At 35.2% G+C, this 68,592-nt stretch overlaps 1 protein-coding gene and 1 non-coding gene across 3 annotated transcripts; one reads left to right on the plus strand and one right to left on the minus strand.

The window, feature by feature from the left end:
* The first annotated feature begins 5,870 nt into the window (after positions 1-5,870).
* Positions 5,871-52,500, plus strand: LOC138709092 (phospholipase A1-like). Of its 2 annotated transcripts, none has more exons than XM_069839621.1 (9): positions 5,871-6,169; positions 35,908-36,070; positions 36,153-36,253; positions 38,134-38,258; positions 38,497-38,637; positions 39,931-40,041; positions 42,891-43,011; positions 43,782-43,930; positions 52,369-52,500. In XM_069839621.1, the coding sequence occupies exons 2-9, from the start codon at positions 35,909-35,911 to the stop codon at positions 52,443-52,445; spliced, it is 987 nt and encodes a 328-aa protein (XP_069695722.1). In that variant the 5' UTR covers positions 5,871-6,169; position 35,908; the 3' UTR covers positions 52,446-52,500. The 2 variants fall into 2 exon arrangements, with proteins under 2 accessions (XP_069695722.1, XP_069695712.1); XM_069839611.1 differs by lacking the exon at positions 5,871-6,169 and adding an exon at positions 32,489-32,942.
* Positions 18,663-18,734, minus strand: TRNAD-GUC (transfer RNA aspartic acid (anticodon GUC)). The gene has a single exon. It is a non-coding gene; the product is annotated as a tRNA-Asp (tRNA).
* Positions 52,501-68,592: the final 16,092 nt, after the last annotated feature.

Below are 68,592 nucleotides of genomic sequence, written 5' to 3' on the forward strand. Positions count from 1 at the left end.
TAGACTACTTTTATTTTATAAAGTTCAAGGTAATGGAAATTAGGGCTATGTGAATTTATCTTGTTTCAACAATGGACCTACTCCCATAAAATGTTTTGGAAAATTAAAAGAAGATGAAACTGCATCATTTATTATTTTTTTTTTTTGCGTATGATTTCCAGAAGCAATCTTCTGTGAAATATACAGAACTGAATTTGTGATAATTTGTTCGAATAAAATTATCTCTTCTAATGACAGACAGCCATCGCAACAGTAGTTCTGATTTTTTCTTAGGATGAAACTGGAAATAACAAGCATTTTATTATTATAATGCCTCTATTATATAAAAAAACTCCAATGTGTCCACCGAAATAGTTTTAGTGTTAATCTTTCTTGCATGGCAAATAATATGTGAAATTATACCAAATCCTGGTAAGATTAAAATATATACTTCTGGGTGACCAAAGAATCAGAATAAATGTTGATATAGAATTGGATCTCCTCCTCCTGCTGGATCAAAAAAAGATGTATTTAGGTTTCGGTCAGTTAATAACATAGTAATTGCTCCAGATACGCTGATAGAATAAATTCATATTTGGAAGTGCTATTTATTGTTCGGATTAACTGAACGTTAAACTATTAAATACATTTAAACATTGGTATTTATGCATGAAAAGTGATGCTGGAGCCTTTCCTGAAGCGATTTGTGCAGTTATAAGCTTTACATGCTTACAAGAAAGCATCATTACGATAGATTCATCAAATACACACTGGATACACTCGCAATCACTGTCACAACAAGCTGTTAAATGCCACACTTGCCACAATGACGATTCGCAGCGCTCGCTGTGCGTCTAGGTAAGTAACTATAACGTCATTGGATAATACACAGTGAACACCATGTTAAAGTGGGGCGGGGGGGGGGGCGGGCAGGGGATAGATAGATAGATAGATAGATAGATAGATAGATAGATAGATAGATAGATAGATAGATAGATAGATAGATAGATAGATAGATAGATAGATAGATAGATAGGAAATGGAAGGAGAAAATTAAAAGGTACGCGAAACGCGTCCTTGCAAAGGGAGTTCGGTGCTGAAAGAACTGAGTATGTGAGCTCCAAGCTTGTTGGCCACTTGCCTCACTCCAGGTTACGCTGCTTCATTGAAGGAGCTCTATAATATTTTGAAGGGGAAAAGCTGAAAATGGACCTAACCTCTTAGGTACCACATACAGGATGAAACGATCAACGAGTTCAGGACGAAGAAAGTAATGGCGGAAGTGTAAATCGGCCCAAATTATATACCAGGGAGAAGTATCCATTATCTTCGCAGCGATTTCATGTCTTCAACAGTAATTAAGTAATTACTGCTTTTATTTCTCACATAATTTTTATATTTATTGGAAATTATTCCTATTTTTATCAGAGAGAAATTTTTAGATTGGATAGTAAATAAGGCAATGGAAGGAAAAGCTTTAATATATATGCATTTATTTATGCAATACATATGCATTTAAAAGGGAAAACTTTCGAAATATGCATTTATGCAAAATAAAGTTGGCTTCAATCCAACATAAAAACCATGATCGGCAAAGATCCACTTTTACTTTTTCAATATGCCAGATAAATATAAACATGCGTTTGCATTAAGTTCTGCGGTCTATTGAAGACTATGTACTAGGTATCATCCCTTCAAGAATGTAGGAACTAATAATATTATTACTCTCCTTTCCGAGCCCGAGCCAGTAAAGACGGACGTTTCGTCACTTTTTTACTTACACGATACGAACATGGACAAGGTTCTTAAAATACTAATTGTCCGTTTAAGATATGAGTAGCCTATGGTAACCCCCGTGACAGTGATAGTCCAGTTATTTGATCTAGACAAGCATAACAGACCCAACGGCGTAAGTGACTTTTCAGGTCTTGAGTAATACTAACTTATGATAGCCCAATTCTTGAATCTAGTCAACCATAACTACCTGCTGACAGTGCAGTTGTTTAGCTAGTCAAGCATAACAGACCCAACGGCGTAAGTGACTTTTCAGGTCTTGAATCTAGTCAACCACAACGAGCCCAAAAGAGTAAACTACCTGCTGACAGTGCAGTTGTTTGAGCTAGTCGAGCATAACAAACTCAACTGAGTAAATGACGTTTCAGGTCTCGGACATTAGTACGAGTATTTTGATGATGGAATGAGCCAAGTAGTTTCGATCTTTGACATCTAAACATGCAGTTGAATCCAAAAATTATTGTGACCACAATCAGCGTGTAAGAGAAAGAATTGCTATCATTAACATCAGGTAAAATATGCCGGAATTTCTCACCCAACTCAAAATTGGTAGGTAAAACAGTACACATGCAACAATGGCGTAAGTGTGTGTTGGTCTGTCTCACCAGCGTATAGGTACTTAAAAGTACCTTTGATGTAGCAGGACTGATTTCAAAGACCTTCAAACCAGCTTGAGCGTGAGATTGTGCTTTTTCCCTAGAGTTAGTGCTGACATCACACCAGCTAGCAGTCGACACAGAGGAATATAACAGATATACAATTAATACATCTAGGTACATTATGTACTCAAAATAAATTGTACCTATGAAATAATAAATCCGTCATTATCTGTAATGTCTAGATTCTAGAGTACCTTTATAATGAGAGTTGAGACCTTTACCCCATCAACAATTAAAATATGTAGCCTAATGATTTGATAGGTCTGAAAGTGGAAAAACAAAACTCCTTACTGACTTACTTACTGGCTTTTAAGGAACTCAGAGGTTCATTGCCGCCCTCACATAAGCCCACCATCGGTCCCTATCCTGAGCAAGATCAATCCATCTTCCATCATCATATCCCACCTCCCTCAAATCCATCTTAACATTATCCTCCCATCTACGTCTCGGCCTCCCTAAAGGTCTTTTTTCCTCCCAACTAACACTCTATATGGATTTCTGGATTCGCCCATACGTGCTACATGCCCTGCCCATCTCAAACGTCTGAATTTAATGTTCCTAATTATGTAAAACCATACACCTATATCTATTGTACACAAATACTAAACGAATTTGATACATAATTTTATAATGTCTTATATTATTTCATAATATAATTTATTATATATAAAACATAAAAAAAATATTATTACAACTACTTTATCACTGAGAAATAAGGAAAAGCTATTAACTTGAATTTATATGAAGCAAAGCTGTTACTGGATTATACAACAAGGTAGGCCATGTTTGGATCCTGTGTCTCAACTCTTATATTCAATTATTATCGAGGAACTCTAGCGTGTGCTCGATTACACTAACCTCTAGCGCTTGAAGTGGAACTAAACGCCGGCGCACAGAAAAACAAAACAGGAAAATTCGCTGAGTGTCCATTCTATACAATCTCTATTCGCTGGTCTCACCTTCCACCAAATATCTATAAACCTACTAGGCCTGTACCCTTCCTTAGTGAAGGAAACACACACTAATAGGCTATTCGAAAAATTAAACAAAAACATTTTTAGACAGGCATTTCATTGCAAGTGGCAATTTCTTACAAAGCGCTGTGATACCAAAACAAAATAATATGATCTAGTTGTTTCGACTGACCAAGCATATCAAAGCAGAGCAAGCGATGCTTTTTATATTGTGTTGGACCGAATAGCACTGTCCCAGCAAAGCAATCTACACTTAAAGTTCAAAAGTGTGGTGATATTTTCAGACTCTAATTCCGCTATTCAATCCGTATGTTCTGGAGATCCTTCCTGCATTGAGATCCAATAATGTTAAATTGCCATCAAACATCTTAGCAAGTCTTCCTACAGTGGATCCCTGGCCTTTGCAAATTATATAATAATGAATAGGCAGATATAATGGGTAAGAAAGCCTACTAAATATGAAAAAAAAACCTTACAACACCACCAAAATACATGTTCGCCAAGCCACTAAACATATCAATAAACAGTGGGCTCGCATCATTCTCTCTATACCTGACTGGCCAAGAAAAGAAGCAGTGGCCATATTCCGCCTCCGTTCTGGCCATGATTGTCTGGCAGCATACCTTCATCGTATGGGAATTCTACCAAAGCCAGACTGTAAACTTTGTGGGCTCAAGGAAGTAATGAACAGAGATCACTTTTTTTTTTTTCACCTTGGGGATTTAATTGAAGTTAATTTTAATGGCAGGCAGAGTAACTATCTCATGCCCCCATGTTTTAGATTGCTACCAGTGCACTTCATTAGAACCAGGTACCCAGCTTCGACGAAGCCGTTAGTCCTGTGAACTTACAATATATTTATGCAGAGCACCTCCAACTCTGCCCCCTTTAAATAGGACAACAGAAAGCGACCGCTACTGGGAAGATTAGAATGCTCATGGGCCAATAGTAGCTCGTATTTCCGCTTGATTCCACTTTCAACTTCTAATGTACGGTATTAAATGTAGTTAATATTGTAAATTGTTTTCAGTGCTCTTTTTTTCTGTTTGTTTTTTAATTGCTCTTTGGGTCAGAACTGCACAATGTACCCGCCATTAATTAAATGAATGAATGAATATTGTGTTGGACAAACTAACCTCATGAAACCTCAAGCAGTTACTAATATGTGAAAACACAGTTGGAAACTCAACATTCCTTTTTCGTCTTATAATTGCTGAATTTATGATGACGATGACGACGACGATGATGATAATGATAATGATAATGATGATAGTGATGGTGGTGGTAGTTTGTAATTGGTTTAAATATGTGAACTTGTTCAATATGTTCTCCTCTGTTATGAGATTTCCTTGAAATGTCAAAGTCTTCTTATGTAACGAAGATTTGGTCTTCGACATTGCAACAAATTAAAAAAAATTGCATTCTGACGTTGGAAGAAAATCGCAGAAGCCACTTAGTGATGTTACAAAGGCTATGGAAGTGTACTCACAGACGATTTTTTCCTTCAGACACGCACAAGACATCGAATTGAAACCATGTTCTTTGTTCTCATGCTTTGGTTTCTAGCAACATCATTGGAGGTAGTGAAATGCAGTAAGTAAATTCCCTATTGTAACATACTAAATATAATAGTATATTCTAATATCAATACTTAAATTTTAATGTAACAAATAATAGTAATAATTACTATAGTATTCGTTTAACTTCTTCTTTTATATTACAAGGAAATTCTAAATCACGCACTTTAAGTTACTTTTAGTCTTTCCAGTAAATAGACCAAAACTTGATCCAATGAATCACTATATTTAGAAATTTGATTAAATACAGGGAAATCCATGCTTCATGTTCTCCAAGGAGCTATTAAAACGAAGTTTATAACTGAGAACAGTGTCTGAGAAAAAGCAATGCAAGTAGGCTACGTTTTCGAGTTACAAGGCAAGCAGAAGTAAATGGAGATATGAAGAAAGGAACAAAACAAGCTTTACTTCGTTTTAAATGCAATAGTGGTAAAATTGTTCCAGTGCGACTTGCATCAACAGTAATCTCACTAGAGGTTTTGATTTATCTAGACAAAATCAAACCTCGAGTGGGAGTTAATTGACTATTACATGATTAGAAGAAATAAAGTACTCTAATACAATAAAATATTAATTGACTTACTAAAATTCTATTTCACTAATGTTAGCTTCACCAAAACGTTTGAACGGAGCCGCCATTTTCAGTCGACTATCTATGCGGGAAACAAATGACGATCACAAATCATGTTTTATGGTATCACAAAGAATGTGCAGTTTGAAATGTTGGCAAAGAAACAAGTGCTAGGGAAGTGATAGAAATAACACCAAGGCCAATCCCCGGCTCTATAAATAAGGACAAGCAACCAGTCAGGTTATCAGTTGCTACAGGTACCTCTAACAGGAGACTTCGACCTAGGATACCTAACCACTGAAGATGTCTGCCGCAGTAGTAGACGAAACGTCTGGGAACATCTGCACCAGTAGATCACGGCATCTTAGCCCAGAAGCTCCGTTTCATTTAGCCCTTATTGTCTAGATTCTCTATATTAACCTCTGGTCTCACAGCAACTGCTTGCTACGGGACAGCAAGAGCATAATTTCATTGTGTTGTAATCTCAGGAAACGACGTGTGTTATGGAGAACTCGGATGCTTCTCGACAGATGAGCCTTGGGTATCGATCACAAGACCTTTGCCAGCGCCGCAAGGGCCTGACGTCGTCATAGTAGACTTCTACCTTTACACCAGGTTTGTAGTCCCACAGCAAATATTCTTTCACAATTAATTATTTCGAGATCTTTTGTACAAGATATAAAATATAAAATAAAAATAACTAATCATTATGAATATATTTCATGTATGTGCACTTAGTACTAGAGATTTCCATGCTAGACACCAGGGTATAAGTATCGGCACGTCTAAGTGGAATTTATGGTGAACAAGATGGTGTCGAGGAAGCTTTCCATGGCATACTCCCTATTTTATTGCCATCATCATATAATTTCTTTTAAATTAAGTCATACTTAGTAAACACACAAAAAGCAAGGGGTACTATTACACTGTATCATTTTCGCATGCGACACTTAACTCCATGATATTTCATAGTGACGTTCCGTTGTGTAAGTAACCGTTTTCACCAGTTTTTCCCAACCGTATGTAGAATAGAACAGAATATTTTATTTTCACTGACAGAGTTATGACCATAAGGCATTCTCTTTCACTCAACCAGCCTTAAATGAATACAACAGTGGCATACCCTACATATTTTAATTATGAATATTTACAATACACTAAAGATTCTACATCATTATCCTTCAGTTAAATTTTAGCGACTAGTACATGTTTATTTAATTTGAGATAAAGTCTATACGAATTTATGAGCTAATATAATTCAATTCAGTCTATATGCAATATGTAAAGAATTATAATTAAGCTGAGATAGCAAGTTGGTTAAATGATGAGAATTAATTTAATAGAAATTTACTAGAACTATGTTATAGGGAACAAAATATGAATCTAAAAGATTTTGATATAATGAGAATAATATTAATTTAATGAGATTTTGCCATTAGAGGTTTTGTATCCCATTTAAAGAAAATAATGGTAATAGTAAGAATGGACAGCTGTTAGTTTCATTATAAGTAACAAATATTAATAAATAATTAAACTGTTAAGCAATAATTTATGTAATTTTGACGTAAATGAAATTATTGTCCATCAATCCTTATATCACTTGGAAGCGAGTTCCAATTTCTAGTAACTGAAACTGTACAGGATGAAGAATATAAAGATGTCTTGTGGTGAGGTATAATGAGTAAATTGTTATGATGAGACCTGGTACTTAGCTGATGATAGGCGGATAAATTTTGAAAACGAGAAGCCAAATACATTGGGGTAGCGGTGCGCAGAATTTGAAATAAGAGATTGCAGGGCTCGTCGATTGCTTAGCCTTAATTTAGGGTCATTTGCAAAATTTGTATAATACATGGTCGATTGAAAACGTCAAATTAAAGTATTATTTAGTGCATATTCTGCAAGTATTAATATAGTACAACGTCTCTGGCATAGTAATCAGCCACTGTACACTCACCTCGCTTTACAGCATTCTCTAAAAGTATCAATGAATCTCTGATGGCACGGCTAAATGTCAGGTGTATCACAGGAGAAGACAATGGATCTTTTATAGAAATAGAATTCCTTTATTTTTTATATCAGATATTCTTTAAACAGTGCATAGGTCCTAGAGTAGTAACAGAATTAACTTCAGATCAAAAATGAACAAATATTTTAAATATCTTAATATCAGATCTGTTACCTAATAAGAAAATAATAAGTTAATAACTTCTTCAGTAACTAACAGAAAACCATTCTTTCAGTAACAATTATCTTAGTAGATTGCTCTTAAGGCGAAGATATTTGAGCCTTAGTTTCTTTAATGATAGATAAATAGAAAAAAAATTAAGGCACTGTTTTGTATGATGTAACAGACATGACATGGAGTAGGCCTTAACAGATCTGACAGGTAACAGTTATGACAAAGCAAACATAATAACATTTTTTTGCTTAAAAATCTTCAAAATAGCAACTTAACTACTGCACACGTGTACTATTATGTCCTCTCGATCTTGACTTATATGTTATTATTATTTGTGGAAAACACAACACAAACAGATCTGACAGAGTAAAAATGCACGCTTAGACTAAAACACAAAGCAAGAGTATGACACACAAACTCGCCAAATCAAAATGGGTGAACATAGCAGTACAATCACAGTCTAATACATAGACTGTGGTACAATCAAGATGGCTCTTTGTGCTTCATCCTACAGTGGCTATATGAATACAGTGTGGTCATTGGAGTTGGACACGCCCACCCGCCGCCATTAAGATTCCAAACACACTGAAGGCTCTTATGGAGCTGATAAGAAAAGCGTAACCTAATACTCATGTATTCACAATTATTGACACGCAGCGTCTTTAAATAAGATTTGAGGTATATAAAAACAAAAATACTACCTGTCTTACCTGCCTCCTTTATGTTGTCGTAGAATAATATATATCTAAACTGCAAAGTAAGGTTAGGTTAACTGCTATGGGATATCAGATGTTTTATTATGTTTATTGCATCAAAACTACATCTTGTAGGATTATATATTTTCCAAAGCTAAGATAATTGTTGAACAATAATACCATATAATCACAGTAAAAACAAATCCTACATATGCATAACATTTTAAAGTCATAAATCACTATTAAATACAAATGAATAACCAGGTCAGCAGAATGGCTAGATAGGCCTAAAAAAACTCATAATTTTGCAGAAACTACACAATAATATTCTAAATGCTGTGTATCTGCATAGTAACAGACTTATTACCACTACTCTCTTTTCTACTTAAGCATTTAATTTTTCTTTCATCGTAATATAATACCAGTAAGTTCACGTGAGATCTCACAGTGAGAGGGCATAACATTGAAAAAAGTGCTATGATTGTGACACTAATATTGAAAAATAGTCCTTTTTCCGTTGGCAGCCCGTTAATTAAATTTGAACTGCATAACATTGAAAAAAGTTCTATGATTGTGACACTAATATTGAAAAATAGTCCTTTTTCCGTTGGCAGCCCGTTAATTAAATTTGAACTGATTGTTGCCAATGTTATTCATATCCTTTTCATTGTGCGTTAATGTACTCTTTTATAGAGTTACAGGAATAAACATAAAAAAGAAATAAAAAAATTAACAGTAATAGCTTAAAAACCCCCCCTCAAATCTGCCGCCCTAGGCAGTTGCCTAATCTGCCTACGCCTAAATACGCCCCTGACCTAACCTGTCACATATTTGTACGTGCAAGGCATACCAAAAGTTGCGAGTAATTGGATGACACGTCCTTCACAATAGCCCAAATTTTTTAAGCCAAAAATCACTAGGATCTGTTAAACACAAATGAACAACTAGGTCATCAGTATGGTTATGTGGGTCTAAACAACTATGATATAAATTTGCAGGAATTGAACAATAATATTCCAAATGCTGTGCATAGCAACAACTTATTACTCTCTTTTCTGCTTAGGCCTACGCATACCAGCTACTTTAAGCCTACGACTGAAAACCTAGGCACAATTTATTGTCATATTATGACATGGAGAAAATGAATTGTTTTAACATTCTGCACCTTATGTAGGAAAAATGTTTTCAAGTCAATGTTGAGATATCTTACAATAGCTCAATATTTACTAAAAGTATGCTCTGATTTACAGAAAAATTTGAGTTAAATGATTACAATAAATAAAAAAAGCAGTTCACTCTGAAGCATTCAACATATCAGTACTCTAATGAATGATATGTGAGCCAACAATGTCTAAACACACTTCACAAGTTTTTATAGTCTTCGTAATACCAGGGATTATATATCCACAAATATTATATATAATAAACTCAATTCACTGTAACTCATTTTGGAGGCCTGCAGTCTGTTTCAATATCTCAATTGTTCATCACGCACAGTATTACCCTTCTCTTGTAAAACATTTCTGTCATCCTCATCATAACTACTCTTTGACACATCATTAAGAAACCGTAATACACATATTATTATTAGTCTTATTAAAGTATTCTTAAACTGGGACGCATTAGGAGTAACTTGTTTTGATCTCACTACCGCCACACTAAACAAATTTTCCAATTTTGTGTGAAACGTGATGTCAGTATCCTCCATTCTCTCGGTTTTTTCCCCACACGGATTCTTCAAAATGTAGCTACCTCACAAAGGACAGAACTCTCTCTGTAGGAATCCATCCCTCATTCTGGCTTTAGAAGTCCAGACATCCAACCATATCTGTAATAAAAACCGCATGTGAAATAATTAATATATTTTTATACAAATTTTGAAGCAAGTATAGAATATCGTGGTTCCATAACAGACAGAAAATACGTTCAAATATAAGCTAAAATATTATTTGATTAGTGAAATATGGCTCGTCTGTTGTGTTTTACTGAAGAACATTTTAAATAAATATTTATAGGTATAGGTTAAATAAATTGTGACATGTACTTATAATTTAATAGTAATAGAGAGGTTTTATTGTAATTGTATAAAGTTCGTTATGCTTTAAGCTTTAAAAATTATCTTATGTATTTAATAAAGCTTAAATGTACTGAATAATAGCCAACGTAGATTTCTTTCACGATTTTCTGTTTCATAACTTGTTAACTATGGTTGAAAATGGAAATACAAACTGTAAATAATGGAGTATAAGTCAGCCTAATTTAATTTTTTATTTTTATCCGGACGACTGCTTAAATGTTTAATTACTAAAAGTAAATAATAAAATTAGTTATCATGCTAACAACTGATGTAAGTTTTCATCCTTTGCATTGTAGCACAAAGATTACGTGGATTACGGTAAGAATACTTATATCTATATATGTTAAAGAAATTTAATTATCTTACCTTGAAGGTATATCCATAAAATCAGCTGAAAATCAGACGTAATCCTTTATTTTTCCACATCTTGAAGAGGAATAACACGGATTCCAACTATTTGTTTGGAATCTTAATGGCGGCATTGTACCACGTGACCCAACATCCAATCAGCAACGATACGTCCAATGGCCACACTGTATTCATATCGTTGCTTACGAGATTACACAAGCTGGCGCATAGCGCTTGAAAAACGAGTCTGAAGTGGTTCCCTCGTAATGCCAATTCCGCCGCTCGGAGCGCTGTTCTGCCCTAAATATTCATAACAGAACACTTAAATGACATTGACATTTGGGACATTTAAAGGACTCACCATTGCTTATTAAATGCTTCGTACAATATTTTATGGGCAATAGACGTAATTTCCAAACTTCTACTCCTCAATTATATTACAATAAAAGTCTGTCATTCTTGATATTAAAACATATTATATATAAACTGAGGGACTGTCTGCTCTGTACTTCAGTTCATACACCAAACATTTCTAGAAATAAATTAACTTGACATCTTACATATACGCACTATAGCCTACCCTTTTCACCTAATATTATTAATATTGTTATTAAATAAGATATTGCAACTAATTAAGGTACTGCATTATCTTTAATTTCCTTGAATTCATAATTAAGCATTTGCAAGAAAGCCTAACTTTCCCTCTCTTAAAAAAAAAATACGAACGTCACAATAACTGAGAAGTATAATTATTGTGCGATTTTTTCTTGCAGTGGTGAAAACATTTCTATAGGCCTACTGATTAATCTATTGAGCATAGTAATAGTAAACGCTGTAGTATTTTAGTGCGTGTAAATATATTTTGAATTAGCATTTATTAAATTAGGAAGTTAGCCTGTAATTTGTGTGATTGAAATGGTTTACTGCTGTGTGCCATTGTGCAAATCGAACCAGAATAAAGAATATGATTTTTCGTTTCATTGTTTTCCACAAGATGAAGGACTAAGAAAGAAGTGGTGTGTAGCCATTTCTCGCGAAGGGGACAAACCAAGGACTCTTTGGACGCCAAACAAGAAATCGCGTGTCTGCAGCAGACATTTCAAAGAAGCTGATTTTAGCATTAGCACAGCATTAAAATGTTTGCTTCCTAATGTGGTACCATTCGTCTTTGATGATTTTCCAAAACATAAACAAAATGTTTCAAACATAAGTAGACGCAACAAAAGAAGGATAACAGAAGTGGTGAATAACATCCATTCTGCTAAGAAAAATAAACCCAATGTTGAACATAGTACATCAGCTTTCAATGAAGCAAATGTTTCAATTGAAGAATTCTATGAAGCACATAAAAAATTATAGCCAAACAGTGCTCAATTGAAAGTAAAAAAATTCCCAAAGGCATTACATTACAGACGTGGACAAATTATTAACAAAATGGACGATTTTTATGATAATTCTATTTACAAAATTTGACTTTCAATTTTGACCACATTTGACAATTTTGGATATTTCCATCATTACAGTGGACAGAAATATGCAAAAATGTCAACTGTAGTTTAAATTGAAGAGTCAAGTTTTGTAAAAATATACAACAAAAGTCTTCAATTTTGCTAATAATTTGTAAATTAGCAAAATTGTCAACTGCATTGAAGAGTCAAATTTTGTAAAAATATAAAACAAAAATCCTTAGTTCTGCTAATATTTTCGAAATATCCAAAATGTCAACTGTAGTACAAATTGAAGAATCGAATTTTGTAAAAATATACAATAAAAACCTTCAGTTTTGCTAATAATTTGTAAATATGCTAAAATATCAAATGTAGTCCAAATTGAGGAGTTAAATTTTGAAAAATATACAATACAAATCTTCAATTTTGCTAATAATTTGGAAATACACAAAACTATCAACTGTAGTCTAAATTGAAGAATCATATTTTGTAAAAATATATAATAAAAATCTTAAATTTTGCTAATAATTTGTCCACGTCTGTACAACGTAAAAAAATTACTACGACAATTCGGAAACAAAATCAGCTTATTGGAAAACTAAGACAGACAATATGTAATTTAAAAAGCAAGCTATAAAGATAGGTGAACAAACTTCAAATAACACTGTAATATGCTTGGCATATTTATAATATTCGTACTCAATCAGTAATGCACAATTAATCGAACTATTTTCACGATACACAATGCTTTGTAATGGTACTATTCATCATTTCTTAGGTCAGCGAGGCGAACCTAGCGGCAGAAATTGTCATGACTCACAGAGACCTACTCTCGATCGTGCTATGCGCCAACAGTCACTGTACTTCATCCTGGCTTATGCTGACATCTGTGGGATTTCTTTTTCAACTATGTATCTATAGGAACAAAATGGTGTAACAGATCTGACTGATTTACTGGACTAGAGTAATTATGCAATCATATTTAAGTAAATGTAAACTCAGGACTCAGGCATAAATGAAGAAGTTTTGATAATATCAAATGTTTCTTTAATTTTTTCTCGATTACATTATTAAACAAACTTTTATCTGGACATAATCATAATCCATTTTAAATACTTAACTAGTATGGACACGGGATTTTAGCTGTTACTATGAGAATTTTATTTTATTCTCGTGAAATATTTCATATGAAGGAAATAATTCTTGTGTCGTTTACTACATTAGTATTGAAACTACCCACTGTTAGGAATTTATAACTCTATCGTTATAAATGCAATAATGGGAAGGATATGAATTGATGGATGTCATTTGTTATACAAATTCTGCAAATGGCCCCTTAACGAAGACAGAGTTTGGAAAGACGGGGAAACATTATCATAATTACGAATATTGCAAATGTAACGGACGCACACATTATGCACACGTTCTAGTCTGCTGCTCAAATTTGCATTTATGTTACCTAATATCAGTGGCGTATACTGGTTAAAGGGTTTGGGCTACCACTGACCCTATTATTACACAAAATATACTTTAAAATCCCTATAATAAAATTCCTTACATATTTATGTGAATTCCAGAGTCTTGATTGGGACGATAATACGTTGATGACTTCGTCCTTGAAATTACAGTTGGGCCACTTGCAAAGTTTCTGTAGAAATGACTTTTCAATGGATATTAGTGCCAAGCCGGATAAACGTTCTTGTGTATGAGTTGATCTACAGTAGGATTTTATTCTCTTCAACGCAGAAAATGTTCTTTCTACCGATGCTGACGTAGCTGGTATTGTCACAATTAATGTTGCCAATTTAACGACTTCAGGAATAACTTGGTTCAGCTGGTTTTCATATATGGCAGATAATATTTCATGGATAGGTTTGTTCGAAAAATCAAAGACTTCTGCTGAATATATTACATTTAATTCATTTTTCAAACGTACTTGATCAAAGTGACTGTTATAGGACTGAAATAATTTGTTTAGTGCCTCATTCGGGAAGTTTTCTCTATAAGCAGAACATTTTTGAGATTCTAGAAGATGTGTGAACTGAAGCTTTCCATAATCAGAAAATCTGTCAGTAATTTCCATGTGCATACGATCTAGTATGCTGTAGTACAGCTGCCTGTATTTCAATTCATCATCTCCTTTTCTTCGCTTTAATGGTGGTTCCATTGTATTGGCTGAAGAATTTTCATTTTCCATATTACTCCATATGGACGGAAACCCACTACGTCTGAACTCGGATATAGTATTTTTTTTTTAACTTTGATACCTCTTGCAAGTAGTATGCTATGTCTAGACTTTTTGTCTGAAGAATATTGTAGAGCACATCTGTATGTGCGAACACTCTAGCATAGACTTCAAGAAGAAATATATTCTGAAACTGTGTGAAAAAATTCAAATATCCTTGAGCCTGCACATTTACAGCATCATCCCAGTTTTCTTCAGAGTCATTACAAATGATATTTTTAAAGAAAGCAGTCCGTTTTTCTCTGTATTCCTTTACTGTATTTACAAGCCGAGATGTAAAATTCAATGTAGTTGGTGCTACTTTTGGGAGTTTCTTGTTCATAAATTCCTTGAGTTTTCTGATCTTTTAGGAGATGATGAGAAAAACCCGACAGTGTTTTGAAAAAAATGCGGCATTCTGGAATGGATGAAGTAGTTTGTTGCAAAACTAAATTGAGAACATGGTTGTAACAATGGACAAATAGTGCTTGAGGATACTTTTCTTGAACTTTTGTTTTTAAGCCATTAATATTTCCCGCCATAACTGAAGCACCATCGTATGTCTGTGCAATTAACTTATTGCCGACATTGTATTCTGCTATAACACCTTCCACATGCTGAAACAAAGCAGCAGCAGTTTTGTCCGAACTGACATTTGTGAAGCAGAAATCGTTGCGTGTTTCCAGAAAGTCTGTAACAATGTGTAAAATATTCATTATAAAATAAAATGAATTACATAGAATAATTATTTTTATTAGACCTTGAATTTGTAGGCTCGAATAGGATAGGTTCCAACAATTTTATTTAAAAATCCCTAAATATATGCAACACGAGAAAATCTCGAGCGATTATATTGCCTGAAACTATGGGAATTAAAGAACGTATGTTTCAGCCTACTCTAAACGAGCCTAAATTCCGAGTTCTATTTATGACACAAGTTTGTAAAGATTCTCTTTTTGGCACGAGAACCAAAAAAAGATAATTTTACAAATGTGAATACGTATCATACAATGTTTTTTCCTATGATAACATAAATTTTTACATTAAATAAATATTTCAATTTGCAGAGGATATAAGATCACTAGTTCATGGCCGTCAGAACCATTAATAAATAAGTAGGCCTATCCATGGAATCACCGTCTGATTTATTCATGGTCATGCTTTCATGGCCGTCTAAACTGGCCATAATCAACAAGGCGGTTAGGAAAAGTTAAGAAATAAGTAACTATATTTTAATTCAGCCTCCAGATCGTCTAGTGAATACAGCGCTGAACTTGTAAACCTATGGACCCTGGTCCGAACCCCAGCGTACTTCCATTTATAATTTGTGTTGAGCAAGCCCGTGATCCAGGTAACACAGAGGTTTTGTCCAGGAGCTCCGGTTCCCCTGTGGCATCCAACAAATCTCAATCATCATCTCATCTCATCACGGGTGCAGCGTAGACCAGCCTCCTATGGCGATCCAGGGCAACGAGTCTGTAGGTAAATTATTCTACACAACTGGCTTTATACAGGTGAATGACGAACTGTAAAGTACCCATCATTAGCTAAAAATAGCATATTATATATATAATTTGTTGCGTACTCCTGTTCTTCAATATCGAATCTATACCGTCAATAAAGAGGAATACTATCGTGAAGGTGTGTTTTTATACTTGTTATTAATAGCCTATTTTTCACAAAAATAATACTACGTAGAATGTCCTCAGTACCTAATTTAATATGAATTCCCCTATTTAAACAAAAATTCCCCTTTTCCAGTAGAAGCATAAATTTTCCAATTTTTCGGGAAATTTCCCTCCACCTGACAACATTGATACAAAAACAAAATGGCTTGTGTTCATGTAACTGATTATTTAGATTTTTTATTTTTTTTTATGTATATGACATTGACGATTGGAGCGGTGATGAATCATAGTACGTACATTTCCAATCCGGTATTTGCCTTTGGGAAACCATTAAAACTCCCAGTCAGATTGGTCGGCAAGGAGTTTTGAACCCGGGACCTTCCCAATACGAGTCTCAGACGCTACCGTCTGAGCCAAGATACGCATATTTTACAATGTTTTATCCGCTTTCAAATTTCATATTCATGCACTTCACTACTACACTATTACTTCACTTCTCACTATTTAATCTAAATTATACATCTTGAATGCACAACTTTTAACACTATATCACTTCGGAATATGTATTATATGTCTTTCTCATGTTAAATTTTACCCTACCTGGTTAATATGTTTCGGCCTGTTGTTGGCCTTCTTCAGAACTGGTTGTTGCTGGTCTTGGCGCCACAAGATTGCAACCTCATTCAAGAAATTAAATTACCAATACAAACAAACAAACAAATAAATAGGCCTACAACCACACAGGCGTATAGAAACTCAAATGTAACACCTGCAACAACTTCTACATAGGACTGACAGGCAGATCATTTCAAACACGTTACAAAGAACACATCACAGCCATAACAAAATTACAAAACACTTCCACATATGCAGAACACATCACTAGGGTACATGGGAAAAACGAACAATGTCACATTTCCATTAAGGGTGAGGTAATGATCAATTTCAGTATATTACTGCAAAATTTATTGAGGTTTCTACTTGAAATGGAGGAAATGACGAGTATATCCGTGGTCTTAATTCTCCTTTCCAATTTTGGTAAAAAATAACACTAAAGCTTGTAGTAATACAGTGAATTAGATAATGACATCACCCTTAACAGCATTGTGACCTTGTTCGTTTTTCCCGTGTACCCTTGAAATGCTAACCAGACCTACAAAGTCATTAACACAGACATGGAAATTCTACACATCCAACCAAAAAGCCAGAAACTAAACACACTAGTACAATACGAAATATACACACACAAAAACACATCCAAATGAAATTCTGAACACACAACTCAATTTCAGAACACACACACTCTTTGATTCCACATTACACTACACAAACACACGCCCACAGGAAACAAAACGAAAGGCGCCAAGACCAGCAACAACCAGTTCTGAAGATGGCCAACAGCAGGCCGAAACATGTTAGCCAGGTACGGTAAAATTTAACACGAGAAAGACATATAATACATATTCCGAAGTAATCTAAATTGTTGACGTTTTATTAGACTGACAATCTCTCTGAGGAGAGAGGCGACAGGATTTTTTATGAAGCGACTAATGGAACAACTGAATTTACATCAGTTATAGCAATTAAGTCATTATAAACAAATTAGTAGGAGATAAAAATGTTTTTTACTTTGTCATATTTTCTGCACGACGAAGAAAGAATTAATGTGTAGGCCTGCAATAAATAAATTGATTTTATAGTGTCACTTTACCGCACTAGTGTGACATTTTTATAAATGTCATGAAGTTTTACATTACGTAAAAAAAAACTGGTTCAATAAATTTATTGGGTGTATTTGATGCTGAGAAATTGACAATATTATTGATTCATTCTTTCGCAGTTAATTGATAATCAGGTTGTGGTGTTCCTTACTGCTTTGTGAAATATTTACGAATCATCAGAAATAAGACTAAAAAGACAATAAAAAAAAAACCCAGCAATATTGCAATGGTGAATGGCTCTGATTGGTTAAAATTCAATGATTTCTTACATTCCATTAGTGAATTTGTACTTGAGCGACATAGCTAAGTTAATGTGATCTTCCTTGTCCGATATTTTTTTTGTAATATTGCAAATTTAGGAAATTAAATTTGATGTAGAATGTCCCTCTCTTCCCAGCAGTGCTATGATATGTCAATGTATGCTACGTAGTCTTAGAAAAAAGTTTTGTCTCTCAGATACTTGTTAAGTTCCACAAAGGAGGCAGTGCGCATGATCACAGGACGAGCGACCTGGTTCACAAGAGAACGACTACACTATAATCGTTGTATGCTGGATCATGCTCATTGCCCCCTTTCTGGGACCAAGTATCTGTGCGACAAAACTTTTTTCTAAGACTGTGCATAGTACATACTGTATGTAGTATGTCATAGCTGAAAGAGAAAATATTATTCATCTTAGACGTTTAATTTGTTACGTGTATGTAGTGTGACACTGGGAATTATACTAACTTCAAAAATTAATATTACTATTACACGACTTTACGAAAGACAAATAAAAAAATTTCCTCCCCGGCGGGGAATCGAACCCCGGTCTCCCGCGTGACAGGCGGGGATACTGACCACTATACTACCGAGGACACATTAAAATAAGCGTTAGTAATATGAATGTATACTTCGAATATATGCATAATATACAGTACATATCGTTAATCTCTTCTTTGTATGTATCAAGGGCACAGTAATGCGTCATGAGCTCATGGCTTTAACAAGGTTACATGTAATATGCGTAACGATGCAAAAGGCGCATTAGTTGAGTAGTTCTCACGTTCACTTCCTCGCATTACGTAATTCCTCCAAAATAGGCCTAAACTTCATTTTATATTTTTATTTATGCGATATATACAAGTCCTAACAAGACAAAGGAGTAAAATTTCACATACCGCATTACACAATACCATTCATGAGTATTTATTGTCCCAAGAATAAATGATGCGGGAAGCTGAAATGCAAATACGAGAACATCCGGAACTGGAAAATAATCTCTGAGTTCATCTTCATGATGACGTTTAAGCCAAAGAATCATTAAGTCAAAACTAATATGTTTGTGGTTATTGTGTTTAGTAACACACGAAGGATGTCAATAACAATCTAACAATAAATTTACAAGTTTTAGAAATAATTTATAAGTTGTACCAACCAAGGCCAATGTACTTTTGACATTAATGCCACATAAAAAAGAAAAATAAATAAAAATCTTTCTGAAGGGAGAAAAAAAATTCCCTATCTAGAATGTTCGCGGATCTCCAGAATGAGCTTCAGGGACCCCCAGAGGTCCGCGGACCTCACTCTGAGAACCACTGCACTATAGGATTATTGGTTCTACAATCTCCCTGCAACATTACGATACATATTATCATAGGTCCTAGGAGGCGAGAATCTCGGCATCGGTATAGCTCTGTTTACAACGTCTTTGTGCTTGACGACCGGTCATAAATGTAAGCTTGCATTTGAATCGTTTATTATTAGACTTCGTGGAATTGCCGCGAGAATCTCAAGGTTTACTGCGCACGCGGTGTAGACTGTATGAGAAGGGGGCGTGGAAAGGATAGAGTATGCCTCTAATGTAAACACTGAGCAGTATACTGCGGTTACAATAAAACCTGTATCCTGCATTCAAGAAATATAATTAATGATCATTGAAGTAGAAAATGTCTAAACATTTAAATACACAATTATTTTATAGTGAGATATATTAACTCTTAAAATTTAATGTAAGGTACATCATTCTTGAAGTGAAGAGTTACGTACAATTTGAGAGACGGCAAAGTAACCTCATCCGATGGTCACTTAAACAGTTTTTATTTTGGGAAAATGTACGTTCAACATCACACGATGTAATACGTAAATATTTGAAGAACGGAAAGTCACAACTTTTTAGTACACCAACTTCAGATGTCTTGTCGTGACCTGATGACACATCATTTATAATACGAAGTTGTGAATAGGCAGAATTTTTAGCAATAATGTTTCTCAACTTCCATTTCACTTTTTCTGAAATTAGTGAATTGTTATTTTTTATAACAGTTTGTGATACTTTATCCACTATATTAAGAGCTTCTGAGAGTTGCAGTTTAGACGATTCTAACAGGATGAAGCTTTTGGACACGATTTTAAAGTTAGAATCAATGAACAGAATATCTTCCAATAGCTGTTCAGAAGGCAATGATTTTTACAGTTGCAACAGCGGAACTGTCTGTGCTATCCAATGCATCAATTACATCCATTATTTTCCCGTAATGTTCTGCATAATAATTAACAGCATCCAACCACGTTCCCCAACGGGTCAAGACTGGCTGCGGGGGTAAGGGTATTCCAGGGGAAATTATTTGGAACAGCAACACTCTCATTGTAGTATGTTTGATTGAATTCTTGTCTGCACTGAACAAATGTTAAGCTTTGACTATTCCAACCACAGTAATGCAAAAACAAGTGCTTACATAGGTATACATTAGCTGTAGCTGCTCTATCTATTTGGACCGGTCACAACTCTTAACATGAACTGCTTATACTACGAGACCGGGCGGCCGCTCACCTCCTCTATACTACCGTACATCGGCAACCTGATTGCATACTGCGTGTGGCAATTCAACGAAGTCTATTTATTATAAAACACCACAACCGACATTTTTTATAAAATGCGTTTTTTTGTGGATTTTGATTGCCAGCATGAATGCACATCTTTTTATATAAAAACCTTATATCTAGCATGACCATAACATGTAAAAAATTGGATAAGAAATACCGGTACGTATTTATTGTAAAAAAAAAACACAACTAACATCACATTATGATGTTTTTCAAATAAACTAGTCTGCCACATTAGCTGACAGCAGCACTGTCGCACCCAACAGCCAGTGTTGCCAATGCAGCGATTTTCCCGCTAGATCTAGCGTTTTTCAGTGTTAGTTTAGCGGGTAAAATTTATGAAATTTGTATTGCTCATATAGGGATTTAGCGGTTTTTTTAACACTCACAGCGGTAAAATAATCTTATTTTTACATTGACAATTTAGCAATCTAGCAGTTTCTGTACTGTAACTTAGCGAGTTTTTAAGAATCGAGTTGGCAACATTGCCAACAGCTGATTTCAGTCACAGCCGGATCACTGTTTTGTTCTGTCTATTGCTGATTAAGTGTTGTCCTTACCATTTTACCTGTTTTGAGTATTTTGTTACAACTTGGCTAGTTCAAGTGATGAAAATGTTGCTAATGAGGATTATTGAGAACTCGTCTAAATTCAAGGTAAAACAAGTCACAGCTAATGATGTGGTTAACTTCAAAGCTTGGTGGAAAAAATTTTTATAAGCTATCTAGAATGTCTGATTCATCTTATGGCCGTGGTGTACCAAAGAATAAAAATGTACATTTTAAAATTTCGAAAGTGAATGAGCTTTTTCACTGCAATGAACAAAAAGGTGAAGTTCTTTGTGAAACGTTCATTGACAGATTGTACCGGCAGAAGTATTCACCATTCGAATTCCTGGAAAAGTGTTTGTGCTGAAAATTTACCGTTTGAACTGCCAACAGATCTAGCTTATAACAGCTCGAGGCTACCAATCAATGTTAAAAAAATGAAGGACCTTAAGAAGATTTTGCAGTACACACCCTGATGAAGTGAAAGGATTCTACACAGAACTGTACACATGGTCTATCACCAACAAAGATAGTAATGATGACAGTGGAAGCGAAGACTAGAAAAATAATAAGTCCTGATAAGAAAAATGTCTGTTGCAACAGAAAAAACTTTAATTTTTTGTGATTTTATATTGTAGTTTTTACACAGATTATTAAAGTTTTTCATATTACTTTCATTCACTCTGATACTTGGAAAAGGGCAATGATTTGCTTAGTTTCAGTTTGTTTGTTGGAAAAATCCCATAACATCCTAATTAATTTAATTTTTCGGGAGACTTTATTTATATATATATATATATATATATATATATATAATTAAACAACTAATGGTGAATAAAACTCATATTTAGCAACTAATATCACTTATTAAATATATTTTACAATAAAAATAAAAGTAATGAAACTAAACAGTTTTTATTGGTTTCCCAAAAGTTTTGTTTTTGTCACTTGTGGGGTTCTAGAAATAAACTATTCATTTCTAATGCAGTGGTGACCAACTCAGCTACTCTTACGAAGTAGTGTGTGAACTCACGAGTAAAAAAAGAGCAATGGACTGTAACCGTATGTGTGCGATGATCTGTTCTGGCATACTGCTCGTGTGCAGCGAAGAGTGCTCTTGCACAGGGAGCACGAGTTGGTCACCTCTTTTCTAATGTATTCCGCCAATCCTAATTAATTTCGTCATACAGAGCTTCAAAATATTCTTTCAATGTCATGCAGTGGAATGAAAGGCGAAGCTAGGAGTTCTTGCATGTGCTGTGTTGGTTCTTCAGTATTTAGGTATGATTCTCGTAATTCTAATCTAACCATTTTTGTTCAAATGGACTGAGAATAGTGAAATCAGGTGCTCGGTCCTGAAATATGAAAATTCTACAAATTTTAGCTTGTCTTTCTGAAAATTTTACCCGACATTTATAAGCTATTAATGTATAAATTAATAAATTTTAGCTCTCCACCCATATTATTGAGCTTTTTTAATTGGTTATTTAACGACGCTATATTAACTACTAGGTTATTTAGCGTAGATGGGATTTGTGATAGCTAGATGGTATTTGGCGAGATGAGACCGAGGATTCGCCATAGATTACCTGACATTCGTCTTACGGTTGGGAAAATCTCAGAAAAACCCAATCATGTAATCAGCCCTAACGGGAATCGAACCCGCGCCCGAGCGTAATTCCGGATCGGCAGGCAAGCGCCTACGCCAATTGAGCTATGCCGATGGCTATGTTATTGAGATTTTAGTATTTTTAACAGTAGCGGATTAAAAATCCTCCAACAGTATGCCCTAATAAGTTCTGGTTTCTAACATTCATGGCCGGTTTCACCAACCTTCGTTATCATTATAACGTCTCGTTAAATAATTTAATGACACGTTAGTCAGTTTTTGTGTTTCACCAAGTATCATTATTGCTAACGCATCTTTAAATTCATCGTTAATTTATTAGGACCTATTCTTCGCGTTAAAACAGTAACGATGCATTAAGAAGTCAACAACATGGCGGACGTAATTATTCGATGATGAAGTTCTTTATTTAGAACTTCAACATAACGACGAACTTATATGTTGTAATAACACTCGGAATAATCATTTTGAAGATTTAAGTGATAAAGAATTCCACGAAAGCTACACATTAAGGAAATAAGTAGTAAGAATGATTCTAAAAGAAACTGAATACCAGTATACTGTATAGGTTAGAATACGACAGATAGAAATCACCCACTTAACGCCTCTTCAACAGATTCTTCTCGTTTTAAAATAATGTTGCGGGAAGTTTTGAAATAGTAATTGATGATATGAACGGGGTATCAAAAGCTGTATTGTCTAGATATGTGAATAAATTATCAGACGTACTACCAACATTACAATAGTCATTATTTCTATAGGCCTAATAAGCTTATAGCTAAATTTTATGTTGTCATAGACAACATAGATTGTGTACATGTTCCAATCGTATATCCTAGCAGTAATATAGCCAAAAGATTCTGCAATAGAAGATCCTATTTTTCCTTCAATATGCAAACAATTTCATAGGCCTATGTAACGCTCCGCATAGAAAAATTGTGGCTAAACTAGCGCTGAGGTAGTTTCCTTCGTACTCTGCTTATACACCTTGCACATACGAATCTGTGACAGGTTATGTTTGATTAGTTTAATTTTTTGTTATGCCTTGCATATACGATCAACTGCATTACCACAAAAAAGTCCCTTATAAGTTCAACGATTTTCACTTTTACCTCAGAACTACCTCGGCGCTAGTTTATTGAAATTGTAATAGGTTAGAATACGACAGATAGGAATCACCCACTTAACGCCTCTCCAACAGATTCTTCTCGGTTTAAGATAATGTTACGGTCTACACGGATAGCACAACATTCCAAAGGACGATGCCTTTTAAATGAAAAGGGTGCAAAGAGATTTTCTTTTAGGAGACAATGGATACCCCTTAAAAGTCAATTTAATGACATCTCTCCTGAATCCTGCCACACAAGCATGGCAAAATTGTTACAGGGTACTAATAAATCTGCATGAAATACAGTGGAAAAGTAGTACGCAATTTATGGAAGAGGCGATTTCCCGTCCTAAATTTAGGCCTAATATAACTGCTTAGAATGCTTTGTATAGAATTAATTGTGGCATCAATTTTTAAGCTGTCGACCTTGTAGTCAACTAAATTTTCTCAGATTTCCTTTAGAAGCTACAATTTAACTGCTCTACATTCCTATTATTTACATTTGGAAGCAGCTGTCTTTTTTTTTAATTGCGGTATGACAACATACTGTATTTAGGAAGATGTTCTTAAAATTACTGCCTCTTACCCATTTGCCTATGATTGTTTCTTCATGCCAAACAAAGTCAGCCATGATCATATGTAACCAATGAAATTCGCGATTTCGAAGCCATGGGCGTATGAAAAACAAAACATGCAAGATATAAGTACAAAATCCCCTCGTTAGTAAACGCCTGTTAATTTTAAAGATACGAGGCTTGGTGAAATAGTCAACTTTTAAAGATTCCGTTAAAATTAAACGATCCATTTGTTGACAAGTCATTTGTGCTGATTTAAAGAAGCTTGGTGAAACTGGCCATCAGACTATTATATAAGTTACTTTACTAATTTGTGCACAGAACTTACTCATTGTTTTCTTTTTATGGAGAACACTCAGATAAAAAATATCAATTTTTATTAATTGTACGAGTCACTTTTTTCCCCATATTTGAATGCTTAAATAATGTATATACATCTTAATATATAACAAAATGTTCAGTATATTTTTCTTATCCGCTCATTCCTGAAATACAGTAACATTTTTGTGTAAATCAAACTGAATTTGACACTGAAACATTTTTATACTATACAATTTTGAAAAAAAAAAAAAAAAAAAAAAAGTGTCAGCAATAGTCAAGAGTATGGTGGAAGTGTATACGTATATATCTCAGCCTCCTGCAATTAAAATATGGCCGCTGAGGGACATAAAAAGAGTGACAATGCTAAAAAGTTATGTTATTCTGGTTAGAATAAAGTTCAAAGATTTTTTGATAGACTTTTTAAATGTAGGCTTATTATTTTAAAAATTCTGGTCAAATTTCAGGGCCAGGTCCCTTTAACAACCTGTAATATTTCTATTGATGAAACGACGCTGTGCAGCGTTCAAATTAGAAAATTCAAAATCCATCATGACTGAGTTTGTTTCCAGTCGGTAACCTTGCTGCTGAGTTTCGGTTTGCAAAATGTCATATATGCGGCTGGAAGTTTCTTCCGTTTTCCTATAGTAACAACAAACACCAATAGAAATGCAATATCATGCACCATTTCGTGCAATGAACTTGGGAGATACCGTTTGTATAAAATGCACAGTGAATTACAAAGATATTTGACGTTTCTTGCCGATGAAAATACAATTAATCTAGGCCTTTCTTCATTATTCCTCCTTGAATCAAATAACAGAAAATTTTCATCGCATGGTCGCAGTATTTCAAAATCTCTAACACTTTTTATGTACAGGGGCCTACAGCGTTCTGTTCCTTAGTCTGTTCTGATTAAATTATTCCTCTCAGATAAGTTGGCAAGAACTTCTTCATTTCTAATGCCCACAGTAATACCACAGTCTAGTAGTCACGAAGCTTATGTTTATGAGGGTACTAGGAACAATAGACTGTGGAGGTACTATTTCGCATTGTCTGTAATGAGGGAATAGTAGCGATCATAGTGGTTAGCAACTATCTATGGATGCATATTTACTACGTACTGAGCTTCGTGACTGTATATACTAGACTGTGGTAATACCTCGTACAACACAGAACTGATGAAAGAAAGTTACTCCTAGAAATATTAATTTCCATGGGAAGATAACTCAGTCATTAGTCACAACAGCTGTCCCAAACACAGACTGCAAAAATAAAATTGCATAATGATCTCTGTACATAGCCTATCATACTATACAGAGTGGAAGGAAATCTATTACATTAATTCACAGAAGTATTTGTTAGCCGAAGTCAATGCGAACAAGTCTTGTCTTATAAGTTTTTTGATACGTCTTATAATTTTGAGAGTACGATATGTCGCTTTGCAACGCTGTAACACTCCTTGAGACGTATTTGTTTACATTCTCCTCTCACAAGTCTTGCGGATTATTCACCCGCGCTGTGGAACAGTGACCTCGAGGAGAGTTACAGCGTTGCAACGCGTTACACTTTGTGTATACTATCAAAACTATTGGACGTATCTAAAAAGTTATTTGACAAAACTTGTTCGCATTGACTTCATCTAATACTTCTGTGAATTAATGTAACAGATTCCCTTCCACCCTGTATTGGACATTTTGACTTGTGGCCTCATTTGAAGTCCTCACATGTGGAGTAACGGTTAGCGCGTCTAGCCGCGAAACCAGGTGGCCCGGGTTCGATTCCCGGTCGGGGCAAGTTATCTGGTTGAGGTTTTTTCCGGGGTTTTTCCTCAACCCCATATGAGCAAATGCTGGGTAACTTTCGGTGCTGGACCCCGGACTCATTTCACCGGCATTATCACCTTCATCTCATTCAGATGCTAAATAACGTAAGCTGTTGATAAAGCGTCGTGAAATAACCTACTAAAAATCATTTGATTGAACGTTTTAGTTGTGGAAATTTTTGTAATGGACTTTCTGTAGCCTATATTGGACATTGTGCTGAGGACGAATACCGACATGGAATGGTACATTAACACTTTAAAAAATGCAGCGTGCAAAATTGAAATTTATATCAAATGGACTGCCAAAAGTTTGCAGCCACTTGGAATGTGCTCCTACAATGCAATGCTAGAGATCTTCCACATTTTCCTACAGCATCACATTTGAATCCGACGTCACGAGAGTTGAGCCCGATTCTGGCGAAATGTGATTAACTCGCTAACCAATGGCATAGGGTTGCCTGTCTCCCATTTTCTCCAGTCTCCCGTCTCATGTATTTGTCAATGTTTTTCCCGTATTTCATAAAGTTTCATTTATTTATATACTTATTTGTTTATTTATTTCTTCATTCTTTATTTTTTAATTTTATTTATTTATTCTGTATTATTTATGTGAACTTTATTTATTTATTTAAACTTAATTATCTATGTATTATTTATTTTATTTTATTTTTTTATATTTTGTCCATCCATCCATCCATCCATCCATCCACCTACCCACCCACCCACCCACTCACTCACTCACTTGTCTTTCTGTCTTTATTCTTTCATCCGTTCATTACACTTTACCGCTAATGAATGTTTCAATTTGATCTACTGAACATGAATTATGAATATGAATACATGAATATATTATGAATTCAGTAGTATCAGAGAAATTTTGAATTATAAAGTTAATCGTGCTGGTAATGTATGCCAGTAGTGGGTGGATCTTTTTGTCAATATAGGAGAAAAGAATTAACGTGCCAAATTAAAAAAGGGGTTGCTTTTGTAATGAGCATTCCAGGATCCAATTCCTATACTGAAAGAGTGTTCTCAATTATAACTAACAAGTGGACTGCAGTAAGAAACAGAAGTCCTGCTGAAATTATAAATTGTTACAAATTTCAAATTGTCTTATAAAGAATTTCACAAACATGCAAGACAGTTATCGGCGGAATTGTACTTACGATGACATCAGGCAATGCAACCAGCAATACACATGACGTCGCATGGTTATGGGTAGGGTTGAGGGCCCGCTGAGACATAAGTGGCGTGCAGCCTCACAGACTTCATATTTACTGTACTGTAACTTTCAAGGTGCTACAGAATTCTAAGTTTATGTCACAAGGAGCAAATCTCAAGATAGGGAATAAACTTTCATCTTTCAGCCGCGATCTTTGTTTTGATTTTGCAAGTTTCAATTTTGAAAAAAAAAAAAAAAAAAAAATGTTTGCAAATGTAAGTGAAACCAAACATAGCCGCTATATTGGCGGCAAATAACCTAAGAGAAGCATATTTTTCCGTAGACAGAATTGTAAAGAAATTTAAATCACACATGTCTTTGCACCGTGTTTATAAATACTAAATATGTATCACTCTGTAAATCAGCTACTACTAGCTGCATTTCTGGCTTAACCTTGTTTATATCTATGGCCAAAGGATTCGCAAAAAATAAATCATTTGCAATATTTTTAAAATCACCGAATCTCCGTTGTTGAAATTCTGTTTTTAGATTTAGATGTGGATAATTATTTAAATTTGATTCAGAATATCAGAAAGAAATTGTAAGCATGGAAAATGATGGAAATGTTTTTCCCTCGTATTTGATTTCCAGAATTGTAATGAATGATCGTACCGTATCGTACATATCTACTAAGTTTTCCTATTGCCATTCGTACTGCAATTTGCATTTACAATGTTCATAAATACCTGTGATCTTCTGATGCTCTTTATGACATAGGCTACATTATAATGACGTTTAATATTGTGTTGATAATTGCCCTTTAAATCTTTCGAGCACAATGAACATATACTATTGTTTCCATAAGCACAAGAGAAATACGTCTTCTCCCATTCTTCTTTAAATACACGTTTCCTACCTTTGGGCAGAGTCATGCTTAACTAGCTATATGTTACGCCACTGGTAGCTGCTTGTACCATGGATAAATATATAATTATATATTCATCCATGCTTGTACAATGAACCTGCAAAGGGTTGGTTGGGAAGGGGGATGTGTATTCCTTGCCTGCCCCGTAACGTCACTTCAGTCCATTTTTATGAAAGGACTGGGCCAATAGTTTTTTATCCACCGGTCAACGAACTGAGCGAGTTTTCAAGTGATATACACAATAACACAAGCGTTTAGACAAGAATTGGCATTGTTTTGAAAGAAAGAAAGCAAGCTTACATTTAAACTTTCCGCCGTATTCTTTCGAATACAGAGAATTTCTTCAGCCACTGAAAGGCAATCGAAGTAAAACAGTACCACTGCAGTGTTGCCAACTCAGAATTCCATTTACCGCTGCACAAGCTTAAAAAAACTGCTAAACTGAAGTTAAAATACTCCAGATTTTTCTTAACACATCATTTCCAAATTCATAATACAAACTATACATCTTGGTGCAATACATAAGTGCAACAACATTAAGTCTTCTCAGTCCTGCTCGAATGGTCAAAATTTCACTTAGCTTGGGATTTTCCTTCCTGTGCTGTGCTTTTTCACAAGATTCATCCGGCTAAACAGCCTCTCAACCTCTGCATTTGACAATGGTAGGATAAGGAAATAAAATGCCAGTTGGAGAGATGGTCACACATGCATCATTGAAAATCGCAACCTAAAATTTGGAACGTACCATAATGAGATTAAAAAAAAAAAAAAAAAAAAACCTAATATAATATTTCTAATTCTTTGGAAATTGAAATAACACTCACCTCTGCTCAGAAGAAACATTTTTCCAAACCCCAAAGTTATTTTCCGCCACTGTATCTCAGCAACTGTTGCCGAGCAACAGAAAAACACTCGCTACTCTTTTTTGTGTTTATCTCTAACAGCATGGGTAATTACATTACACCATTTACATCGAGCTTTCAAACTATCACCGGCAGCTTCTTCCATCCAATCTTTCAACACTATGTTTTTTCCACACATCTCTAAATTTTTGTACGCATGGAGTTTTCTGTTTTACGTGGTATCGTTAAATAAATTATATATAGGCCTACAGTATTTCTTCAAAATTGAATGAAGTAGATCAAGTGGACACTTCGGAAATAATCAAATCACAGTAAGTTCGAAATCTGATTTCACACTGAGCTGAAGATGTGCCTGCAAACAATGAGTAGTATGGTTTTAAGTTTGAAGTATGTCTGTGTTACAAAAACACAATGCGGAATGAAAAATTAAATAATAATTCAGTTCATTATCTATTCTTTATGATTAAATATATCAATTCATTTACAAAGACAATGCATACATTAGATTAAGAATTTAACGAATGCAGCATAGTACCTCATCTGTACAACAACAATGGATGAGGCAGGAAATAGACGTGGTTACACCAAATCGAGTTAACATAAAACGTTGATATTTTACACTCGCACAATGAGAAAGTGTGATACAAAGACGTTATAATAGTATAGTGATAATACCAAACTAAACTATGGTTTATGATTAACTAACATTGTTGTCCGCAAGTACATACAAAAACAAATATAACATCTTTGCAGAAAAAAAAACTTAAAAATATCATCTCCTTGTGCCGGAATCATAAAAAAATGCCAAATAAATAGCTAACCACTGACGGTAAAATTTTGTAGCTGACCATAGTCCTGAAAACACCAGAGTTAGCTGTAAAACCGCTGACTTGGCAACACTGAGTACCAGAGCAGTGAACCGTGGAGGGAACAGTACAAGTGCATGTGCTGTTGCAGTGCGGTATTTCGCAGAAGTAGAGCTTCCACTTCGCTCCCATAGATGGTGCAAGCAGCCTCTTGATGAACTGTTCCATTCTGAAGCAAAATACTGTATCGCTTATGGCCGGTTTCACCAAGCTTTTCTTTAAATCAGCACAAACGACTTGTCAGCAAATGGATCGTTTAATTTTAACGGAATCTTTAAAAGTTGACTGTTTCACCAAGCCTCGTATCTTTAAAATTAACAGGCGTTTACTAACGAGGGGATTTTGTACTTGTATCTTGCATGTTTTGTTTTTCATACGACCATGGCTTCGAAATCGCGAATTTCATTGGTTACATATGATCATGGCTGACTTTGTTTGGCATGAGGAAACAATCATAGGCAAACGGGTAAGAAGCAGTAATTTTAAAAATATCTTCCTAAATACAGTATGTTGTCATACCACAATTAAAAAAAAAAAAAAAGGCAGCTGCTTCCAAATGTAAATAATAGGAATGTAGAGCAGTTAAATTGTAGCTTCTAAAGGAAATCTGAGAAAATTTAGAGGACTACAAGGTCTACAGCTTAAAAATTGATGCAACATTAATTCTATACAAAGCATTCTAAGCAGTTATATTAGGCCTAAATTTAGGACGGGAAATCGCCTCTTCCATAAATTGCATACATTATTTCATTTAAAAGGCATCCTCCTTTGGAATGTTGTGCTATCCGTGTAGACCGTAACATTATCTTAAACCGAGAAGAATCTGTAGGAGAGGCGTTAAGTGGGTGATTCCTGTCTGTCGTATTCTAACCTATTACAATTTCAATAAACTAGCGCTGAGGTAGTTCTGAGGTAGAAGTGAAAATCGTTGAACTTATAAGGGATTTTTTTGTGGTAATGCAGTTGATCGTATATGCAAGGCATAACAAAAACCTAAACTAATCAAACGTAACCTGTCACAGATTCGTATGTGCAAGGTGTATAAGCAGAGTACGAAGGAAACTACCTCAGCGCTAGTTTAGCCACAATTTTTCTATGCGGAGCTTTACATAGGCCTATGAAATTGTTTGAATATTGAAGGTAAAATAGGATCTTCTATTGCAGAATCTTTTGGCTATATTACTGCCAGGATATACGATTGGAACATATACACAATCTATGTTGTCTAAGACAACATAAAATTTAGCTATAAGCTTATTAGGCCTATAGAAATAATGACTATTGTAATGTTGATAGTACGTCTGATAATTTATTCACATATCTAGACAATACAGCTTTTGATACCCCGTTCATATCATCAATTACTATTTCAAAACTTCCCGCAACGTTATTTTAAAACGAGAAGAATCTGTTGAAGAGGCGTTAAGTGGGTGATTTCTATCTGTCGTATTCTAACCTATACAGTATACCGGTATTCAGTTTCTTCTAGAATCATTCTTACTACTTATTTCCTTAATGTGTAGCTTTCGTGGAATTCTTTATCACTTAAATCTTCAAAATGATTATTCCGAGTGTTATTACAACATATAAGTTCGTCGTTATGTTGAAGTTCTAAATAAAGAACTTCATCATCGAATAATTACGTCCGCCATGTTGTTGACTTCTTAACGCATCGTTACTGTTTTAACGCGACGAATAAGTCCTAATAAATTAAAGATGAATTTAAAGATGCGTTGGTGAAACACAAAAACTGACTAACGTGTCATTAAATTATTTAACGAGACGTTATAATGATAACGAAGGTTGGTGAAACTGGCCATTAATCTCAGCAGAACGGAACTAGGTTAAACATGATGTTGATTGGTTGGTTCCGCGTCTGTTGGTTTAGGAATAGAATGCCCAGCGGTTTATATCTTATACCGGTACCTTTAGATGTATACACTGATATGCCATTGTAATGTTGGCAGGTTTTCAAAATGAAAACAAGGAAGTTTAAGTAATGACTGCCGACTGGTGGATAAAAAAAAACTATTGGCCCAGTCCTTTCATGGTTGGGTTCATAAAATGTTACTCTTCTACTCGGAATACACTCTGGGTCTACTCCAGCCGTTCATAAAACTAATTTTCTAGCTGTAGAGTTACTTTTTCCATCGTTCATAAATACCAAAGAGCACACTCCGGAGTGTACACTCTTTACTCCGTGTGCTGCGATGGGTAAATCCTACTCGACATGCGCAGTCAACTCCCGCGCATATTAATTAATCTGAAATCGTGCAATTTATCATACCAATGCAAAAATGGAATTCCAATTTGTTGTTGATGCACAAGGAAATAATATATTCAATGAAGAGGGGCATGCTTTATTTAGTTCAAAATTAAAGAGGTAAGTGTTTAACAAATAATAAGCTCATAATCGTAATCTGTTTATGAAATTCAGAGGCTGACGAATTCTATCATTACGTAGAATAATAACTTACTTATTGGCTTTTAAGGAACCTGGAAGTTCATTGCCGCCCTCACATAAGCCCGCCATTGATCCCTATCCTGAGCAAGATTAATCCAGTCTCCACCAACATATCCCACCTCCCTTAAATCCATTTTAATATTATCTTCCCATCTACGTCTCGGCCTCCCCAAAGGTCTTTTTCCCGCCGGCCTCCCAACTAACACTCTATATGCATTTCTGGATTCGCCCATACGTGCTACGTGCCCTGCCCATCTCAAACGTCTGGATTTAATGTTCCTAATTATGTCAGGTGAAGAATACAATGCGTGCAGCTCTGCGTTGTGTAACTTTCTCCATTCTCCTGTAACTTCATCCCTCTTAGCCCCAAATATTTTCCTAAGCACCTTATTCTCAAACACCCTTAACCTATGTTCCTCTCTCAAAGTGAGAGTCCAAGTTTCACAACCATAAAGAACAACCGGTAATATAACTGTTTTATAAATTCTAACTTTCAGATTTTTTTACAGCAGACTGGATGATAAAATCTTCTCAACCGAATAATAACGGAATTTCCCATATTTATCATGAAAAGAATTACTTTTAATAAAATCTACCATGGACAGATATAAAAAAAAAAACTTCGGGCACAGAGGCCAGGTGTCTTAACCATCTTCGCCACCCAGGCTGACTGGACAAACTTGTCTTGGATTAAAATGATAAGAAGTAATTTTAATAAAATCTACCATGGACAAATTCCCTGCTTTATAATTTGCTAGGACGTTACATATACGCAGTTACTTATTATAATATCCCTATAAATGTCTGAATTTCGGAATGTTCTTGCATCACTTACCGAGCTGGGACAGCCAATGAAACAATCAATAAATTTCAGTGATGAATCGCAAATCCCTTGTAAAGTAATAGCATGGAAATATTTCCTATTTATGTAAACTTCTGGGTCTTCTTTGGGGGCTTTGTTGTGTATGTAAGAACCATCAATGACACCAATAACATTGGGTATGTTTGACAGTTTTTTAAACGATTCTTTTGATTTTCCAACATCTGCTCCTTGTGGCCATTTAATTATAGTAGGAGCTATATTACACAAAGCCTTTACTACTCGCATAAAACAAACTGAGAGGGTAGATTTGGCCATATCAAATTTAAATTCAATGGACCTGTATGAATCTGGGGTGGCTAATATCCAAAGCACTGCTAATAATTGCTTTTGTGGATCAACTTGTGGCCTACCTGTTCTACTCTGATTAATGCATAAGAGAGGGGCAATTACTTGTAGCAGCTTTTCAAATGTTGATCTCTGCAGCCTGAAATGCCTCTGGAATTCTATTTCGTCGTAACTGCTCACTATATTATCCATACATCCATTTAGTCTATTAGATGTATCTTCCTTCTGTAACCCAGTGCAAATAAATGCAAATTCATCTTCCTCGTCATCCGAGTCGTCCTAAAATAACATAAAATATAACTTTAAAATTATGGACGCACAGTTTTAATATAATATTCAGGGTATTCTTTTTAATCCAGAACGCCGTTTCATGATATAAAACATTAATATTTGATTTCATGTCTTCATTACCTCGTACTGAACCACCAAATTTTTTACAAATGAGAATATTGTGAATGCTAAGACACGTTTTATACGTTTTATTCTGTCTGCCATTTTTACATAGCTTCTACCGTCAGCTGACGAAAGGAAACAGGTGTTCTGTGCGTGATTATTATCGAATGATATGAAACGAGAGATTAATCACGGGTGCATTTCGAAAGTCCCACACAGCGTAGCCGTGCTCTGATCGTTCAGAAAACAAGCATGCTCGGAGTAAAAGTCGAAGTTACTCACGTAATACTCTTCTCCGATGTTACTCTACTCCGAGTAATAGTTTGTGAACGCAGCCTAATAGGCCTAATAGTTTGCAAGACCAAGATGTTAACATTATAACAGCCAGGGATAAAATTAATGGGTTTACAAATAAACTTGATTTCTGGTCAATATCATTTGACAAAAAGATATTTGATTCATTCCAGTGTATTATAAAGAACTCGTGGAAAATTTCGCTACATATGATAGGCAAATACTGTGTTTTTGCGGACATGCAACTAAATTTCCACAATTTTAATCAACAACTTTTTGAGTACATTCCGGAAGAAACTAAAAACAATTACGACTATCACAAATATGATGAATCCGTTTTTAGGTAGTTGCATTCAACTGGTTGAAATTCCAGAAACTATGGTGGAAAATCTCATTTAAATATGTACCTAGAAATGGAATGTTTAAATTATACTTTTTTCGCAGAGCGTAGACCAATTTTGGATCAAAAGAATGTACTAATAGCTCAAGTTTACAAAAATATGCAATTCTTAAATTTTTAAATATTTGCAACCTTGTATTTATGCAAAATGAGTTTCTCGTCTATGTTCACCATCAAAACAAAAGCGAGACATTTAATTGGACTTTAAAATGATATCACTGTGTGTATGGAATGCTGAGTCCAGATTTAAGAAGCTACTTTCTGAAAAACAGGCACATTAATCGCATTATTATTTTTTACTTTATAACTACTGAAACATTTCTTATTTTTATGTTCAACATTGTTTGTTTGTTTGTTTATGTTTCTAAATACAAAATAAAAAGTGTGAATAAGAAACTTTCTGACTTATTTTGTAAATCATCTCGCGACACTCTCAACCCCTTACACTACCTACACTTTGGGAGACATTGATCTAAAGTAGGCCTATAGCGCTTAATTGACGTAGTATTAACTCATGAAATTTGAGTTCAAGAGAAAGTACATTGAACACTAGATTACTAACACTGATAAAAATTTTATGTAATACGAAAATTAAATTTTATACAACAATGACGTTATTTTATTTACAGAATGAATCCAAAGGACCGGTACACCGTTGCAACATGGCCGGTTATACATCTTAACGACTCTTTCTACGACGTTAGCAAACATACTCTGTTTTACATTCATGGATGGACGCAGTCAGCAAATGATAGTCGTCTGGACGATTTAAGGGACGCCATTTTGACTAACGTATGTAACAACAATACGTAATTTGGGATTGTTGAGTGTTACTCGTCAATACAATTCTATGTGCCTTGTGGTTATTTTGCAGGTGGACGTGAATGTGGTACTCGTGGATTGGGGAACGACCTCCAACCTGCCCTACGTGCAAGCAGTGTCTAACTCTCGTATAGTCGCAGCACAGCTCACCAGGTATAAATCAGGCGCACTATTAATATTAGAGTTATAGAGATCGGATTGTCATATGCAATTAGTTAATACAACTAGTTGTATACTAACAACTAGACCTATTAGAGCTACTAGCGCATTCATGGGACGCAAATTTAACTTCAGTGCATCCATTATCAGGCAGTAAATCTCACTTGACGATCTGTGTCAGAGGAAGGACAGTATTGTTTGCCTGCATCTGAAGTCTGACTAGTGTAATATGTAGCTAATCAGTAGGGACCGGATTTTTATGTAATTACATATTATATTCCTTTCCACCTAACCGTATATAAATAACAAATCTTTGCGAATCTTGTAAATACCGTTAATATATTAAAATTTGATACTACATATTTTCCCCACATTACATATTATGATTTGGTATTACATAAAAGTACATTTAGGGGTTTTATTCATTTTTACTTCTGCTGGGGAAGTTTACAATTTGAAATACAGAGATTTAAAAAGCCTTTTTACTTACGCAAGAAAGGACATATTTCGTGACGAAACATAACATTCTTAGTTGCAGGAAGTAAAAACGGCACTCACCCCATACCGCCCAATATAAAGATGAGTGAACAAAAGGCAACCTTTCTCATACAACTACCTTATATTGTAAAAATTCCTCAGAAAGTAGCGTTGCCTTCATGCGGTGAAATGGGACGAGGACGACATGATTTGTCTCCAACTATAATTGTTCTGCACACGTCTTCACAAACCGTTCCCATGCAATTTGGAACTTTACCCACCCTCTTCCTAATCCTTCCAGGGAAAACCCGTGTCAAGTCTGGCATGAGCCGCAATAAAGTAGCCGACTTTTGAAAAGAAGCTGAAGTAAAGGAACAAATTGGAAAGATGTTGAAACATTAAAATAAAATAGCTTTTCAGGTTATTGCTTAACCTCTTTATTTTAAATTTAGTAGACCTATACGGAAATGGGATTTTCCGAGCAATTATTAAGTATGGTTCTCGGCTGGAATAATCCTGCCCTTCTGAATGAGACAGGAATGTCACTTTTCAAACAATAGTTTGTAAATGCCTATAGTTTGAGATTTTAGTAGGTACTTTGTTTCTTACAAAGATCAGCTAAAATGCATATGTCCCACATCTCCTCTTAGTGTATCCTAATCCAGTACAGCGAAACAGTACTGCAGTACTGTTGCGTCATTAATTTCACTCAGTTCTCTAGTTTTAGTAATTACAATATAAAGTTCAAGTGAGTTTATCTACTGCTTTTAACTAACTAAATTGGCCCCTCTATATTCAACCCTAACGACAAAAATAAAATCATGGATTGGACGAAGCTTTCACTACAGATGGAAAAATAGTAATGTGTCAAGTGTGCGGTAAAAAAAGTCGGGTGCTCTGTGAAATCACAACTGGAGAGTCTTACCTATCCTATATCTGCCAGATATTGATATTAAATATTTTCATGATTTTACATATTTTGGTACATATTCAGCTTATTTTTCTTACATAAATATGTACATATTTCACACCTTGATATTACATAAACATCCGGTCCCTACTAATCAGCGATGGAGGGGGAAAGGAACTGGTCTCCCAACTCCATTATCTCCTGGCTTGGTTCTCTCATGAGTGATGCCTTATTTATGTCACTTATGAGATCCAGACTTGTCTTCGGACAGTTGACTAAACAACAACAAATATAAATTAATGAAATGGAGGTTAACTGTAACATAATATTCAATCCAATTAAGTTAAATTATATAAATTATGTAAACAGCGATGATAACCACGTACGGCCTATCACTTTTAGTTCTCATACTGATTTGAATTTCAGACATGTTAGTGTACGGAGCTATGATGTAAGATTGATGAGTTAGACACAAATGTTTCCACAGGCTATGCAACTACCTCATCAACAAGGGCTCCTCTCCATCGCAGTTTCATCTGATCGGAATAAGTCTTGGCGCCCACATTGCAGCCTATGTTGCGAAGAGCATACCGGAAATATATAGAATTACAGGTAAGGAAAAATAATATTATCAAAATGTAGCACACCTTACAACTAGTAGGCCTACATCAGGCGTCTCAAGGACAATGTGCCCCAGCTTCATAAATTCCACTTGAAATGAACAGTATCTGAACCTGTGCATACGACTTTGAAAGTAGACACTCCAACTGTTCCGATAAGCAAAAATAACGCTCTTTAAAGTGATCAATATTTCACGAGCATTTTTGATGAGTTATTTTCCCATCTGCAGGTCTAGATCCAGCACAGCCGCTATTCCATGGATATAACAAAGAAGTAAGGCTACACAAAGACGACGCTTGGTTTGTAGAGGTGGCTCATACAAATGGACGACCAGCTGCTTTGCTTGGATTCGGAATATATGAACCTATTGGTAAGTTCAATCTGTACTGTAATCTAGTACCATACTTCTATTTTCCTTCGTTGCAAGATAATGAATGATAAAAAAGTTCTTCTCAAAAAGTAGTAGTTATTCAGGGACATCATTTCATTTTTACCAACATTTTCAATATTAACTTGCCTATACCTCTGGATCAACGCCATTTGCTACCCCCTTCCACGACTGGAGTTCGATTATACTGGCATAATATACAAACAAATCACTTTACTAGGTATAGGAGGGAAGAATAGTAGTTCATCCATTTACGTAAACTAGGAAATATTGCGCTTTTGAGTTTGATTATTTTCATTAGGTTTTTGTTTAATCAAAATACAGTACAGTATTAACAATAAGTGCTTTTACTCACGAATTGAGCTATCCATTCGGACGTATTCATTATGCAGTGTATATTATAGTGTCGACAGCTCATTAGCGTACAATATAGAGAATGAAGTTAAATTGAAAAATAATCATAATATGGATATTTAAACACATTTTTGAAAATGGTGGCCGTTCATTTCAATACAGGCTTCAGTTCTAATGTGCATATTATTGCACTATAGACTATTGTACCTAATCCCAATTACCAGTTTCGTTCTTCGTACTAGTAACTCATGTTGAAATAGTTCTGTACCTACTCTATAAAAGAGTACCTTACGTACTGTACGTTCAATCTTCACTTCTGCCCGATCCGAAAAGATAAAATTACTCAGACATACTATCTACTGTCCGTCCAAGTGATTTTGTCGCAGGATCGTAGGAAGGGGAGAAATCATGTGACAGCTAATTACTTAACGAGATCCTTTTATTTAAGTTATTTTAAACGGTTGTATATATTATGTAGACGTCCAATTCCTAACAGAAATTAATGTTTTCAGAAAAGAGCTAAGACAACCCAGCCACTAGCCTTTACAGAGGGGCGAGTAGAAGCGGGTGGGGGAACCGGGATGCAAACGGGCGACAGTACCTGTGCGAAAATATGATTCAATATTGAAAGCTCTTTCGTCACTGGAAAACTTGAACATATTTCTGGAACATACTATACTAACTCAGTACTTTTTACTATGACCGTAAGGCGACTTTGACGAATACGCGGCCTTTGTTCTGTGTGGAGGATGGTTGTAAGTGAACTAGTAGAGGGGTGGAGTGAAGTATATTCAAAAACTCAGGTACAATAAAAATTGAAGTAAAAATAAAATGATGTCCCTGTATAAACTAGATCGGACGCAACAAACAACATTTACATGATGAATAGCCGTTGATGTAACTTATGTCATTGTCAATCAGGTGATGTTGATTTCTACTTCAATGGAGGATGGGATCAGCCAGGTTGCATTAACGATGGGAACTATAGAGCTTTTGCTGAACTGGAGGCTGGAAATTACAGTCTGAGAGAAGGTAAGTAGGCCTACTAGTCTTTGTAATAGAACGTGAAAGACGGAAAAATGAAATCGGAATCTATTGGTGAAAAACTAAACCACAGCATTCTATGAAAGTGTAATTAATTTGCACTTAAGTACTGAAATTGACTTAAGTTATATTTTTCGACATTTCAAATCGATACGTATGAAAATTACTCAATCGATGAAACAGACATAAGGCAACAGGGGTCTGTACATTTAAAGAACAAAATTAAAATCCTTCCAATCATGCTTTATCATAATACACTGCTTTCTTAAATTGACTGAGCATATTGGGAATTAAATCAAGGCTTTCTCAAAACACGCTATGAAATGTTTCACATAAAACAAATTTTTTCTCGAAAAGAAACCAAAAACGAGCAAAATATTATTAAACCTTTTTGTTTGACATTACTCACGGTTCAACCTGTATATCCTACTGAGTCCTGAGACATTTGTTGTTTTATTTTTAAAGTTTAATATAAATCTAAGCTTAAAAAAATCTGCAGTTTACAGTTAGGGCACAAATGCAGGTATATTATACTATACTTCGGATCTCCGCACATACATATTACATCATAATCATGTATGAAATATGGTATAGTATACAGTAGAGCATCGATTAACCGAATGCCGATCAACTGAAACATCGGTTAACCGAAAGCATTCCAGTCAGCAAATTCAAATTGGCGCGCGCACCATGTAGAAGTTCCGCTAGCGCTATTTGCGAGATTTAGCGGCAATAAGAAGAGTCTCAGCTCTGAAACAAAAAAGAAAAAAAAATGGGCTTCTTTTCCTAAACTGCAGGCCATTCTGAACTAGTCAAACTAGGCTAGTCAGTTGTCTGTATTATTTGTAAGACGTGTGATACAAAAAATATATGTACAGTTTTGTGTTTAACATCAGTGTTTCTTTGTTTCATATTGTTTCGTAAATGATCGGTTATTCGAAAAATCAGTTATCCGAACACACCCCGCGTCCCGAATTGTTTCGGATAGTCGATGTTCTACTGTACTATACTCTCAGGACTCAGGAGAGAATATATGGCACTCGCACATTAAATGTGTGTTCAGTGTAAAATGTGGCTAATTATATCCTATTTTATTGCAAAAAGGGACTAGCTCCATTATTTGTTTATATTTTAACCCCTTAAATTACTGATTGTAATAAACGAGTGAGTGATAAAATGAAACTCCTAGGTACCCAGGACATACTCTGAAAAAGATAAAAAATCTCAGTTAAAATTTGAATTTTTATAATGTTTTTTGTTGTTTTCCACAACTTTGGAAAAATGGAGCTACCTCATTTTTGCAGGGAGTCCTTCAATTGTCGACTGATTCTCAATAAAGAATGCATGCACCCTGGACCAATAATCGAAAGCTATCTTCCATTAATTTTATTACAGGGTATATGAACATTGCAAATATTATGATCATCCCGCTGGTACTACTATTTATTGTAGAATAATAGCTTTAAATTAGGACATCTATGAATACTAAATTCCGTGTGAAAATTGCTTTGCTCTAGTCCGTAAAAACGTTTAAATTTAAGTTTGCGTCAAAGTTCACAATACAAATCATAAGACAAGACTGACGATGTAATAGAAGATCGTGCTAAAACGAAGAACAGGGTAAACCTATCATTGTATTTTTCTGCGTGATTTCCCCCCTTTCGAGGTACCTACGTGCAAAAATCCAACAACCAGGCAAGCAATGCAAAACTTGCTTGATACTCGTATAATGTATTAGAATTCGCGCTCATTCTCGTCGGGCCACCCCTGATTGCGCCACTTGTAACTGCGCCTAAATGGGTTGCGTTTGCGCCAGCAACTCAAACGTAATATGCAACTTTTTTGTTCATAGGTTGGTACAAAAAATATATTTAAGATGTTACGATACAATTTTCCGTCCCACTTACAGACTGCGGACTGACACACGAATATGCGCGTGATATGGTTAAAAATTGTGCTTGTACACGTAAGTAGTACATTGTCGTAACATACGTAGTAAAAATTGAAATGATTGATATGATTAAAATTTGTGTTTTCATATTTTAGGTCCGTTCGAATGGGAGCTGTACTTTACAAAAGCGATACGAGATATTTGGGCTTCTCTGTATTTCTTTATGTAATTTTGTATCTCCTTTACTTTGTTTTCTACTTTCCTTCTTTTATTGGCCTGCAAGTGCATGCCATTAATTTTCAAATAAGTTTCCATTTGAACGTTTTTTAAAACTGAAATGATTTTGAAAATGTGAGGATGTATCGTGCACTAATAGATTTCGTGCGCTACCAACTTAAAAAAAATTAAAATTCTTACCCAAAACTGTCGTTGGCGCAAACCCCCTAAATATGACCGTACTTTTCAATTGCAAATAAACAATAAATCTGGCGCAAACGCATTGCACCCATTCTCGTACTGTACTTCATTACGCAGACTAAACAAAACCTGTTGTCTTCGGAACCACACATAATCGATTCCTCTTGAAAATCGATTGGCCAATCGAAAATATCACTTGAAAAACATTTGGTTTAGTCCTTACGTATGCATTTCTCATTCTGGATATTCAAATTTTCTTTCTTATGTTTTTCTTTAGTTTGATTTTTGTACAGTATATAGTAGGGCTTTCGTTTAAATTTGCAATTTGAATGCACTGACTCTCTAGTTTTTAACATAGAAAAATTACAACTACCAGGCCTTCTTCCAGTTATTAGAATTCTCCTAACTCGCTTTAAATATAAGAGTCAAATGTATACTTCTCATAATTTGTTAACAGTTTATTATTATTATTATTATTATTATTATTATTATTATTATTATTATTATTAGCTGTATCTCGTATTTGCAGATTTGCATGTAAGACTCTTCTGTCCACACGTGCGATCTCTTCTGTATTACATCGAGGCAATAGGTAACCTAAACTGTTTGTTCTGGGGAGTCAAAAGACATTCATCAAGCACAGTAATCAAGTAAGGTCACTTCTTTATTCTATGTGATTCATCAGTATTATTTTATAAGTTATGAAAATGTACTGTATATTTTTTTGCTTATATTATACGCTCATTGGATACATACCTACATTACATACTAACATAATGTATAGTATTCGCTTCCAATTAATACCCAGATGGTGTCAAAGATGGCACTTTCTTTTGAATAGATAAGATAAAAGTTTGTTTATTGATAACACCTTCTCTGATACCGCTCCAATCACAAGAAGCGGTAACATAATATCCATCAATGATGTGTTAGGAATAATTGTAATTGACGTTCTTATGTCAACTACTCCACTTGTAGTAAAAGCCAATGTTGTCGTATCGAGTTTATGACGAAAAAAAAAGTTAGTAATTTTAATTTTAGTTTTAATTAACAGTAATCTTATAGCAATTAAGGCTTCAAATGTATTCACGGTGGATGGTGGTGGTAGAAATCAATGTCTTGATGTCGGTATAAAATAATTCTAACCAGGAATTATCTTTGAAACGAAAATGTGACAACACTGCTGACATTACAAGTAGGCTAATGATATGTGCAAAAATTATATATTCAACACAAAGTCTTCCGCCTGGGTATTAATTGGACTCTAGGACTATACAGTCTTCGCTATTACGAGTGGAATATTGAGAAGCGAATAGTATAATAAAGATAAGCACAAATACACAATAATTATTATTAAGTAAATATATACATAATAGGTATAGAATGACGTATTTTTATGTGTGCAACAATCGCTTTACAGCATACTGAGTGGCGGATATCTGGCGAGGTCAGTCACTTACCACTCAGACTGTACAATCGAGTCGTGCACACCATTCGGACTGTACACTGTGTCGTATCCAGCCAGAGGCACGTTCGACGTGGCCACCTCCTATGCTTCACCGTTCTGCAGTGAGTATCTTCAATTTTGTCATTTTTCTCTTAATGTGTTCTATAGATCATATGGCCCATTACATATGAATGAAGATTCTACAGTGAAATGTCGTTATCCAGTGAGGGAAGTGGGGAAAAAGCCAGAGGCGGTATGCTACCACAAGATTTTCCCCTGGCATACCTCGATTTAAAAAAGACATACCCCTCCCTTACAACAAACACACACACATGATTTATACAATAAATTGTTTCGTGCAGTCAATAACGCGAATCTTTGAAGCTTACGCAACACATTAAATTTCTTAATAAAATAATTTCAGGTTACTTCAGTTATTTACTAGATTATTTTGCAATATTCATTGAAACTTATCATTTAAAATAATGTTAAAGCTTCAGAGTGCCTTACTTAATTATAAATGAAAAGTGCAACAACAAAAATGACACAGTCACTAAATTGACAACAATGGCCACCACAAGCTACAGATCACAGCCTTCTATACTTGAAATACTACCGTTGTAAGCATTCCAAATAATTCAAAATAAACGTGTCTAAATGCATGTTCAATACAGTTTCAAAAGGCTGTGGTTTAGATTTACGAAGCAAACACTGGTTATAACATAACTTATAACCGGTGTACGCAAGTTCTGTCCTGCACTGATAGAACTGCATGCAGTAAACCGGCCTTCTGCTTGCTATGACGTAATACACTGCAGCGGGAGGTACTGAACACAAATGTATGAGGGACTTGCGTATGCCTACAAGAATACAGCAATTCAAAGAAATGGCGTCTGGGATTCCTTTGCCACCACAACTCGTAGTGACGACGTGGGGCACTTGGACAAGCATATGATTATGCGAAACATTACAATGCAGTAGTTGAAATTATTAATACATTGATTCTGCTGCCCACACCTGTGGAGTAACGGTCAACGCGTCTGGCCGCGAAACCAGGTGGCCCGGTTCGAATTCCGGTCGGGGCAAGTTATCTGGTTGAGGTTTTTTCCGGGGTTTTCCCTCAACCCTATACGAGCAAATGCTGGGTAACTTTCGATGCTGGACCCCGGACTCATTTCACCGGCATTATCACCTTCATATCATTCAGACGCTAAATAACGTAGATGTTGATACAGCGTCGTAAAATAACCCAAGAAAATAAAAAAAATTGATTCTGCTGCGATCATCCTTCTACAAACTGTAGGTCGAGAAATGCCGAAGCTCTGAAATTAGTTGGTATAATAACACAAACAATCAATCGAGCACCAAATACATCCGTCACAAACGTGTTAAGCATAAATAGAACTCTGTTTTAAGCAAGAATGGTGAATATTCTGCATTTTGTGAGATCAGGGATATGCTATGTGAAAATGCAAAACAGTCTCAGCGCTATTACAAAGACACTCATAAATTACTATTATTATTATTATTATTATTATTATTATTATTATTATTATTATTATTATTTTGATTTTGCACCTTCTGCCTTCTCTGATGTAGAGAGAACCTTTTCTCAATATAAGCTCCTCTTCAGTGACCATCACCATAGGAATTTTTGTTTTGAGATTATTCGTATGAATATCACTGAGCATTGCAACGCAACTGTCACGACATTGTAATCCCGGAAGGACAGTAGTAGATCAGTAGTACTTTTGTTTCATTGAAATTTTCTTCCCTCCTTTTTGTTTTCAGTAAACTTTAATTTTGGAAGTGTCATCCATAGAAACAAGTTTAGTTTAATGCAGTACAATAACAAATACGAGTGCTATATATTGTACATAATACTGTTTAATATATGTATTATATTACAAACATTAATATTGCAAGTGCTTCTTATTAAAAGTAAAATTAATTTCAGTACGATGTATTCTTTCCTCCCCTCTCGCGCAGCACGCGTTCCACTCCCCCTACCACTACAGGTACAGCAAACTACATTATCCTAGACAGAGGCATAGGATTATAAGTAGGTTATTTTACGACGCTTTATCAACATCTTAGGTTATTTAGCGTCTGAATGAGGTGAAGGTGATAATGCTGGTGAAATGAGTCCAATGCTGGTGAAATGAGTCCGAGGTCCAGCACCGATAGTTACCCAGCATTTCCTCATATTGGATTGAGAGAAAACCCCGGAAAAAAACCCTAACCAGGTAACTTGCCCCGACCGGGAATCGAACTCGGACCACCTGGTTTCGCGGCCAGACGCGCTAACCGTTACTCCACAGATGTAGATGGATCATAAGTTGCGTGCACTTGTTTTAACGAACAACAGTATAACGGAATATTCAGTATCAAGAAATTATTTTCTGTTCCCTGCCTTTTCTCCATATAATGTAATGTTAAAATATTTAAATTTAACGGCAGATTCAACGTCACGGAGACAAAGAAGATGACGTATTTTTCGAGATGGAGGTGATAATGAAGAGGAATTGTATACAGTGTTGGTGGAATGATGAGGGAAAAATGGGTAAACCTGAGAACCGTTACAACCTTGGCTCTGTCCATCAAAAGTACAACTTCGTCGTCGCGTCGCGAAATTTGAACTCGCGTCCACGAGCGTCTCAAACCGAAGCTTTGCCAACTGAACCACCAAGACGGTTCAATGAAGTCGTTAGTGTCACGTATCCAAAATATTTCATGGAGGCGCTACTTCCAAATATTACGTCACACAGCGTCATCGTTCTCGATAACGCATCTGTGTACACATGTGCCGACATGAGCATGATCCGGTCTTCGCAGAAACAGAATTGTTTGTAATTCCTTAGATAAAAAATAAAGGGAAAGATTCATCATAGTGTGAAGTGGGAGAAACATAGATTGCTTACGGAAATTTTCTGTGAACTGGAAGTGAATCAAACTTGTTTAAACAACACAGTCATAAAATTCAAATGGACAGGCGCACTGGATGCGGAACCTAGAACCGACCTCCTTCAATAACAAGTTGATTGAAGTGATCGCGAATAAAGAGATAATGATAAGCATACTTTTAGCTAGAAGTCTTCCAGGATACTGTTGAAAGAACTGCTGTGACATAATCCTGTCTCAATGGAAAGATAATCTTTGTTCACATATAGCTGTTAAAAATCTAGCTTCAGTGATTTTTTCAAGAATAATATATAATTAGTCGTTAATGACTATTGTGGAAGGGGCCGAGATATTTTTTCCAGTGATACATCCAGGTTTTTAACTTTTTAAAAGTCGTGAAATTCTTACTTCTTAGTAACGTCTTTAATCCATCATAAAGGCACAGAGGTAACTTTATGACGACATAATACCATAATGACCATACTACAATACGCTAATTATATGTGACGTAACAGTATCATAATGCCATATATTAAAGTACTGCTATTCACTATGTTATTTCAACTATCGATTTCCAATTGGGAATATGCGTTATTTATTAATGGAAAAAAATTCAGCGCGCCAAGGTGAGGGTCTTGGGTTCGATTCCCGGTACCGGAACGAATTTTTCTCCATTAAGTACGTGATGACTACACAAAATCATTGATTACACAATATTCAATAAAGAATGGCGAAGTCCCCAAATAAGTATATATGCGATATTGAATAATATCGTACGCGCAGCAACCCGCAAGCCTTGAAAACAGCAATCCAAAATGGCAGGCGCAAATTTTACTCAAGTGGCAAACAAAACACTCAAATAAGCATTAACCCAACTTCAAACATTTCACTGGGAGGCATTCCCCAAATAAATTTCACAAACCGTACATTCAACAACACGTATTTAAAATAATACATTCTGTTTATGCTAATTTTAATATTCTAGTAAATTGAGTTCATTTCATGTGTTTTAATGTGTGTTGCTTTGAGGTTAAAATTTCCAAACCAAAGTTCTGCAAAAAAATCAATAAATAATGTGTAGACGCAAAAGTGCTCAATGCCTGCAATCTGTTGCACTAGTCGGGAACATGCTAAAAAACACTCATGGTCCGTGACTGCCATCTGTTGAAATTGTCGAGAACAGATTGAAAATACACTCATGGTCACCGTTTCATTATCACTAAAGTAACAAGTTAAGATATTTGTAAAAACTAAAAAATTAGACATTTAATCATGGTCGAACAAAAGCAATCGTATGCATCTTACCTATTATAGTAATTAAGACGCTCGTATGAAAATTATTATTAATTGTAGATTCTTCCTGTATTTGTATCATTTTTTATATTTGCTGTTGTTTTTATACTGCTTATGTGGAAGAGCTTAACTCTGCCGACTGAGCTACGCCGGTATATAGCTTCTTGCAGCTGTAAATACAATTTTATGGTTTCAACCTTTTCTCCTTCTCCTGGAAACTGGTGAACATGTACTCGTATTGAATCATGATTGGTCGGAATTAATTTGTTTGTTTTCCTGTCTACCAACCTGTCTGCCTGCTTATTTGTTTGTTTTTTAACTGCCTCCAAAAGCCAGGTAGGCCTATGTAGATAAAATAACAGTACCGATTATCATCGGCTCATTTACTCGGAAATAAAGGTACGTCACCTGTCACTTGTAAACATAACATTGCTAAGTTTTTTCCTCATAGGACGCCACGCCTGTCCAAAGTTTATGTTAAACTTGCAGACACAATCAGAGCTAGGAATAGCGCGTTGACCTTGGAAACACTTGGTGGCGCGCCAAGTGAAATCGCGGCCGAAGGGAGAGCTTATCGATGAGGAAGCCGCGGCATTTATCGTTCGTGCAATGAAATGTTGCCCATCTCGCAATTCTAATTTTATTCCTCGTTTAACAAACAATATAAAGCTCCTCCTTTGGGCGCCATGAAGCGCATTGGAAGCATGGAGGCATTAGAATGAAGAGTGTGATCACGTGATCAGTATCACGCTGCGTCCTCCTTTTTATCCCCCCTCCCCCTAGGAAAAACCCGACACAATTCTACAATTTTGGAAAACGCAAAAATTCCCACCACTACCCGGATTGAGGGTTATGTGACGTCCGGATTTTGAAGAATATGACCTCCTTTTATGAGGTTTTGCGTCCTGCCAAGCATTGTAGAAAATCAGAAATATTGGCCTTCTTTCTCTCTCGTCAATTTTCAGTGGACTGAAGACGTTCACCAGATCAGCACATAAACTCCAAGACATGATAAACGAGCTGAATACCCAAAGCAAGATAATAGGCCTGCAATGAACGGTATGAAAATAAAAATGACAAATGATCAAGAAGCCCCGATACGACACAGACATACAATACGTCTCAGAATAGAAATACTTAGGGCAACACGTAACTTCCAAACAGAATGTCACTCTAGAGGTAAAACGTGGAATAACATTGCTTGAAGCCACCTGTGTAGCTCGGTCGATTAAGCCGCTTGCTTGCCGATCCGGAGTTGCACTCGGGCGCGGGTTCGATTCCGCTTGGGACGATTATCTGGATGGGTTTTTTCCGAGGTTTTCCCCAAACCTTAAGGCAAATGGCGAATTCTCGGCCTCATCTCGCCAAATATCATATCGCTATCACCAATTCTATCGACGCTAAATAACCTTGTAGTTGATACAGCGTCGTTAAATAACCAAGTAAAAAAAAAAAACATCTGCTGGAAGGCATTCTGAAATCTAAAATTCGCACTTTTAGACACAAAAATTAACCGCAGACTAAGATTCGAGGCCATGGAGACTTTCATATTCCCAGTAATTCTATATGTATGTCAAACATGGGCCCCTAACTTCCAAACAATATTCAATGATCCAAACATGCATAAGAAAGATGCAAAGGAAAATACAAGAACTCACTCTGAAAGACAGAATCTCAAATCTCAACCTATAAAAAACGACCAACATAGCTGACGCAGCAGAACGAGCCAGGGTAACGAAGTGGAAGTGGGAGGCCACATGGCAGCAGTCAAGATGGACCCACGCGGTCACCATGTGGGACCCACGCAAAGGAAGAAGAATCCAAGGGAGACCAAGACTTTGTTAGTGACAACAACAGACAACCCGTGGTCAAGAAAAGCAAGAGATAGAAAACAGAGGAAAAAACTAGGACCTAGTACTTAGTCTAACAACAACAACAACAACAACAACAACGAACAATTAAGAGTGTAAAAGTGTAAAGATAATAGGACACAAAAATGAAGTGATAAAGGAATGTAAACAGACAATAATGTACTTTCGGTAGGCGTATAATTTCAGTCATTACATGAAAATGGGAAAGTAGGCAATGGTTAAATGATACTTATTTCTCAAACTGGCTTCAGGATGTGAAAGACGACAGCAATAAAACTTATTTTCACGTTTTGTAATTACATTTTAACTAATTACAGCAAAAAAATCAGACTTAAAAATTAAGGTTAAACCCTTTCACCTAAACACCATCGATATGTTCAGTATTACCAATATAGGCTACTTATTCACCCCTGACATCCCTCTCGCGGCGAAATTGTTCACGACTCTACAGATCCACAGAATGGCATTATGCGTTGTTTATGTGAACTGCGTATCGTCTGTAGCAGGGCGAAGCGCGAATGACATCTGTACTCCTCGCTGTACTCAACTGAAATCTACTGTTTTGGTACGAACTTCCTACCTATGGTTATTATTATTATTATTATTATTATTATTATTATTATTATTATTGTATTTCGTGGTGAATATTAATCGAACTAATAAAACGTACAGCACCTTGTCTGTGACAGAATGAATGAAGTAGAACACTTCGAATAAGTACTGGTAAGTAAAATAGAAATTCCTTGTGAAACAAGGAAAAATAGAATAAGAAAGGGCAAAAAAATTATATCAATAAAATGTAGTAAACATCTCACAAGAGATACAAAAATAAATTGTGGAGTCCTGGTTGATTTAGTTTTTGAGTATGAAAACAAAATTTTAGTGTTATGTCGATTTAAAGATATCAGGATATTACAGTACCAGAACTGGATTATTAACGTAGAAAGTCCAGTATTCCTAGTACTACATAAATAAATCAGGAATAAAGCAGAATACGAAGAAAAAATATAATATAGGCTCATGAAATGGAAAAGAAAAAAAAGACCTTTTAATTCGTTCAGATAATTTTTAATAACAGAAAAAAATATAATGAACAAAGGAACTTTATGGATGAAGTAATCAGAAAATTTTGAGACGAAGAAGACATGGAAAGAGAGAGAGAGAGAGAGAGAGAGAGAGAGAGAGAGACAGACAGACAGACAGACAGACAGACAGACATAAAAAGCATGCCAAGTAGAGGATTCCACACAGATGCGACTGAGGAATACAGATATCGCAACACATGTCACTGCGCCTCCAAAATCCGCTATGTGCTTTTAAAACGATTTTACAGGACAAAGAAAAAAGCACTGCCACTTTATATTCCCTTGATTTTAACAGCTACTTTCGGTATAATTTCAATCATTACAAGAAAAATGATGAAATTATACTGAAAGTAGCTTTGAGACTGGCTAAAAGAGAATTAAAAAGTAATATCTCCATCCTTCAAATCGAATTATTCCACATTCCCAGAATATAGCAAACAAATTACACACGATCTTATTAGCCAAACAAGACTAAATTTCCTTACTATTTGCCTACCACTTATCAAAACGAAAGTTAATCATCTACGGATCAAAGTTATGATCGAATAGCCCCCATCTTCTGTTAATTGTTTCTAGAGCTGCTGGATAGCACAGTTTCTAATTATTTCTCTTCAAGATTTTTTTGCCAATGTTTTACCTTAGTGGTTCCCAGTGTTAGCATACAACTGCTTTTTACTTCCATTATATCACTTTACACTACTACTCGTATCTGTTCAATTTTTTTCCGAGTATGATATGATATGATATGATGTATGATATCAGATATGATGTGATGCATATCTGATATGATATATGATGTGATATGATATGATATAATAAGATATGATATGATGTATTATATCTGATATGATATATATTTTTAGTGGGTTATTTTACGACGCTCTATCAACATCTCAGGTTATTTAGCGTCTAAATGAAGTGAAATGAGTCCGGGGTCCAGCACCGATAGTTACCCATTTGCTCATAATGGGTTGAGGGAAAACCCCGGAAAAAACCTCAACCAGGTAACTTGCCCCGACCGGGATTCGAACCCGGGCCACCTGGTTTCGCGGTCAGACGCGCTAGCCGTTGCTCCACAGGTGTGGACGATAATATAATATAATATAATATAATATAATATAATATAATATAATATAATATAATATAATGTACTTTACTTTCTTTTTCATATAACCATTATATCGGAATTCTCTTTCATATTTTGTTCTTGTTGTCAACCATCGGTTAGTCGAGCGAATTTAGTCACTTGTAATGACCCAAAGTGAAATATGCTATTTTCACTCCTTCCTTCGCCTAAAAATGAAATTGGATATAACATTCCAAATGTTGCTACTTTTTTATTACTTTACTAATAAAAAAAATATTTCAAGCTATAGGTACCTTTTCTGACTAATTCTCTTTTGTTTACAGTTAAACAACCAGAAGTCGACGCAAAGATGGCTGAGCAGCTGACAAATTATTCTTCAAAGCACAACAATGAATATTAATTAAGAAAACTATGTTCCTTCCATTTCATATCTTTCTTCTTGGTGTAAGAAGTTTTTTTTTTTTTTTTTTTTTTTTTTTTTTTTTTTTTTTTTTTTTTTTTTTTTCCACACCAGGATTTTACACTAAATTTCGGACTTTAAAACCTGAACAAAAAGACATACTGTAGATAGATGATGAAATTTAGGTAACCTGGAATCGATATATCTGTTCTCCAGGTAAGAGAATAAATTTCAACTAATGACTATCCATGCTCTTACCTGAATCGAATCCATATTATGTTTTACAGCGCGAAATTTGTGCCGTACTCATTGGATAAACTATGGCTAATAATTGAAATAATTGTAACATTACAATTATTGTTTCATACTGTAAATTTAAGACAGTTCCGAGGTAGGAGTGGGTTACATGCAGAATTATTCCTTAACTCTGTTAGAACAAAACAGTATTCTAGACTGAAATTCTTGCTTTTAAAACAAGAGTATAAAGTGGAAGTAATGTGATCAGCTGCGAAGGTAAGACGATTCTAATACTCCTTGACAGACAAGCAGTATTTAAACTTCTAAGGAATGACAGAGGCTGCTCATTTAACGTAGGCATAGTGGTGGTGTGTGATTAGAAGACCTGTGATCTTGTCGCTGCGACAGTTTTGTCGCTGATTTTGACTGTAGGCTAACCATAGTTCCAAAATCACAGCTCCGAGGAATCGCCATCTCCGATCGATATATGACTCATAGTCATGGCGACTGTTATACGCATATGTGACAGCTCCAGTCCAGACAAGTGCAAGTCAGAGGATTAACTTGAAGGACAACATAACTGGGATATAATTGATTTCCTCCCATTCATGAGGTTAATGTTTACAACTTTTAGATACGCCACAATGCACTGGTTATATTCTTCCACTAATGATTCACTTAATAGGCCTAATTCGGAAACATTTAAACATTATTGGGCGAATATACGCGCGCACTCATAGCAATAACACAGCTCAGAGCGTGTCTGTTTTTTACTCGCGGCGCTAATAGCACTGTTGATATAAGACATGGCTTCGGTATATCAATTCGCAAAAGAGCGATAAACATAACATCTGTCGGCTCGTAATGAGAAACATTCACAATCGCCAAGAATCATCCGAAGACAAAAATTACACTATGACAAAAAAAATTGCTATTATCTATCACAGCGATTTTTCTGGAGCTGTCACAGTTCGGAGCTGTGACGGCAAAACTCTGTCACACCTCACCTCTAATTTAATTCCTAGACCTAGAGTCACTCATGATGCTGCTCTTCCTTACAAGAAACACACAAGTTGATAAAGATCTGAATATTGACCATCTCTATAGTTACCTCCTTAATTAAAGCTACAAGATACTTCCGTAAGAACATTCAATCAAGTTAAGATCAGCTGACCTCATATCAGAAAATGCAATCAAGTGACGACCAACTGAACTCATTAGAAGGAAATTATGATCCTCGGCAGTTCACAAAATACAAGACATCAATATATCATTGCTGAATATACAGAGTGATTCACGAGGACATAGGCCTACCGACCTTTACGGAGCTTATTTCCGAAGACATTCTGAGCAAAAATGTCATATAAACATGGGTATTATTCTCAATATTTACAGAGTTACGTTTTGTTATTGGAACGCATTGCTGTGAACGCGTGATCTTGGTCAGCGTGCAGTCAGTAGCCAGCGCGAGCGCTACGAAATCAAAGATAGCCGAATGCAGTTACGTAATGCGACGAGTGCCGTTCACAAGCGTGCGGCCAAGTGTACTCAAGCGGACGGCGACATTTTTTTAAATGTGTTGTGAACTCTCCAAGGCTGTAAATTAGGATGCAAAATTGAACTGCAAATAATTAAGTCGACGGAAGTGGTGTGATTTGTAATAATTGTTGAGATACGTGCGTAAGAATAATGTAATTTTATAGTTAAAATAGAAAAAAGATTTCTGTACGAAGCGACTAGGAGTTTACAGCACATTTTTAGCTTCATAATACTTAATATTTGAGGAGAAAAATTCGCTCCGGCGCCGGGGATCGCACTCGGGTCCTTGGTTCTACGTACCAAGCGCTCTGATCACTGAGCTACGCCGAATTCAATCCACAGCACCGGACCGAACTCTCCTTCTACAGTGTTTCCCTTTTGTGGCCTGACTCCACAGATATATTCACTATAACAGATATTATTCTGTTGGACCAATTAATAACATCTTTAGTAAATTCGTCTAGCTCAGTGCATGATTTTGTACAGATTGCTGTGCACTTTACTGCGGAATCTCGGCCATTAGTCACTCAAATGAATGCGCTCCTTGTATAATGGTAGTTGACTTGAAATATAAACGTCAACGTATATGCTCGACTTGGAGTCAGGCCACAAAAGGGAAACACTGTAGGAGGAGAGTTCGGTCCGGTGCTGTGGATTGAATTCGCCGTAGCTCAGTGATCAGAGTGCTTGGTACGTAGAACCAAGGACCCGAGTTCGATTCCCGGCGCCGGAGCGAATTTTTCTCCTCAAATATTAATTGTCACTCTAACAGATATTATTCTGTTGGACCAATTAATAACATCTTTAGTAAATTCATAATACTTGCCAATTAACGAAATTATACTTCTGAATGATTCATTCTCTATTTGTATTATTCATTAACCTTCAAACTAAAGAAAAAAACGTATTTTACAAACAACTTTAAATTAGTGCAACTCTGATCATATCGAGAATAGGAACAATGTTTATTTGACTTTTTTTTTTTGCTCAAAATGTCTTCAGAAATAAGCTCCGTAAAGGACGGTAAATCGTCGTGAATCACCCTGTATAGTGAAAATGCATTTGTTTCTCATTTGTTTCCACAGTGTTCATTCTCACCGAATATTGATTTAGTAGCTAATTCTACCCATATATATTTCTTATAGAACCTAAATTTACGCTTGGGCAGGAATCCTGTTGGTTTTGATATTATAATTACACGGAGGAGCGTTGATGCTGACTTCGCCGGAACTAGTTGTGTAAGCAGAATCATATATTTATGACACCAGATAATAAATTACGATACTGACAACAATGCGGCTCTACGAACTTCAACAATCATTCTTACGACGGGAGCGGTAAACACAGTAAGCATTCGAAATCTTCCGTGGGGGGGGGGGGGACAGAATATGGAGGTCCAAGGAAGTGAAAAGATTAAAACGTAATTAGAAAAATCTTGTTACTTCTATTGATCCTCAAGCAAGCTGTTTAGAAATGGATAATAAAAGAAATAGTGCCACGCACATGACAGATAATTTCTCATTTTACGTTTCCGCGTTTCTCCTAAGTATTATTCAAAGTAGCCTATCTCAAATTAAATAATTCAATATGGACCCAAATTAGAAGTTGAAATTCCGTTTTATACGGTACATACACTACGCACTCTCTTAATCAGAGATATTTGACTTTAGTTTTACATTGTACGGTTCAAGTAGGTATGGATAATAACACAAACATATATAAGCTAGCTTTAATAATATTTTTCTACTTACCAAAATCAGGATTTAAGTATCAATAGTACTCGTATACTGAGATACAAGGGTAGTAAATGAATTAAAACAGAACCGAGGAAAAGTTAGAAAAGAAGAGACATAGTCGAGTCTTTTCTATTTCAGAGTCTGTTAAGCAATAAGCACGTGTACATGTATGCCATTGCATACCATTTTTTGTACGACCATATTTTTAGAATTACAATTATTATATAATTTGTAGATTTTTTTGCATTGTAAATAGGCCTATAGAATAAATTTACTTTTCAAGGGCCTTACGTATTGTTTCATTGTAAGCCAGTAGAAATCCAGGTTAAGAAAAAAAGCATTGATTTTGTGAATCTGTAGAAAAAAAAAATATTCCGAAATTCAAAACGTAAGAGTGTACAAAAGTTGTTTTGTAATCTCTATTATAAGAAGTAAAAAAACTAGACCTCTGATTACATTTTTATCGAGCCGCAAGAGGCCTAAAGATTAACGTATAACGTAAAATTTTAATTTATTTTGTTATTTTTCACAATTCTTCGGTGCATGGTCAATAGAGCTTGTCACTTTTTTTTACAATTTTTTTGTTTCTGAAAAGCTATTAAAAAGAAAAACTTCAGTTTTCATTTGGTATTACGGACTTTTGTCTTAGTGGAATACGAATCATAATAGTCTACAGTAAAATGATCCATTTTTTTAAGTCTTTTTTTTTCTAACGTTTTGTGGTTATTAACGGTTTATGTCGACAAATGTCCTTAGTTTCATCACTATAAGATGTACTGGAGAAATGTTATGTCGACCACTTAAGATTTTTATGCCTCTGTACTTTAACGGGTGCCAACACTGTATTAATGAGGAAGCTTGTAAGATTTATATTTTCACTGTTGTTACATTCTAGAATAGCATTAACGAGTTACTGAAAGTGTTGTTAAGATGTTCTATAGTAGAAAGAAAACGGTTCTTCGTGTACAAAAGCAAGCTTATATTGATAAAGGTAGGTAAATATTTTTAGTAGGAGTATTTTCTGTAGATATTTCTATTTTTAATATGGAATAGGCAAATTGTCTCGCTCTATAGATTAGAATCAAATTCAAATCATGATTTTAGTGACTGATATTTATTTACTACATGTAGGCTAACTGATTCTGTAGTGGTTATTTCTTGTGTAGGTACTGTAATAAAATTTTTTCGAATTTCACTTCTCACAATAACAATAATAATAATAATAATAATAATAATAATAATAATAATAATAATAATAATAATACATGAAGGCTGTAGAATGTATTGAATTCCTACAACACTTTCACTAAGTCGTTAACGCTATCTTTCAAATTCTACAATGTGGAAATATAAATCTTACAAGCTCCCTCGTTAATGCGGTTTTGGCACCTGTTAGTTTAAATACAGAGGCAATGCGGATGACGTGAATATTATGTTAGGAGAAAATCCATAAACTATTAGGGAAAACACGGGAATTTTTCTTGAAGCAAGTAAAGAGACAGGTTTGGATGTAAATCCCGAAAAGACAAAGTATATGATTATGTCTCGTGACCAGAATATTGTACGAAATGGAAATATAAAAATTGAAAATTTATCCTTTGAAGAGGTGAAAAAAATTCAAATATCTTCAAGCAACAGTAACAAATATAAATGACACTCGGGAGGACATTAAACGCAGAATAAATATGGAAAATGCGTGTTATTATTCCGTTGAGAACCTTTTGTCATCCAGTCTGCTATCAAAAAAGCTGAAAGTTGGGTTGAGGGAAGACCCCGGAAAAAACCTCAACCAGGTAACTAACCCCGACCGGGAATCGAACCCAGGCTACCTGGTTTCGCGGCTAGACGCGCTAACCGTTACTCTACAGGTGTGGAATAGATGGGAGGATGTCAAAATGGATTTGAGGGAGGTAGGATATGATTGTAGAAACTGGATTAATGTTGCTCAGGATAGGGACCGATGGCGAGCTTATGTGAGAGCGGCAATGAACCTCTGGGTTCCTTAAAAGCCATAAGTAAGCAGGGCATAAAAATCTTAAATGGTCAACATAATATTTCTCCTGTACATCACAAATATAGTAATAATACTAAGGGCATATATGTCGATATAAACTGCGAATGCCGACAAAATCCCAATACCATAATACCAAATGTAAACTTTAAGTTTTTCCTTTTAATAGATTTCCAGAAACTGAAAATTGAAAAAAAAGAAGAAGTGACTTAAGTCCCATTGATCATGCACCGAAAAATTATGAAAATAAAAAATAAATAAATACATATTTTACTCTCTACGCTAATATTTAGACCTCCTGCGGCTCGGTTAAAAGCGCTTCTAGGAGGTCAAATCAGCATAATGCAACTTTTGCGCAACCCTTAAATTTTTAATTTCGGAAAAAAATAGGCCTTCTTCGATACGCCCTACTGTAGGCGGGCGTTTCTATGGCAATTGGTCATTTGATATGTCCAATGCTTTTTTCTTAACCGGGAATCCTTTATAAGTAACCCCAAGAATAGAGTTTGTTGATTCTCGGCCATTTTAGTCATATAACTAAGGATTATGCATTCAAGGGAGTTTTTTCTAAAAGGATTAGTAAAAGTTGGTGTTATACGAGTAAATACAGTTTGTCCACAAAAATCCTTCGTGAAACAAACTGGTATAAATTCGTAATTGTGTATTACAAAATGTATTCAAGTGTCATAAACAGACCTCGTATTTTTAGGCTCTTAAAAATCAACTTTAGGCACCTAAAATATGCTGTAAAATAACAAAATAGTGACTAAAATATAGTTTCAGGCACCTAAAAATACGATTTCACCAGTTAAAAATTCGATTTTATACACCTTAAAAGTGTATATAGCCACACAAATTGCAATAACTGCTTAAATGGTGTTAATTAGTGATTATACAATGGAAAAAAAAAAAAAGAAAAATTTGTGGTTAGAAACTTTATTTTTGTAATGTCTTAAATTATGGATAACTATTAATAAATTCATATGCCTCATTGCTCTGTGGCTACAAATACATAAGAGTTAGATCCCACAAGGGTAGCTGCCCTTCAATAAGGGTTGCTAAAAGACACAACATACTAAACAAATAAAAATTAACATTTGTGTTATCCATTTTGAATCTTGCGTACACCACTTTTAACACTTGAATATAATTAATTGATGAACTAGTGAACTTACTCGTGCTAAATATGTATTATTTGTCCGGCTTACAGCTGTTTCAGTGCTTCACGCACCATCATCAGAGCTTCAGGGGCTCTGATAATGGTGCGTGAAGCACTGAAACAGCTGTAAGCCGGACAAATATTACATATTAGTGATGGGCGAAGTTGTTCTTTTCCCGGAACAGTTCCGACTGTTCCGGTTCCGAAAGAATACTATGTTCCAAATAACAGTTCCGAAATAACAGTCACCAGTGGTGATGAGTCGGAGTCGTTGAGTCGTTCAAACGAACGGTACAGTACCCTCACTCTTCACCATGCTGCTCACACTGGAGCACTCATAGGCATGACATAGTACACATTCTTATCTATAGATGGCACTGCAATGCACATTCGAATCGATTTTGGAAAATTGCTGTGCATGCGGACAGAACTCAAAAGCTTAATGTTAGTAATTACACAGCTGTTGACTACAAGGACAGAATACAACACTTTGTTTTCGTACATAAAGTTATAAAGACATGGTAGCCAACTAAAAAAAAAATAATATAACATTTAAAACATATGGTATGTAATTTCTGTTCTCTCTATTACATAATAAAAAAAAAACAAATCATTAATTTTTATTTTTACTTTTCTTAATGCACAGTTATAATAATAATAATAATAATAATAATAATAATAATAATAATAATAATATATATTACAATTTCATAAATAAAAAAGATATATATTGGCAGTACTGAAACCTGGAAACCCCGCAGTGGGTTAGTAAAATGTTGGAATCGCATCTTTACCAAAGTGTAATTTAAACTTCGCATTAAACCTCGCTCTCCAAATCAGCACTTATATGGGTAGTTTCCAACAAATAATGCTCCAACATTTTTGTCGTTCTTTGATAACAGAGAAGATAGCACAAAAACTTGTGCTTGTCAGACTTAACCTCAACAAACGACATACAGACATTGTAACTAAACCACTCATTACCATTTACGACTTTAACCTTTGTATAGAATCAGCTGATCAATGAATTAATAATAGTATGCGTACTTTATGACTTTGTAGAATGTTTATAAAACAGAATTAGTCAACTAATGGTGAAATAAACCATAAAGCGGGAATGAATATTACAGATTATTAAATACTTACTATAACATTACAGATGATTGGCCAGTCTTACAAATGTTGATATTAAAGTTCGCGCCACCGCAAGGATTTCAATTTCCAACCACGTGAGAGTTTCAAGTACCAACTTCATCCAACGAAGTTCCAAGTATAACATAAAGAACAACGAGAACAGTGTAACTACAGCTGTCGTTGGTTCATCGGAACAAGCTCCGACGTTCCGACTGTTATCTCGGAGTCGGAACATACCTTGTGCAACGCGGTACTGCGAGCCCGCAACAGCTGGGCAAGTGAGCAGCTCGGAGTCGGAACACTGTTATTTCGGAACAGGAGGTTCCGACCTACTGTTCATTTTTGCAACAGTTCCGAGGGAGTCGGAACATACCTTGTGCAACGCGGTACTGCGAGCCCGCAACAGCTGGGCAAGTGAGCAGCTCGGAGTCGGAACACTGTTATTTCGGAACAGGAGGTTCCGACCTACTGTTCATTTTTGCAACAGTTCCGAGACCGGAACAGTTCCAAAATAACTGTTGTGTTATTTTTTACCCATCTCTATTACATATTTAACACGAGGAAGTCCACTAGTTCATCAATTAATTTGTGTTATGATTATTATTTTCAAATGGATGCTACCCTTGGGAAAGTACGTTTATTCAATAGTCTAATTATTAGTAATCAGATAGAATATAAATAAATTTAGGAGTACAGGTGAGTACGTAAAATCTGAACAGAATATTTCATTACGTCTATAGCAATCATTTTCAAGGGATTTTCTTAAAGCAGCACGAAGGAATGGACAATTCGCGAAACTTATCAAGGACAAAATTAAGAAAAACAATTTGGTTTTTAGTGTAGAAGAGTGCTTAGTAACGTTAAAGGACCCTATTGTAAGCTCAGAAGAAAAGGAACGGAACAGAAAAATTTTGAAAGAAAAAATCGAGGATATTGTATCTAAAGGCGAGGTTGGTGACACAAGTGTGGTGAGTGTACGCGAGCAGAATAAGTCCTCAATGCAAGCGAATGGAAATAGTGGACATCCGATGGGAGCAATTCCGAAACGGATGAAGAAACTAAGATCTAGATCGAGGCTGACGAGAAGTAGAGTAACGCAAGTAGGAGATAGTTCAGGAAGCAGTGATGACGAAAGAGGGGGGAACAAGGTGAAAAAACAGTATGACTTAAGAAAATGGTGTGGAGAGGAAATAAATCGTGAGAAAAGAAAACTAAGATCTAAAAAGTACCAATGTGGAAAAGTGAGTAATAAAATGCGCAAATAGTTAGAGATGTAGTGTAAGGGGAAATATGCCATACAGGAGGGGGGTTACAGTAGTTTTGGTTTAATAATGGGTTAGGAGTGAAGTAGTGGAAGAATTGATGACAGACAAGAAAATACTAGTGGAAGAATTGCAATAATAAATTAAAAATAAGTAACGACCTAAATAATGACTTGTAGGAGAGACGTTGTAAGACGGTGAGACGGCACTGTATACTAATAATGTGAAGTGCCGCCTCACCAAAAGGTACATTGCTTAAAGACGAGTACATTCATTCATTCATTCATTCATTCATTCATTCATTCATTCATTCATTCATTCATTCATTCATTCATTCATTCATTCATTCATTCATTCATTCATTCACAAAAAATTCAGTTCACTTTCCCCGTAAAATGGAACGTGATGGGGCAATTTGGATTTCAAATTTAGATTTAGGACACACATATTAATAATATTCACCTATTTTTATTTCAGTAAAAATTTGTTGTTCAGTGTTCAGTTGTTTTTTTTCTTTTACTTATTTTTAGAAATCTCTTTGATTGGCCCATTCACGTCATGCATCGTGTTTAAGTATTTTTATGCTAATACAGCTGTCTCGCAAATTATATTCACCACACCAATAAACTGAAGTTTGTCATTTGTTTTATTGTGACATTATGGATTATAGTAATATACTGACTTCGATATTGGGACGATACAGTGCAAGGACTACTGTAAAACAGTCATTTTTATGGGAGAAAGTGGAAGTTGTGACATATCTTTCATGGATATCAAGTTTTACCTACAGTAGATAAAATCGAAGAGGCATAACTGTCAATCAATTGTGTTAACAATTGTGTAACCATTGTGTAATATGTTCCACTTTCAAACGTTCCCAACAATTGGAATACAGTAATTAATGTAATATGAGAAACTCTTTACTATGACAGCATACAAGATAAGAATGAAATACAGTACTTAAATGAGGATAGAAGTCCACGCCCAAAGCTATATGGGACGCGTATGATTACCAGTAACGCTACCGAAACTAATAAGCAAAATGAATGCTTATGAACAGAATATCAGTTTTAAGCTTCTGTATACGTGTCACTCAGTGTGACTACAATTCTATTCAGTTTATGATTTTTTGTATACAATATATGTAACGTGTTCTGAAGTCTCACTTGAAGGCCCAGCATTATTTTATTTACAATTTTGTATGGTAATAGTAATCACGAGAAACTTTTGTCATCCAGTCTCCTCTCAAAAAAATCTGAAAGTTAGAATTTATAAAACAGTTATAGATTATTATAACCGGTTGTTCCGTATGGTATGAAACTTGGACTCTCACTTTGAGAGAGGAACACAGGCTAAGGGTCTTCGAGAATAAGGTGCTTAGGAAAATATTTGGGACTAAGAAGGATGAAGTTACAGGAGAATGGAGAAAGTTACACAACGCAGAACTGCACGCATTCTGTTCTTCACCTACCATAATTAATGAGGAACATTAAATCCAGACGTTTGGGATAGGCAGGACATGTAGCACGTATGAGAGAATCCAGAAATTAATTACTTATTGGGGTTTAAAAAGGGCACGTTAGCTACTATGACTATTTGCGCCCTCATCTAAAATCGTTCACAAAACAAACACAGTACAATAATCAAAAAGCGTTGTCACGGTTAAAACGAGGTAAACAAATGCGAATCCAGAAATGTATATAGAGTGTTAGTTGGAAGACCTGAGGAGAAAAGATCTTTGGGGAGGCCGAGACGTAGATGGGAGGATAATATTAAAATATATTTGAGGGAGGTGAGATATGATGGTGGGGACTGGATTAATCTTGTTCACAATAAGGATTGATGGCGGGCTTATGTGAGGGCGGCAATGAATCTCTGGTTTCCTTAAAAGCCATTTGTAAGTAAGTAAATAGTAGTAATAATAATAATAATAATAATAATAATAATAATAATAATGATTAAGGGTGTTTGAGAATAAGGTTCTTAGGAAAATATTTGGGGCTAAGAGGGATGAAGTTACAGGAGAATGGAGAAAGTTACACAACACAGAACTGCACGCATTGTATGCTTCACCTGACATAATTAGGAACATTAAATCCAGACGTTTGAGATGGGCAGGGCATGTGGCACGTATTGGCGAATCCAGAATCCAGACTGTTAGTTGGGAGACCGGAGGGAAAAAGACCTTTGGAGAGGCCGAGACGTAGATGGGAAGATAATATTAAAATTGATTTGAGGGAGATGGGATATGATGATAGAGACTGGATTAATCTTGCACAGGATAGGGACCGATGGCGGGCTTATGTGAGGGCGGCAATGAACCTTCGGGTTCCTTGAAAGCCATTTGTAAGTAAGTAAGTAGTAATAATAATAATAATAATAATAATAATAATAATAATAATAATAATAATAATAATAATAATAATAATAATAAGAATAATAACTATAATAGTCCGTAGCGCTACAGCCCTCTGAGGGACCAGACCGATCAGCCGGCTGCTGGTCTCATGTCCACATGTCGAAGCAGAAGTGGACGATCATCTAACCAGAATGGAGATATCTTGCTGTTAACGCTATGATCCCTCCAGCTGTTAAGACTGGTTTCCGTAACCGAATTTCGCTACCTATCGTAGCTCTCTAAGCACATCACGGTGCTGTGTGGGCACCGTCATCTACACTGGCCGAAAATTGATAAGGAAATTAATTTTGTATGGTGTCATATTGAAAATTATGGAATTTTTAGACTACAGTGTTTCGAGCATAATTTTGCCTTCAGATGTCAGATCATAATAAATATGTCTAATTATTAAAAATGTTAATAGGCCTAATAATAATAATAATAATAATAATAATAATAATAATAATAATAATAATAATAATAATAATGCCACCACAGTGGTCTAATGACTAGAGCTCTGGATTTATAATGCTGTGGATCCGAGTTGGATCCCCGGCGTACCCCGATTTATAACTTGTGTTGGGCAACCCTGTGGTCCAGCTAACACCACGGTTTTCTTCTGGAGCTCCGGTTTCTCCCAGGCAACAACTGTCGCTAAATTGGTCTACATAAATAACTGGCATCACAAAAGTAAACAACGGAAAGTGAAGTATTCGCCATTAGCAAAAAGATTATAATTATTTATTTATTTACTTATGCAATACGTCTGATGGAATGGAATACGACTATTGGAATGAAAAGTAGTTTGATGGAATGAAAAACTTTATTAATCAATAAATAGGTAAATAAATTAATAAATAAAAGAATAAATAAGAAAGAATACATACTCGTACATACATACATATACATACATAAGTGTTCTGCACATGGGCAGGTCTTTCACTGCAAATCCAGCATTCTCCAATCTTTCCTATTTTCTGCCTTCCTCTTAGTCTCACATATGATCCACATATCTTAATGTCGTCTATCATCTGATATCTTCTTCTGCCCCGAATTCTTCTCCCGTTCAACATTCCTTCCAGTGCATCTTTCAACAGACGGTTTCTTCTCGGCCAGTGACCCAACCAATTCCTTTTTCTCTTTCTGATCAGTTTCAGCATCATTCCTTTTTCACCCACTCTTTCCAACACAACATTATTTTTTATTTTGTCTGTACACTTCACATACTCCATTCTTCTCTATATCCACATTTCAAATGCTTCTATTCGTTTCTCGTCATTTCGTCGTAATGTCCGTGTTTGTGCCCCATTGGAAAGAATAAACAGAAAAAAATAAATAACAAAACGAATAGATAAAAGAATTATTAAATAAGAAATGGTTAAATAAACTGAATAAATAAAAATAAATAAAGTAATTAAATAGATAAAATTAATAGGTAAATGAAACAAATTTATAAATCAAATAACTAACAAGTAAATAAATAAGTAATTTAGCAAATAAGTAAACAAATAAAGAAAGAAAGAAAGAAAAATCAATAAAAACCGAATAAGAAAAAAATAAAAATAAATAAAAATAAATAATAAATAAATAAATGAATAAATAAGCAAAATAAATAAATAAATAAATAAATAAATAAATAAATAGCTCCTAAAATAAATTAAAAATTAATAACAATAAAAACTTAAAATAAAAAAATTTAAAAGTATTCCATAAATAAATATATATATATATATATATATATATATATATCTAAATAAATAAATATTAAATATTTTATTTCATGAGGTGTATTCCATTCCATTCCAATCAGATTTATTGCATTCATATTATTATTTATTATTATTTGCCTATTATTATTATTATTATTATTTTTATTATTATTATTATTATTATTATTATTATTATTATTATTATTATTATTATTATTATTATTATTATTAACAGGTCGACTATTCTTCAAATGTTCTATTTTACTAATCAAATTCCTATTGCTCTTTTTCAATTCAGTAAATACAATACTTTTTTTCCTTCACCGTCTTAGATATAGTCGCACTACGCTGAATCATATATATCGTAATGCCGTTTGACGTCGCACTATTTTCATACAAGACATTGCTCCTCCCTCTGTACTTACGGTGAAGACATTGTGTCGACCGTTTGGTATCAAATTTTCACTGATCTTCCATTTTCCGTTCCGAGAGGCAGATATTATACAAAAACACTGTTACAGCACCTAACGTGCACAGCGCTTTCTTATCCTTACCTTGTTGAGTTTACTTTTCCACTAATTAGCAACTACTGCCCAAGTGCATACTTCTCATAGTATGCTTAATTTGTGACGGTTATCTCAGATCATAAAATTTATGTCTTTAGCACGACTGTCATCGGAATGAAGATGTAAGACAAGGAGTAGGTAGGCCTATACATATTATTCCTATAATTAAAACAGAAATGTACAAAAATGGACAGGATGTATTTCAGAAACTAATGGATGAAAACATCTAAAATTGACCTTACAATATAGTCTAAATGACAAAAAAAGATATAGGACGTCAAAGAAAGAGATGTACAGTATACACTCAAAATAAGTCAAGAACTAATTTTTAATTAGTTTAATGGTGAAAATAATGCACTTAACCTGTGATCACTGAGGCCCAGACGAATTTAATTACTTCTTGAATGTACATCCCCACCACTGCTGTGCGCTGGTTAGAATCACTAGCAAGCTGCAGGAATGAAAAAAAAATCTTAATTCAAAAGTAAAGTAAAAGAAAAACATGTGTATCATAACCTGACATTTAGTTTCTCATTATCCGTGTTGTGCGTTTTGAAACAATTCAGTACCTTCACCATGTTGCAAATAACATTACGTACCGTTTATAATTAATGTTCTTAAATATAGTCATATAACACAAATTAAATCATTCATTATGCACGCAAATAGAAAGACGAAAGTTTGTTTTCTGTATTACACTCAAAAGGCACTCTTTACAATCCCCAATTTAAGAGACTTGACACCACTTATAAATTGCCCAGTGTAAGTACGTACGTAGACACAAGACTATATTTGTACAATTAATTTGTCACAAATTTACACAAATTGCCTATATGTCGACTATTTTGTGATAGTTTTAATATGATTTTCAAATTTACGAAAATCGGTAGTTTTAATATGATTTTCAAATTTACGAAAATCAGTAGTTTTAATATGATTTTCAAATTTACGAAAATCGGTATTCAGGAAGGACAAAAATGTCCAAATATGTCACACTGAGACCCTTTAAATTCTGCAAACGGAATGATAATTTGTCCTGACGCTCATTTGTGCCATTTTTACTCGGAAAATTTGGTTTCCTTGTCTAAGACTTTCTCCTTCTCCTCCTCCTCCTCCTCCTCCTCCTCCTCCTCCTCCCTTGGTAATAATAACTCCAATGTCAGTGATCGGGTTAAGTAGGGTTTGGTAAGGAGATTAGCGACAAGTAGCCCACTGTCAGTGATAATATTAGATAGGTTTTTATGAGAAGATAGATTAGTGACAAGTACTACTGTCAGTGATAAAGTTATATTGGTCTTTATGAGAAGATAAGTAAATTACAAGTAGTCCCATGTCAGTGACAAAGCTAAATAGGGTTTGATGAGGAGGAAGACAAATAAGAAGTAGCTCACTGCCGGTGACAAGGTGAGGTAGGTTTTGATGAGGAGGTACGTAAGTGACAAGTAGCCCACTGTCAGTGACAAAGTTAAATAGGGTTTGATGAGGAGAAAGACAAATGAGAAGTAGCTAACTGTCAATGGCAAGGTTTGGTAGGTTTTGATGAGGAGGTACGTAAGTGACAAGTAGCCCACTGTCAGTGAAAAACTGAAATAGGGTTTGATGAGGAGAAAGACAAATGAGAAGTAGCTAACTGTCAATGGCAAGGTTTGGTAGGTTTTGATGAGGAGGTACGTAAGTGACAAGTAGCCCACTGTCAGTGACAAACTGAAATAGGGTTTGATGAGGAGAAAGATAAATGAGAAGTAGCTAACTGTCAATGGCAAGGTTTGGTAGGTTTTGTTGATGAAGTACGTAAGTGACAAGTAGCCCACTGTCAGTTACAAAGTTCAGTCTGTCGTCTAAGGCGCTTGCCTGCAGATCCGGAGTTGCGCTAGGGCGCTTGGGCTGATTACCTGGTTGCATTTTTCCGAGGTTTTCCCCAAATGTAAGGCGAATGTTAGGTAATCTATGGTGAATCCTTGGCCTCATCTCGCCAAATACTATCACCAATCCCATCGACGCTAAATAACATAGTAGTTGATGCAGAGTCGTTAATTAACCAAGTAGAAAACACTCCGTACCATAATCTCATTATTCTTGATTGAGGTACTGGCTGATATGTACACATATTATAAGGCAGTACATCTGACTTGAAGGTATGCGTCAGAAGAAGAACAATTTGTTTTTATACATCTGAAATCTAATTAGTGTAATATATAGCTATAATATTTTTGACTAGAAGTCACTAATAACTCCTGTCGGAAGCATAGAGAATTCAGTATTGAATTAAAATGTTTATTATCCTCGGCAGGAAAATATGCATAATTATGTCGAAATAGTCTTAAAAATGTTACCGACCTGACAGGGTGGAAGTGGAATAATCGTCCTGATCGAAAGGGACGATAGGGTACACTTCA

This window comes from Periplaneta americana, chromosome 1 (genome assembly GCF_040183065.1).
Source record: "Periplaneta americana isolate PAMFEO1 chromosome 1, P.americana_PAMFEO1_priV1, whole genome shotgun sequence".
Classification (NCBI taxonomy): domain Eukaryota; kingdom Metazoa; phylum Arthropoda; class Insecta; order Blattodea; family Blattidae; genus Periplaneta; species Periplaneta americana.

Bases quoted from the DNA above. Each gene is read 5' to 3' on its own strand.
- LOC138709092 (XM_069839611.1), top strand. From the start codon at position 32,857: ATGGAATTCCAATTTGTTGTTGATGCACAAGGAAATAATATATTCAAT. The intron at 38,259-38,496 runs GTAAGGAAAAAT...TCCCATCTGCAG, and splicing joins GGAAATATATAGAATTACAG to GTCTAGATCCAGCACAGCCG. The intron at 43,012-43,781 runs GTAAGGTCACTT...ATCGCTTTACAG, and splicing joins TCATCAAGCACAGTAATCAA to CATACTGAGTGGCGGATATC.